At 51.3% G+C, this 60,948-nt stretch overlaps 2 protein-coding genes across 2 annotated transcripts; both read left to right on the top strand.

The window, feature by feature from the left end:
- The first annotated feature begins 425 nt into the window (after window positions 1–425).
- On the top strand, window positions 426–10,182 carry Ssrp1 (structure specific recognition protein 1). The gene is made up of 17 exons (XM_048361704.1): window positions 426–559; window positions 1,006–1,171; window positions 1,837–2,022; window positions 2,536–2,641; window positions 2,887–3,077; window positions 3,188–3,418; window positions 3,562–3,665; window positions 3,770–3,898; window positions 4,078–4,299; window positions 4,957–5,029; window positions 5,442–5,580; window positions 5,984–6,029; window positions 7,690–7,819; window positions 8,236–8,406; window positions 8,575–8,663; window positions 9,316–9,502; window positions 9,702–10,182. Exons 2-17 carry the CDS (start codon window positions 1,118–1,120, stop codon window positions 9,771–9,773), a joined length of 2,130 nt encoding a protein of 709 aa, XP_048217661.1. The 5' UTR covers window positions 426–559; window positions 1,006–1,117; the 3' UTR covers window positions 9,774–10,182.
- A 965-nt stretch (window positions 10,183–11,147) lies between these two features.
- Tnks1bp1 (tankyrase 1 binding protein 1) lies at window positions 11,148–35,671 on the top strand. Its single transcript, XM_048361703.1, is given in 14 exon segments — window positions 11,148–11,237; window positions 14,111–14,219; window positions 15,532–16,174; window positions 17,736–17,847; window positions 21,696–21,936; window positions 21,939–23,044; window positions 25,162–26,722; window positions 26,725–27,298; window positions 32,487–32,862; window positions 33,068–33,218; window positions 33,361–33,488; window positions 34,394–34,551; window positions 34,730–34,802; window positions 35,121–35,671. Coding segments are annotated over 12 exon segments (5,205 nt in total). The 5' UTR covers window positions 11,148–11,237; window positions 14,111–14,125; the 3' UTR covers window positions 34,791–34,802; window positions 35,121–35,671.
- Window positions 35,672–60,948: the final 25,277 nt, after the last annotated feature.

The following is a 60,948-nucleotide window of genomic DNA, read 5'->3' as shown; positions in this document are numbered from 1 at the left end:
TATCCCTTGAACGATAATGTCCGGCCTTTTCTCTGTTTGTGTGTGTGACTGACTATTTTTGCTTTCTTGATTTTTTATCCCAAAAGTATATAAGGTCACAAAACTAAGAGCAAGTTTTCATCTTACCAAAATGTGATCATACAATCTTATATCGGCACCACTGGATATGTAAGCCAGAGATTCTTAACACAAAACCTGAAAGTAACACTAGCAATACTTCGTGGTAATTAATTTAGAGATCAGCGGATCACGAACTTTCCAGCCTAAACTGGCTTTGAACCGCTATCCTCAGATCTCATCCTCCCCAGCTGCTCGGATTACAGGCACAGCGGAAGCCACGGTCTCTGGTCGAGTCCGCCGAGTCAGCGCCTCTCTAGCCAGCCGGTCGTCTCTATGGTCGGGGCGCGATTTCCGGTGGCGGGACGCGGGGCTGCGCACGCGGGAAAAGCTTCCCCAGCCTCCCCACCGTCCCCGGCGTCCCCGCCCCCTCCCCCCCGCGGCCCCCAGCGCGCCCACCGCCCGCGCCCAGGGATCGTCGCGAGACTGTGGCATTCAAGAGGTGGGTGGTCGCGGTCCCGGAGCTCCCGGAGGGCCCGGGCCCTGCTCCCCCCCCCCCCCCGCAGAGCCGCTCGACATGGACCGCTCCGCGTTCAAATCGGCGGGTCGCGGGCGCATCCATTTTAAAAATAGGGGAGAAGCGCGGGTCTGGAGCTCCGGAGTCGGGAGGGGAGCGCGGGGAGGGAAACTGGTCCTGGGAGCCGAGTGGAGGTGCGGGCTCCGAGCAGGCCCGGGGCGGGGGTGGGGGTGAGCTGCTGCTCGTTGCCATGGCTCCCGATGGAGGGGTGTCGGCTTGGGGGGTGTCAGCACTTGCTCCAGGCCAATGTGGGCCTGGCCCTAAGGAGCACTTGGCGGTGGAGCCCCCGGAGCCGTCCTGGGGACAGCCAAGGGCCGCCACCCGACGGGCTCCCCGCCTCTCGTGCTTGTCCATCTCCCTCCCGCACTCAGGTTCGCGCCCTGCTGAGTGATCATCCGCACACGCACCCACCCTAGACGTGGGCACCCAGGCTCCCTGATCACTCACTTCCCTAGGGCTCCGTGCCCAGCACAGCAGGTCAACATGGCAGAGACGCTGGAGTTCAACGACATATACCAGGAGGTGAAAGGCTCCATGGTGAGGAGGGGCCTGGGCTTTTACCCACATGGCCCAAGGGTACAGGGTTCTTGGGTTTTTGTTTTGTTTTGTTTTAAATCCATTAACAAAAGCTTAACTTCGATGATGTATAGGGTAACAGTTATCCTGTTATACTCGGGATAATGTGTATCTCATACCTTCTGCCACAAATTGCCCAGTCTCAAGAATTACAGGATTGTGGATTTAGAAGAGATTGTAGATACTATGTTACAAAGGGAAACTGAGGACCTGCGACGTTTTGGAGGCCAGAGCTAGGTTTAAAATCCATACTTTTCAGGTCGTTGGTTCTTCTTATTGGCCCTTAGTATTTATTATTGTTATTATTATTTTGCCAGTCCCCGGGTTTGAGTTCAGGGCCAGGCCACTGTTCCTGAGATTCTCTTGCTCAAGGCTAGCACTCTACCACTTGAGCCACAGTGTCATGTCTGGCTTTTTCTGTTTATGTGGCGCTTAGGAATCAAATCCAGGGCTTCATGCATGCTAGGCTAGCACTCTACCTCTAAGCCACATTCCCAGGCCTGGCCCTTAGTATTGCCTCAATAATCTAGCTAGTCATCTCACAGCTAGAAGGGACATAGAGTAGAACTGGACCTCATATGTACTATTGTCCTTCCTTCCTGCATCTGGGTCTACTTTTCTGACAGAATGATGGTCGGCTGCGGTTGAGTCGCCAGGGTATCATGTTCAAGAACAGCAAGACAGGCAAAGTGGACAACATCCAGGCTGGCGAGTTGACAGAAGGCATCTGGCGCCGGGTAGCCCTGGGCCATGGACTTAAACTGCTCACAAAGAATGGCCATGTATACAAGTATGACGGCTTCCGAGAATCGGTGAGACTTGTGACCATACCCCATCTCATTCAAATCTACAGCGAGTTGGGAGTTCCTTTGGGCTCTTTAAAGCAGGGCTGTTGAGGCCTCTTGAAGAATCATGGCTAGTTTTGAGTGTTTGTGCCTTGCGTCCAGACAACTTTCTCCTGTCTTAACAGTGGTTTCCACTTTGTGTTTCCCAATCTTGGTTTGGGTCTTTAGTTAGCATTTTGCTTTCTCCATTTTGAATTCCTTGAGTTCAAAAGGACTTGGTTTTAATTTCTTTCATAAAAACTACACAAAGTTAAAAAAAAATCTACCTGGTTAGGCCTTCTGTATCCCTCCTAGCCTGATGTCATTCTCAGAAACAACCTCTTTTCAGTAACCATTTAAATGCTTCTAGAGCTGTGATACTGTCTGTGGTGGACTTTTGATTGGAGCAGTTTTTATGGAACTAGATGGTCCTTAAAGCTTTGAGTTGTGTGGATGCCATGTGGATTTGCTGGGATTGTACTTTCTTCCTTCCCCTGACAGGAATTCGAGAAACTTTCTGATTTCTTCAAAACACATTACCGCCTTGAGCTAATGGAGAAGGACCTATGTGTGAAGGGCTGGAACTGGGGCACAGTGAAGTTTGGTGGTGAGTCTTGGGGAAGCTCGAGGTTTGGGGGGAGAAGGTAGGATGAACGGTTTCAGCTCTTCCCCCGGGCACTGTCTCTCATTTTTAATTTGTGTGTTGCTTATGTGTCTACCTGTCGCGGCTTAGACACTGTGTCTTGCACAAAGTAGTTCCAGCACCCCATCCTTGTGGGACTGACCACCTACTAGGCATGTCTGTGGAGTTCAGAGGGGGAGCTTGTGGCTTGATCAGCCCTTTCCTCACAGGGCAGCTGCTTTCCTTTGATATTGGTGACCAGCCAGTCTTTGAGATACCCCTAAGCAATGTGTCCCAGTGCACAACAGGCAAGAATGAGGTAACGCTGGAATTTCACCAGAACGATGACGCTGAGGTGTCTCTCATGGAGGTGCGCTTCTATGTCCCTCCAACCCAGGAGGATGGCGTGGACCCTGTAGAGGTGAGGCCTTCCCTTGGTTGCCTTGGGAGCAGGTGATGCTAAGCAGGCCTTGGCCAGCTGGCCTGGAAACAAGGGGTTTGTCGCCCAGTGACCACTGTGTGCTCATGCAGGCCTTTGCCCAGAATGTGCTGTCCAAGGCGGATGTAATCCAGGCCACTGGAGATGCCATCTGCATCTTCCGGGAGTTGCAGTGTCTCACTCCCCGCGGTCGTTACGACATTCGGATTTACCCCACCTTCCTTCACCTGCATGGCAAGACCTTCGACTACAAGATTCCCTACACCACCGTACTGCGTCTCTTTTTGCTGCCCCATAAGGACCAACGCCAGATGTTCTTTGTGGTAAGCAGAAACCGTGTGTGTGTGTGTGTGTGTGTGTGTGTGTGTGTGTGTGTGTGTGTTTCTAATTTTTGTCCGAGTCTTCAGTAGATAGATCTCACTAGTGTTTAGCGTTTGACTTAACCATGTCCATCTGCCCTCACCAGATTAGCCTGGATCCCCCCATCAAGCAGGGCCAAACACGTTACCACTTCCTGATCCTCCTCTTCTCCAAGGATGAGGATATCTCTTTGACCCTCAACATGAACGAGTGAGTGTCTCTCCGGACTCATTCTCCCACGGCTGCCCGGGCAGGAGACAGGTGTGCCATTGGATGGCATCAGGGCTCGCAAGCTCATCTGGGTCTGTTTGCAGGGAAGAGGTGGAGAAGCGCTTTGAGGGGCGGCTCACCAAGAACATGTCAGGATCCCTCTACGAGATGGTCAGCCGGGTCATGAAAGCGCTTGTGAACCGCAAGATCACAGTCCCAGGCAACTTCCAGGGGTGAGGAGTGGAGCGCAGGCCGGGATGGGGTGGGTGAGGAATGCCATGTGTCTTTGGTAAGTCTCTCCTGAGATGGAAATGTGAACCACCGAGGAGAGGCTGGGCTTGGGCTTGAGCACGTGTTGCAGGTGTGCTGTTGGTTCTTCAGCCCTGACTGGGCTCCCTGCCTCCTCCACTAGCCATTCGGGGGCCCAGTGTATCACCTGCTCCTACAAGGCGAGTTCGGGATTACTCTACCCTCTGGAACGTGGCTTCATCTACGTCCACAAGCCACCAGTGCACATCCGCTTTGACGAGATTTCCTTTGTCAACTTCGCCCGGGGTACCACTACCACTCGCTCCTTTGACTTTGAAATCGAGACCAAGCAGGGCACGCAGTACACCTTCAGCAGCATCGAGAGGTGAGCACATCCCTCCCTCACCACCCTAACACTCGTCTCCACCTGCCTTCCGTGAGGAAGCTTGCCATGCCCAGTGGCCTCTCTTGAGTCTGGGATTTGACATTTCATGGTTTGAATTGAATTTTTCTTCGGCCCCATTGGGATCTGGTCTCTCCATTTCTGTCTTTACAAAACGTATTCTCCAGTGTTAGGATTGCTGTATGTGTTGACACTCATCCTTTTGTTTCTTCCACTCCCCCCATGGTGGAAATGCTATCTCTCTCTTTCCTGGAATGAGCATTTGTGCCCAGAAGTATAGCAGTTAATGTTTATTGAGTGCTCACTATAGGCTAAATCATTTACCAATGTCTTAGTATTTAATCCGCATAAGAACCCAGTGAGGGATGAAATCAGACCAGGAAAAAAGGTGAAAACACCTCTCCTGCTACTCTGCCATCGTTCCTTCCCAGAACTCAAGGCCACGCAGGTTCCTCTTTGAAGACTCATATTTGGCCCTTCAGACTGCCGCCTTCTAGGGTCTTGGAGATTTTAGGTTGGGTGGTGTGGCCAAGAGCTCCAGCCTTACCATCTGCCCAGCCCAAGTCTGTGAGAACATTGCTTCGTCCACCCCTGAGTTGTTCCTAACCATCTGCTAACACTCTGTGTCTCTCTTCCCAGGGAGGAGTATGGAAAGCTGTTTGATTTTGTCAATGCAAAAAAGCTTAACATCAAAAACCGAGGATTGAAAGAGGTACCTCTGTGGGGAGGATGAGCCCCTCTCCTGTTCTGTCTGTAGGGGAGAAAGGTGCAGAGGTTCTCTGGCTTCCTTTTCACTCTCTCTTCTCTTCTCACCCTTATAGAAAAAAGAGGTGCGTGTGACCCTTTCCCCTTCCTGGTGCAGGTTTTTCTCTGCATGGCCTTAGATCAGTGCAGCTCCATTGCAGCCCACTGTGGGGCCAAGAGAGGGAGGGGCTTGGACTAACCCAGCCTGGCAGGAAGTACTCAGGCGTAGGCCCTGCATGTTAGCCATGTGTGAACAGTCTGGCTTCCAGGTCTTCTAGTAGCCACTGGTCTGATCTTGCAGGCATGCAGGAGTGGTTTTGAGTGTGCTGGGATGTAGGTTTGAGGATCAGAGCCCTCACTCCCATGTCCTCCCTGGCTAGGGCATGAACCCAAGCTATGATGAATATGCAGACTCTGATGAAGACCAGCATGACGCCTACCTGGAGAGGATGAAGGAGGAGGGCAAGATCAGAGAAGAGAATGCTAATGACAGCAGTGATGAATCAGGAGAAGAAACTGGTGGGCTATGCTTGGTTCTGGGGGGAGGGGCAGGCAGACTCTCTCCGTAGCCTGGGCTAGATACATCCTGGGTCTGGGTAACAAGTGGGACTTCATGCAGGGCCCTGGTGGCTCATGCCAGTCCATCCTAGCTATTCAGGAGTCTGATATCTGAAGGTGGTAGTTCAAAGCCATTCCAGAAAAGCAATGAAACTTACCTCCAATTAACCACCAGTAATCTGGAAGTGGAGCTGTGGTTCAGAGTGGTAAAACACTAGTCTTGAGCATGAAAGCTCAGGGACAGAGGTGCCCAGGCCCTGAATTCAAGCCCTATAACTGAACAAAACCAAACCAAAACAAAAAAGCAGGACTTCCATTGGTAGTAAAGCTGATGCAGCCTGTGTATTTTTTTTTCTTTTTTCAGATGAGTCATTCAACCCAGGTGAAGAGGAGGAAGATGTGGCAGAGGAGTAAGTTTTGGTTTCATCTCAGGGCTGAGTGTCGCCTGTATGCTTGACAGACCATTAGACAGAAGGGTATTTCTTAGGTCTTAGCATTAGCCACTGACCCAGAATGGCCATGTTTCCTCCAATGAGATGATATGTGGAGTGTGTTAGCCCATCAGAGGTTGTCTTAGTGCATGGCATGACTTGAAGCCAGAGGGAGAATAGAATGACATCCAGTGCCTGCCCACTGCTAAGAGTGTTGGAAAGTCATGCAACCTTGGTTTCCTCACCTGTTAGTGGCAGGCTACTTACTCCCTTGTGTTAAATCAGTTAAGATTTTTAATTGCCAGTATTTGAATAGGACTCACATTGAGGAGCATAAAAGGCACTTTAATAAGTTCCTATAACTTAGAAGGTTCAGGGCTATACTTGGCTTCAGATCTAGGTGCTTAAAAGTTGTGGCCTGGGCACTGTCCCTGAGCTCTTTTGCTCAAGGCTAGCACTCTACCACTTTGAGCCACAGTGCCACTTCTGGTTTTCTGGTGGTTAGTTGGAGATAAGAGTCTCACTGACTTCTGCCTGGGTTGGCTTTGAACCCTAATCCTCAGATCTCAGCCTCCTGAGTAAGTAGGATTATAGGCATAAGCTACCGGCACCTGGCTTTGTTTCTTTCTTCTGATTCCCTTGTTCGTAGGCAGGCTTGCTCTATTTGGTGCCAAATGGCCCCCAGAAGGTCCAGGTAGGCTTAATGCTTGCTACTAGCATCACAGCAGAAGCACATAGAGAACCATGTGGTCACCTGCCTTCCTGTGAGCCTCACTTACTAAGGTGTGCAGAGCTCCGATGGACAGGAGCTGGCCATGTATGCCTAACCTTGGAGCCTGCGGCTAGGCCGAGTCCTTCCTGTCTTTCTCAACAGGAAAACAGGACTCTTGATCCAGAAAGTTTGCAAATGAATGTTGGGCAGGAAGAGCCAAAGTCAGAAGGTCTGCTTGCCATGTTCTCAGGAAGGCTAGCGTATGTGCACTTGTGAATTGCCTTGGAAACTGCTCAGCAGTGGGCAGGAGTCAGGCGGGTGTAGCTCTGCATTGTACTGGATAGAACTCTCAATTATGCAGGTTGCTGGCTGCACCGGAAGCTGCTTTTCCTCTCCTTTTGTGGTGTCTCGTTGATTGTATGGTAAATGAGGATTAACCCAGCCACACTGGTCGCATGTCTAGAATCCCAACTGCTTAGGAGGCTGAGATCTAGAAGATCATGGTTTGAAGCTAGTCCATCAGAAAAGTTCCTAGAGTCCATCTCCAAAAATAACCAGTAAAAAAAACACCCCACAAGCTTCTGGTGTGGTTCAAGTGTTAAAGCACCAGCCTAGCACATGTAAAACCCTGACTTCAAACTCCCATTGCCTCCAAATAAACAAAGGAAGAGGTGAAGTGGACTTGGCCTAGTTCAGACAAGAATGAGAAGATTTTCTGTGTCCAGGGGTAGAAGTGGAAAAGAAGTACAGGTAGGCCAGGACCAGGGAGAGCAGCTAGAGCTCGCTGATAATGCATTGCCGTGGCTGGATCTGAAGAAGAATGGTTGAGTCCAGTGGTTGAAGGCATCTTTAGATGTTCTTTCCTCCTGTCCCGAGACTTCTGGGTCTTGCCCTCCACCTCTGAGTCTCAGTTCCACTGTTGGGCAGGTTTGACAGCAATGCCTCTGCCAGCTCCTCCAGCAATGAGGGTGACAGTGACCGAGAGGAGAAGAAGAGGAAACAGCTCAAAAGGGCCAAGATGGCCAAGGATCGCAAGAGCCGCAAGAAGCCTGTAGAGGTACAGACTTCTGTAGTGGGGGAGTGTATGTCCACCCTTTCCACTTTCTCTTGCTCATTACCAGTAGGTCCTGATGACTGATCCTTCTGGGAGTGCTTCTTCGTAGCTAGTGATTATGGGGTGTGTGTGTGTGTGTGTGTGTGTGTGTGTGTGTGTGTGTGTGTGTTGTGTGGGAGGTGGGGTTTGGAAATGTTTCCAGTCCTGAGATAATCATGGAAAATCTGACTTAGGCTGTTTGTGTTCCCTGGACCCCTTGTGAGCTTGAGGAAAAAGATGTAACCCCTGCTCACACTTGATACTATTTAGATCTTCCTCCATTTTCCCTATTTGGTGATACATAATTTCTTTGGAAAGATGGAGGCTATGTACCTGTGGGACATAGGTGGCCACTAGCATTTGGATTCTCTGTCCTACAGGCCAAGAAGGGCAAAGATCCCAACGCCCCTAAGAGGCCGATGTCTGCATACATGCTGTGGCTTAATGCTAGTCGAGAGAAGATCAAGTCAGACCATCCTGGTATAAGTATCACAGATCTTTCCAAGAAGGCAGGCGAGATCTGGAAGGGAATGTCCAAAGAGAAGAAAGAGGTGAGTGGCAGTGAAGATGGTAGGGCGGAAATCTCGTAGGTTGGGGTGTTGTAGTGGACAGGGAGAGAGCCACTCCTCTGTAGAGCTTGTTGTCTGTGTCAGGGAAGAGGTCTCACTCTTTGCTCTGATTTGTGTGTGTGTGTGTGTGTGTGTGTATGTGTGTAACAGGAGTGGGACCACAAAGCTGAAGATGCCAGGAGAGAATATGAAAAAGCCATGAAAGAATATGAAGGAGGGCGAGGCGAGTCCTCTAAGAGGTGAGTGTCAACAAAGTGGCAATTACAATAGCTTCTTTAGCAGAATGTTTTTTGCCCAATCAAAATTGAGAATGGGGTGTTAAAGTCAGTAGATACATTTTTGTTTGCAGTAGCAAGGTTCTTCTCAGGCCTAGTAGGTCATTGCCCTAGTATGGGTGATATATTGGAAGAATTAAGTATTAGATAAAAACAAAGCCATTAAATACATAAAGTATAACCCACTTGCTAAGTCGTATTCAAGTTATATGAAAATGTAGGAAAAGAAAGTTACTGTGGCACCTAATATAAAACTCACATGAGTTTTTATTTATTTTGGTTTTCTTTTTGCGCCAGTCCTGGGGCTTGGACTCGGGGCCTGAGCACTGTCCCTGGCTTCTTTTTGCTCAAGGCTAGCACTCTGCCACTTGAGCCACAGCGCCACTTCTGGCCTTTTTTTTTTTTTTTTTTTTTTTTTTCTATATATGTGGTGCTGAGGAATTGAACCCATGACTTCATGTATACGAGTCAAGCACTCTTGCCACTAGGCCATATTCCCAGCCCCTCACATGAGTTTTTAAAGATGACTCAAGTTGACAGTGTGGTGGGAACTGGGAAAGGCGTCACTAAAATTGGGAGAAGTTTGGCCCACTTCATTTCCCTTGTGCTACCATAGGGACAAGTCAAAGAAGAAGAAGAAAGTAAAAGTAAAGATGGAAAAGAAATCCACACCCTCTAGGAGCTCATCATCGAAGTCATCATCAAGGCAGCTGAGTGAGAGCTTCAAAAGCAAAGAATTTGTGTCCAGTGATGAGAGCTCTTCTGGAGAGAACAAGAGCAAAAAGAAGAGGAGGCGGAGTGAGGTGCGGCGGAATGTGGGGGCTAGGGGCCTGGGGTGTGGTTCGTCTGTAAGAGAAATGTGTTAGGCTTGAAACTGGGGAATTCTGAAGGTGAGGTACTGGAGGGAGGCTGGTCAGAATTAGGGGTCCTTCACCCCTGAAAAGTGGCTGTGAAGGCAGTGTACACCGTATACCATTCCTTGAAGAGAACTTTGGTTTTCAGGACTCTGAAGATGAGGAACTAGCCAGTTCTCCTCCCAGCTCAGAAGACTCGGCATCAGGATCGGATGAGTAGAGAGGAAGACAATCTCTCTTCGTGCTTGTCCCTGCCTCACCCGGGCTCCCAGCTCATGTCCGGTACCAGTTTCTACTACATGCTATGCAGTCCTTGGATTCTGTGCCATCTGAACAAGCTTTCCTGGTGGCATGCCCTTGGTCGGGGCATTGTCTTCAAGGACAGCTCCTTATCATTTGAGGAGGGACTGGGTAGGAGTCTGTCCACTGTCCTTGCAGGGCAGCCCAGGATCCAAGTCTTTGTCCTACTTAGCGACCTTAGAGACAGCTGCTTCTTGTCCTGTTCAAGTTGCCGCAGCAGAGGTCATGTGAGGTCAGGCTCGTAGCTCCTAACTGGGGCCTGTTTCTACTTTTATTTTGTATTTCTGGCCTGTGAAATCAACGTTTAATAAAGGGAAATGACTTTGGAAGCCACGTCCTTATGCCTCCTTTCTACACCTCTCCTCTCCTTTTCACTTTGCATGGTGGTGTTTACCATTCCTGGTGGGGGGCTGGGCCCCCACCAGCTGGGAAGCAAATCTCCAGGTACCTGCTCATTCTGTTCCCGCTGGACAAGCATTGGTTTTCACCCTCTTCTGCCAGGACGTGCCACCTGAGAGTCTAGAAATGAACACTGATCTGATTAGGAAGTCTCTCGGAGCTCCACTCCATTAGTCAAGGCCGAGCCAGACAGTTCTTGGCTCCAGCCTCACTTACCTTCCAGTTAAGGGTCTTCCAAGGCTTTAGTTAATAGAATCAGAATTGACTTATCTTCCCCTGCAGCTGAGAGTGTGGAAACCTGAAGCGGGGGGGGGGGGGGGGGGGGGGAGGGGGAGGGGGGGAATGAGTGGTTTTGTGTGTGGGGGAAATTGGTGTTCAGGAATGTATGTGTGGAGCTTGCGTTCTGTGGAGAAAGGAAAGAATGTATTTTGGGTGGGAAGAAACTGAGCTACCAGACGGGCTCCTCTAGATGGGGATTTATCCACGTGGGAGGGCCACGTTCGCGCGTGCTCCGGCCGGCCGGGCAGGTACAGGAAGCTTCTCCGGTCCGCCAATGGCTACCTTCTTGCCCGCGCTCGATGGTACTGCAATCAGTGCCTGCGGTTGGGCACGGGAAGGGCGGGCCAGCGCCGTCTCCTCTCTAGGCTGCCATCTCGGTGGCACTCGGTAAATTGCATCAGTTTCGCCGGAGTCTGAGCCCGGGGCGGGCCCCTCATTTGCAAAATTCATGAATAATTGAGCACGGGGCAGCGCCTGCCGACGGGTGGAGAGACGAGGCGAATGCTGCCCGGGCTTCCTACTCCGAGTCTCCGTCCTTATGAATATTCATGAGGCGGCGTGTGGGCGTGGCTAGGGGCGTGGCCCCCGCGGGGCTGGCTCCGGCTCGGTCCCGCGGTGACGGCGGCAGCGGCGGCGGCGACGGCGGCAGCGGCGGGCCCTAACGTCGTGGCGCCAAGCCGAGCGGAGCTGGATCCCGGGGGAGCGCGTGAGTGCGGGTGCGGTGCTGTGCGGTGCCGTGTGGTGGGCGGGGGAGGGGCAGGGGGGCTGGAGAGGCGGGGTCCGGGCTGGGGGGGCGGGGTAGGAACGGTGGCCAGAGCGGGCTCTGGAGCTAGGATCTCTGGTTGAGAGGGTGGTGGTAGGTGGGGTAGGGTGGGCGGGGGCCACCAGGAAACTTTGCCGGGGTCGTGGGGGGCGTGGGGGGTGGCGCTGGGGACATGGGGACGCTAGGGATCTCGTGCGTGCGCGTGGGGAGGTGTAGGGCGCACGGCCGGAGGAGCCTCAAGGGGGGGAGGAGGGGGCGAGGGCTGGGGCGGGGCTGGGGGCGGGCTGAGCTGCCGGAGGGACCCTGGCCTCCCGCACCCCATCCCGACGCCGGATCCCTCCCCGTCCCCTAGGCCCGCCCGCCCCTGGGCCGCCCCCACCCCGGGTCCGCGTTGCCACTCCAACGTCTGTTCTGCTGCCTGGCGTCCCGCGCACAGCCCTTCTGCTGCCGTCGCCCCCTCCTCCGCCGCCCTCTGGGCCCCTCTCTGTGTCCAGAGCTCCCCACGGGGGGCCCCTCCAGACCGCCCCTGCCTCGGGGCTGTTCCGTCGCCCCGCTGGCCCTCCTTCTTCCAGCAGTTCACGGGCTATTCCTCTGGCCACCAGATCCTAGGGGTGACCCTGCCTGCACCCAGGCTCCCCCGGGCACCTGTCTGCCCCAGGCTGAGGCTGCTCTGCTCTGCCCTAGCTCTTTGGGTGGTCTTTGCTCCTGGGGTCACTTTGCTTATTTGGATCCCTGTGGTGGCGGTTGAAGAGCGTTTGGATTCTGCAGCTTTTAGGCCATGGCTTTGATCACTTGGGGCTTCTTGGCTCTGAGGCCTGTCAGTCACAGTCGCCACCTTCCCCACTTCCTACTTCCCCCTCCAATCCGGGGAACCCTTTTTCATAGCCTGCACCTCTCAGTCTGCACAGGTGCCCATTAGACACCCCCCCCCCCTAACCCCACTCCCCACATGAGAGGGATTTTCAATTCTGGGCAAGTTTATGTTTATTTCAAACCACCCACTCCGTGTCCCTTGTAATATGTTCAAGGACAAGGAAACAGCCTTGTGTGTTTTTTAATTTTGTTTTTCTGTCATGTGCTCCTCCCCCACATACACACTTGGCCTAGCTCTGCACGTTAGTCACCCACGCACAGTGGGCAATGCTGTTAGTTGATCAACGGGCTGACAGTGTTGTATTTCTCTATGGCCTTCATACCCTCTTCTAGCTTTGAAACAAGTGGAGACAGGGTCACTGATGGGGCACAGGAGGATGGGGAAAGATTGGATGTGGTGGTTTTCATCCAGCTGTTATAGGTGGCTTGAGGTTGGCCTGGTGCAGGTTTGGAGAAGTTTGAGTTATCCTGGGTTACGAATCTTCTCCCTTGCTCTTTCTTTCTTTCTTTTTCTTTTTCTTTTTGATCAGAGCAGGGTTCTGTTCCCCACAAAGAAGATCCATGGGGGAGTCTTGTGGGTGGAGGGGTGTTTTGGTAGCCAGGCTGGGAACTGAAGAGGTGGTGTGGTGCCTGAGGAACAGGTGACGTGATGGTGGTGAAGGTATGGCCAAGGCATGCTGGAGCCTAGGGTGGGGGAGGGGCTGGGGGTGGCGACACCAAATGCCATCGCAGAAATAATGTCCTCCTTGTGCTGGTCACTTGGGTGCTTGACATTGTGCTAAGCACTCTGCATGTATGATCAGATCCTCAGTCTCCACATTGAGTCCCACCGAGTCCATTTTTCTTTTCTGCTACGGAAACTGAGGCTTAGAGAAGTCACAGGGCTAGGACAGTGAGAGTCACACAGCTTAGTCTTTGTACCCTAATAACCTGTGGGATCCAGAGGCTCTTGTCACAGGCTGAGACACCTCTCCACCACGCGGCTACCACCTGGTTTATTTTCTTCTGTTCCCCCCTCAAAACTCCTTGAGGCTTTCCCAGGCTGGTGAGTGATGCCCACATATCCGTGTCCTGGGCTACATTTTCCTCTCTCTTTCTCTCCCTCTCTCTCTGGAAGGGGAACCCCAGGGACTTTTCCTCCAAGTTACCCCACCCCCCGGATGTTCTCAGGCCCTGTCCCGTCCTCCCAGCCCAGCCTGGGCGGGCTCCTCCTTCCCCTTGGCGAGGCTCTGGAAATCCAGTGGGAGGCCATTGCTATGGCAACAGGACTAGGCCCTGGCTTTACCTCATCAAATTCCAAGCTGAAGCCAAAACGATTGGGAAATTAAAGAAAAAAAATGCATTCCAGATGTTTACTTTTTATTCCTTATTTTTCCGTGTTTGGATGAGACAGCTCGGAGGGAAAGGGAGGTGGGGCAGGGATGTGGAAGGAGAATGGGGCGGGGAGGAGGGGGGTAGCCACTCCCAGCTGTGGAGGGCGGGAGGGAGACCGGGAAGGAGGGTGATCAGGAAGGGGAGGCGGAGCCCCAGGTTGGGGAGGAGCGGGTTTTTCCCGTCTCCCGTGAGGTGATTCACAGACAGACTTCAGAGTTTTCGGCCTTCTTGCTCTGCCTGCAGTAGGTACTCCAGCCGGGTGAAATGCCTTGGGAACCGTAAGTGAGGTGTCTTGGGGAGCCTGTTATAGGAAGGCAGCTCCCTGAAGCTCTAGGACTCAGAGATTGGCCGGAATGGGAGGGGATCCGGGCAGGGTTGAGAGCTTGGCTGTGGGGGCCTCCTTCGACCTCCTCCTGGCCCCCTCTTCCTGTCCCACGCTGCCTATGCTAGAAATAGGAGACCTCCCTGGCTGAGCCTGCTGTCAACGCCCAACTCCTTTCCCCACTCCCCTTTTCCTGGGTCCTTGCACAGGCCAGCTTACCCCTGTCTGTCCCCCCATTCTCAAGCAGGGTCTGCTGCATGTGATGAAAGTGTCTACTCTCAGGGAAAGCACGGCCATGGCTTCCCCCCCAGCCCGGGAGATGGAGGAGGAGCTGGCGCCTGCTGGCTCTGAGCCAGGTAATCCTGGGTGATGGGTGTGTATAGGGGGAGGGTTGGAAGAGCAGAAGCTGTACCCCCCTTCTGTCTGGCTGGGGGGTGGTCGTCAAGCGATGACTGTGTTCAGGTGAGAGTAAGGCAGTATGGGATGCGGTTGAGAGGTTCTCAGTGCCTGATGACCCTCAGCTCTCCAGCAGGAGTGGAAACACAACCTTGTTGAGGTGGTGGGGATCAAATCACATGCTTTGCAGAGGAGGCAATTGAGGCAAGGGAGGAAGAAATGGAGTAGATGCTCAGGGATTTGAACTCAGGTCCAGACTCTTTCTTAGGCTTAGCTGATTTTCTTGTAGAAAGGTCATGGTTGTGAGTGAGTCCAGGTCTTTTTTTGGTCATTGGAATGCCTTATATAGAAGGTAGATTTCTGCTCTCTCTCTCTCTCTCTCTCTCTCTCTCTCTCTCTCTCTCTCTCTCTCTCTCTCTGTAGATTTACTTTGGTTTGGCTTAGGTCAATAGTAAGTGTGTCTTCTTGGTCGTACACTGGGATGATAGCATGGGAAAGGTCTGGGAGTGTGGAAGGAGAACAGGTAGCAGGGAAGGAGGGTGGAGAATCTCAGCTGGGATAAGGCTGAACTGTGGCTGATGCTGGTGGCTCATGTCTGTTATCGTAGCTACTCAGGACATTGAGATCTCGAGGATAGAGGTTTGAAGCCAGAAAAAAGCCACAAATGGGGGTGTGGCTCAAATGGTAGAGTGCCAGCTTTGAGCAGAATAAGCCAAGTGACTATCTGAGGTCCTGAGCTTAAGCCCCAGTACTGTAAGCAAAAGAAAAAATGTGTGTGTGCGTGTGTGTGTGTGAGAGAGAGAGAGAACGAGAAAGAGAATATTCACTGAGATGTTGTAGAATGCCATATGAAGGGAAAGGACTAAGTTGGGGATCTGACCTATTGTTGGAGGACCTGAGCTATTGTTGGGGGTCCCAAGCAGGCAGACTTTTTATTTCTATTTTTGGCGCATTTGCTCATTCATTCACTTGGTAGGACTTGGTGCTAGGTGTGAAACTGGATGGAGGACAGTAAGGTGCCACCAGGGCTTATAAATAGCTGTAGCTTACAAGGGGATGGCCTAAACATTTCTGGAGTTGGGAGGTGGGAGATGTTTTCCCAGATGAGTGGAGAAAGCTGGGAAGGCTTCACAGAAGAGGTGGCATGTGACTCGTGCCTACAAATGCCTGAACTCTGCTGGGGTGGGAGCTTTGGAGGACCAGCAGCCACCAGAAGTTCCACTTCCTCCTCCTTCTGGCAGTCCTCTCTCTACCAACCCTTTCTCTTGACAGGTGACCCTCGGGCCAAACCCCCAGTCAAGCCCAAGCCTCGAGCCCTGCCCACTAAGCCAGCCCTGCCTGCCAAGCCCAGCCTGCTGGTGCCTGTTGGGCCTCGGCCCCCCCGGGGCCCCCTGGCTGAGCTGCCATCTGCTCGGAAAATGAACATGCTGGCGGGACCCCAGCCCTATGGTGGCAGCAAGCGTCCCCTTCCCTTTGCACCGAGGCCTACAGCTGAGGCCTCTGCCGGAGGAGAAACCACCCAAGAGGCTGGCAAAGAGGAGGGTGGGAAAGAGGAGCTGCTGCCCCCTTTAACACCTCCAGCTCGATGTGCTGCCCCTGGGGGCGTGCGGAAGGCCCCTGCCCCCTTCCGTCCAGCCTCAGAGCGGTTTGCAGCTGCCACTGTGGAAGAGATCCTGGCCAAGATGGAGCAGCAGCCTCGCAAGGAGGTCCCTGCCAGCCCTGACCGCCTTTGGGGTTCCCGCCTCACCTTTAACCATGACGGCAGCTCACGCTACGGCCCCAGGACCTACAGTGGTGTGGCCACTGGCCCCAGAGAGGAGGATGACAAGACCCTCACCAGCGGATGGTTGCCGGAGGGGCCAGCAAAGCCTGCAGCCGAGGGCCAGGAAGAACACAGCAAGACGGGCGAGGAGAGGTGAGGGTTGGAAGGTTGTATGTTTCCTTGGAGCCTAAAGGCTGGGTGGCTGGTGTGGTGGGCTCTCTCTCGGGCTGTGACCTTCCTCTTTAGGATCCGTGTAGGCTGTCAAGATAGGCAGACCCCAGTTGCAAGGCATTTCCCTGGCAGATGGTATTATTACTGCATGTGTTTCTGTTTGCTCATTCTTGTGTTTCTGTGTTGGTGATGGAACCCAGGGGCTTTTGTGTGTGCTAGGCAAGCACTTTACCCCTGTGCTCAATCACTACAGAGTGTTGTTTTGTTTTTTTAAATCATACTTGTCTTCAGAGTTGATAGGCGTTTGTAATAGAGTCCCAAGAGATGCCCGGAGATCAGGGGGCTTCAGACTCTATGGCCTGGAATCTGGAACCGGTCTTTGTTGGGGAAGCAACTGTTGGGCCCATTTTTACAGACAAGAAAACCGAGGCTCACAAAGGACTCCTCAAATAAGAGGCTGAGGCCTAGTCTGAATTCAAGCCCATCTGATACCCACGCCTGAGCTCTTAACTGCAAACTTTTCCTGTGGGCAGAGCAGCGTGCCAGATGTGTGGGTGCGGGAGTCAGGGTGTGCAGGGCACAGACTCTGCCCACAAGGAGAGAGGTCTGAGGGGAGAGAGAACACAGGAGTAGCTTGGATAGTTTCTGCACAGATTTCGGCTAGTCGGGAATCCAGTCCGTTTGCCCACAATGAACTTCCCCAGAATTGGCACCTCATGCAAAAGAAGACCGGCGAAGGAGGTGCCCCATTGGGGTCGTGGACACAGGGCATGCAGGGAAGCTTGATGGATTTGGGGGAGCTTTGGTTTACACAGGCCATCCTCCAAGCAAGGAGAGCCAGCTGGAAGCACTGGCTGGGCCCAGAGGCTGCCTTCCCCCACCACAGTAGAGACAAGGGTGTTGAGGTATGGGCTGTGTGGAAAGCTGAGGCTTGGCCCAGCCTTGTCTGCCCCGCCCTGCCCTGCCCTGCCTTCCAGCCTTGCCCTTCTCACCTGAACATACCTAGAGGTTTGATTCTGGAATTCACCTCTGCCTTTCCCAGACAGGGGCAACAGTGGTCACCCTGCTAACCCAGGCCAAGTTCTTCCCCCCATCCAAGCAGTGCTTCAGAGGAACAACTTGAGCCTTGGAAAAAAATCACTCTTTCCCCTTCCCTTCCCCCTGCAATCCTTCATGCAGTATTGGCAGGGCAGCCTAGACCAGCTGTGCTCTCTAGCTGGAGGAGAACTTTAACCCTTTACGGGTCAGAGAAAAGAGGGGCTTTCTTCTTGGGAACCACACGAGATGCTTCTCCTGAAAGAGCTTGAGGAATTTAACGCTATGTGTGCAGGCAGGGAGGAGGCAACGCTCTCCTGGGCCCTGGCTCTGTGGAAATGACACAACTTCCTGTCCCCCAGTGGCTCCCAGCAGGCCTTGAGAGTACATTCCTGGGGTGTTTATTCTTTGGGCGCTGTTGTACTTGCTTAGGGAAACACTGTCCCCTTTTTGATTGTGCAGCAGGCTTCAACATCCTGTGCCTCTCTGTCTCCTTTCTCCCTCACAGGAACCCCCCTTCCAGCCCTGCTATCAACGGAGACTTGGCTAAGCCAGCCAGCTCTGAGCCTGCTACCAACGGGGACTTGGCTAAGCTGGCCAGCTCTGAGCTACCTAGCACTGTGAGTCCAGTCATCTTCCTCTTATGAGTTGCATCTCCATATTTAAGAGCTTGAGGTCATGTAGGTCACTGCTTTCACTCTCCTGGTGGTTCACAGGGAGAGGGTGAAGGCCGCAGACTTGCTCCAGGGCTTGGTTCTGAGACCTCAGATTTCTTCATTCCAAGCCAGTGCGGTGGATCATCAAGGTGGTGTTCACAGCACTGGGGCTTCTCCTTACTAGCAGTAACTACTGTTATCTCCCACACTGCCTCTCACTGAGGCCCCACTGTGTGTGCTGGGCACTCTCTAGGAATATTAACCAACTTCATCCCTGAGGAAACTGTCCATCACAGTGTGAGAACCGAGACCGCCAGACTCACTAGGTTAAGGATCTCGCTTGGCCTGAATCAGAAGCCAAAGCCTCTGGCTTTGGAACCCTCCCTGGCTGGGCTGCTATTTCAGGGCTCAGAAAGGAAAGAGCCTTTTTTTCCTTCTGGATTTCCTGTTGATCTCTTCTCTTCACCCTTCATGCTGCTTTCCTGAGTAAACTGCAAAAGCGGCTCCTTGACTCCTAGAGCCCTTGCTTGCCGGAAGCCTTCTGAGCCGTTCTGTAATGAGACTATCCTCTAAACTGACAGATAGGCAGTGAGGGCTGGGAGAGCTGGACCAAGGCGGTGGAAGCCCTTGCTGCTAAGGATGGACAGAGAGCTGTGTGGTAGCCAGGGAAGTGCATTCGTGACAGAGTACGGCCTGTGCATGTGAGGAGGCAAGGAAGCTGGAGGGGCCCTGGGTTGCAGTGAGATAGGAGCTGGGCGATAGTGAGGAACAGGAGGTGACAGCACTCCATGGTCTGAAACCTCTCAGGCTGCTCGAAGGCCTTTGACCTTGAAGGAGGGCGAGATGCCTGGGAAGGGTTTGGAGAAGAGGAATGAATGGCTGTTGCTTAGTTGTGAAGAGATCACTTGGCTTGCTTGGCCAAAAATGGGTAGGGAGGTTGGAGCGGCAGCCGTAAGGACCGGGTGGGTAAGTGGCTGATGGAATAGTCCAGGTGAACCATAATGGAGGTCTAGGCCAGTGGTGGAGCTGGTGAGGAGTGGTTGGATCTGTGAGCATGTAGAGGTGAGGTAGACAGGACGATCAGATAGACCGCTGGGAGGAGAGAGAAAGCAAGAAGCCTCTAGGGATTCCGGCCCATATAACCAGCTCGAGGGCCAGGTTACCGTTTACTATGATGAGGACAGCTAAGGGCAGAGCCAGGACTGGTTGAGATATGAAGAGCTTGCTTTGGGATTTGTTGAGTTTGAGATTTTTTTTAAAGATACCCTGGCAGAAACGAGGCAGGCAGAGGGCTGGATATTGGAGCTAGTTAAAGAAGTCTGGGACTTGTAAGGGTCAAGATTGATAGGTGAGACGGAGGGGTGGCAGTGCAGGAGGGTGTGAGGCCTGAGGTGCCGCTGAGGAAGCTGGGAAAGAGCAGCCATGAGATGGAAGCAGAGTCCCAGCCAAGCCACATCAGCCCCTCGTGCTGCTGGACGGGCCACAGCAGCCCCCAGGACTGCAGGAGGGGCCAGCAGCCTCCAAATGCTGGGGCAGTTCTTGGCGACCTTGACAAGAACAATGAGTTGGCGAGGTAAAGGAGAAGGCATGTGTGGAGAGGGTTCAGGAAGACTGTGGACCGTGAATGTAGGCAACACTTTGAAGAAAACAGATGGTAGCCTGAGAGAGATGGAGGGTCAAGAGTAATTTTTTTTTTCTTTTGTGAAGGCAGAAGAAATTAGAGCAGTTGGTGTGCCAGTGGAAATGATCCAGTAAGAAGGGAAAAATCAATGATGCAGGAGAGGAAGTGTTGGCTTTTGCCAGGAGCAAGGACAGTGGCTGGTTATAGAAGGGGGTGCTGAGGGCTCGCCCCCCCCACCCCACTGGTGGTGCAGGGAGGACTTGGGCTGTCTGTGTTGGTGGCCTCTGTTGTAAGGGAACCGGAAACAAGGCCATCAGCTGAGAGAAGATGGGGAGGTGTTGCAGGTTTGGGGAGAGACGTGTGAATGAGACCACTGAGTGTTGCCTGGAAGTGAATGGAAGAGGGGGTGTCATGGGGTTACTTTGGAGACCAGCTTGAAGTCAGTGGTGACTATGAAGCGAGCCCAGCCACCCTGATTGCATGTTTTTCTCCAGCTTCCCAGGTGCTGGGCTCGAGCTGGATTTAGGTTGCCGGATGTGATGGACAGAATGAGAGATCTGAGCATTGAGAGTACAAAGCAAGTGTAATGGTTGAGAGGCGAGGGAGGGAGGGAGCGAGGGCCCTGGGAACTGGGAGAAGGAAGTCACTGTGCTTCCCAGAGGGGTTGAAGAATGCAGGACAGATAGGAAGTAGGGATGGACCAGTGGGACACTTGAAATGGAGATGGTGGTGGTAGGGGCCAGGCTGTGACCTGGTCAGGCACAGCAAGTTGAAATTACTGTCAGTGATAGCAATGGTGCTAGAAGGGTTGCCATGGTCTCGGAGCTACAATTTTCAAGGACTGAAGGGTTTGTAGGAGGCTGGTGAGGAGGGGCTATGTCCATGTAGTTTAGCAGCATGACTTTGTGTGTGTGTGCACGTGTGTGTGTGTGTGTGTGTGCACGCGCCAGTCCTGGGGCTTGAACTCAAGGCCTAGGAACTGTCCCTGAGTTTCTTTTGCTCAAGGTTAGTTCCCTACCACTTTGAGTCACGGCTGTACTTCCAGCTTTTTTGTGTGTGTGCAATTAAGTAGAGATAAAGAGTCTAACAGATGTTTCTGCCCAGGCTGGCTTTGAACTGCTGTCCTCAGATCTCAGCCTCCCGAGTAGCTAGGATGACAGATGTGAACTTGTAATCCTGACCAGGGCATGACTTTGATACAGGAACATTACAAAGAGCAGAGAGGATGAAGAGACATGGAAGGGGTCTTGGGAAGAATCAAGACCCCTTCCCCTTCCCAGACCCAGTGGCTGAGGAGGGAACAAAGTATGTGCCATGTTGGAGGAGGTGGCAGAGGTCAAGATGGAACCAAGTACTTCATTTGTCCAGGGACAGGGAATGTGGAGAGAGCCAGGGGCCTGGCATCCCCCTGCCCACTTCCGTTCCCTGATTTACCCCCACCATGGGCCCCATCATCCCATGGCAGCCATGGTTTTCTATACCCACAAGCCATGTGCATGAGTCTTATTTAGTCCTTACCCACTGCACGAGGTGGAGATAATTGCCGTCAGCCTCCCGGCACAGATGGGGGTACTTGAGGCTCAGAGAGACCCTAGGGGAGGGGAGGCAGTTCTGAGATGACTCCAAGCCAGGTATTTTTCTGGGCTTTCAGCCTGAATCCCACAGTCTTTCTGCTTCCGTGGGTAGGTAGTAACAGAACAAGATGGGGGTGCACACAGAGCAAGATGGGGGTGCCGCCCATCCCTCCTAGCTACCTTAGAGTTCTGCTCTGAGGCCGATCCCTTCCCTCCCACCCCCACATGCCTAGATGGTCAGTTGCCTGATTTTTCTGTTCTCTTTGTAAAGCAAGTGTTCTTTATCCGCAAACTGTGGCCTCTTAGGAAATGCCTAGGTGAGCTTGCGTTAGGTGGCTGGTTAGAGTTGAACCTCTGAAATGGTAAGAATCATCATAATTGAATAAGGCGCCTTTTCTTGGGAAAAGATCAGAGTGGGGCGTGGCTCTGTGACCCTAGAAAGTCTGTGAGGCTTTCCTGGAGATCACCCTGGGCCCTTTCCCAGCCTCTCCGCATGTTGGTTTGCTCTTCCCCATCTAGGGAGCCGTTAGAGCAAAAGCCTGAGGGAGAATTGTCTGGAAGTGTCCGTGGGGCTCCGCTGAGAGGTGTGTGTAATGGCTTTGACCTTTCTCTTGCAGGTTCCTGAGTCCCAGGTCTCCACCCCAAGCCCCACATCAGATCGTGGTGGTGCTGCCTACCCAGGCCTTCCCACTTCAGTGTCCAGCCCAGCCCCCGAGTCTCCCCAGCGTCATTCACCTGAGGAGCACACTCCCAGCCACGCACAGCTTCCAGATGCCCAGAGTCCTGCAGCTTCTGAAGCATCTTCCTGCCTCCCTGCAGCTCCAGCCTTCCCTAGCACAGCCCTGCCCATTGAGGGCTCCTGTCGTCCCCCCAGCCCAGGGTCTCAGTCGAGGTTGCTCCAGAAGCCCCCGGACCCAAGAACCCTCCCCAGGAGAAGGTCTCTGGACACCAGAGTCCAGAGAAGCCCCCGACGACTTCACCCCAGCTCCCGATGGAGGGAGGTGAGCTGCTGGATCTTGCTCGGACGTTTCCCCCTGGGGAGGAGGCAGCAGCCAAGGGCAGCGTGGACCCTCGCCCCAGCAGCCTGGGTCAGCGCCGCTTCTCCGAAGGTGTGCTCCGTCCACCCAGCCAGGACCAGGAGAAGCTAGGGGGCTCTCTGGCTGCCCTGCCCCAAGCCCAGGGAAGCCAGGCAGCCCTGGATCGTCCCTTTGGGAATGGGACAGAGTCGAACTGGAGTTTGTCACAGTCCTTTGAGTGGACCTTCCCCACGCGGCCCTCGGGTCTTGGTGTGTGGCGGCTAGACTCGCCCCCTCCCTCCCCCATTACTGAAGCCAGTGAGGCGGTCGAGGCTGCGGAGGCTGGTGGTTGGACTGTGTCCGGCAGAGAGGCGGCAGGGTCCCAGCAGGACCCAGGGGGCCCAGGAAGGCCTAGTTCCTGGGTGCAGGAGGAAGGTCCCAGTATCTCTCCAGCCCAGAAGGACAATGGAGAGAGTCAGCCCCAGGACCCACCTGTTCCCTTTGAGTCCCCATCTACAATCGAGTCCCCACCCAGAACATCCCTCCTGCAAGCCGAGGAGAGATGTGCAGACCAGGAGCCACTGGCTGGACAGGAGGCCCCCCTCCCCGTGACCACCAGTGAGGCAGCCCTACCCATCCTGGAGCCAGTCCTGGGGCAGCAGCCACCTGCACCCTCCGACCAGCCCTGCATCCTCTTTGCCGACATCTGTGACCCTGGGCAGGCATTGCCTGCGGAGGAGGAGGCGGTGACCCTAGCCCAGGCTGAAACCACCCAACCCAGGACAGAGGCCCGAAACTCCTGTCGGACTTCCCCGGAACCTGTGGGCCCCGACAGCAGCTCTCGCTGGCTGGATGATCTCCTGGCTTCACCACCGCCTAACGCAGGCAGCGCCAGACGGGCAGCTGGAGCCGAGCTGAAGGAGACACGCTCCCCGAGTACCTGTTCAGAGGTGAGGGCCGGGACAGACAGGAGGAGGCCTCTGGGCTCCGAGGACAAGGCTTGGGTTGAGCTGGACTCTTTCAACGCGGAGAAGGCAGTGATCAAGGCAGCTGTGGGTCTGCACCTAGTAACTCTACAGTCTGGCAGAGATAATACAGGATAGTGCCTAGGCCTTAAATGTGGCATGAGTTCAAATCCTGACCTCAGCATTCACTAGCTAAGTGGTCTTGGTAATTCTAAGCTTTAGTGTCTTTTTTATAATAATGACATTATAATAATGGCATTAGTTCTACTGCCGTTAACAGTAAAACGTAGAAAGTGCCTGACGCAATGCACTATGGCCAACTATGCTAAGTTGTCTGTTATTAGCAGGAGTGTTGTGCAAGGCAAACTAGCATAGCCTTCTAGGGCCTGGGCTTATCTCCCAGTCGCATCTCGAAACTCTGTTTCTTTGCTCAGGTGTAGCCTCGAACAAGTTAACTTTTCCACGCTCTACCTCAGTTTACGTATCTGTAAAATAGGATTATAATGAAGGGCTCACTCTTGGAGAGTAATGGTGGGGATTACACGAGTTAGGACATGTAAAGTAAGAAGGATAGACTCGTCATGTGTGTAATAAGTGTTGGTTTTTTAAAATTGTTATTGTAAAGGTGATGTACAGAGAGGTTACAGTTACATAAGTCAGGTAATGAGTACATTTCTTTTTGGACAATGTCACCCTTTCCCTGGCTTTCTTCCAGTTTTTCCCTCTCCCACCCCCCACAAATTGTAGAGTTCATGTTCAACATGTATTGTTTTTTGTTTTTTGTTCTTTTTTTTAAATCACCAGTACAGTAGTACTTCTGTTGAGGAAGCAGGGCCTTCTGCAAAGTTACCCAGCAAGTTGGTGACTGGGGCCCTGGGCCCTGGGCCCTGGGCCCTGGCATCATTTCCAGGCCCAGTGCCCTTTCTTCTACCAGACCTCCTCTGTCTTTAAGGGCTGGGATCCAGGTGACTTGTGAAATTTATTTTTGATCCTGGCCTGGGCTGCTAGGGGGCGGGGCTAGAGGAGCCCCGGGAGGAGGAAGGGGAGGAGCAGGAGCCAGAGCAGGAAGGGGTTAACACCAAAGTGACTCCTGTGGTGGGTGTGTCTGTCCCTGAGACAGGGGTGACTCAACTGGCTCCTGGGCGGGGCCGCCAGAGCAGCAGCTGCTCCAGTGGGAACTGAGGGAGCCCAGCCCGGGAGCAGGAGCCCCAGGAGTCGTCAGACAGGTCCAGGCTAGGGGTGCGCTCAGGGAGCGGCCCAGCCCTGTCCAGGTCCTGTCCCGTACCCACCCCACCACACCCAGCAGCCCCAGGGCGGTTGGGAAGTGTGTGGGGGGCGTCGGGGCCATGGCCCTGCCTGGGGATGGGGAGCCCAGCATGTCTGTCCTGGAGCGGCTACTGGCCAACGCGGCGCTACGGGACGAGGCTGGCAGGCTCCGGAGCCCTGAGCCCCAGGCCCGCCCACCCTCTGGGGTGAGTCAGGGAGGGTGGAGTGTGGGTATGGGGAGCCCCTCCTGGCTCCCCTGGGCTGGCTGAGGCCAGGGCGCCAGGGCGGGGATATCTTCCGGGGAGTGGGAGGCTGTGTGGTTTCCTCAGGGAGGAAGAGCCTAGGTACTCATGCCCACCCTGACTTCACCAGGGACGTTGTGGAGGGGACCCTGGGTCTTGACCTCTCCTAACTGCAAGCGCTCCCCTCCCCTCCCCAGTCTCACATACAGACTGTTCCTTCCTGCAGGATTTCTATTGGCACCTAGCCTGCTGTTGCCCAAGGGCTGTAAACATGACCACAGGACCATCGATTGAGTGCCCGTTGTGTGCCAGGCTATGCTGAATTAGGGCTTTTTGGAGTGATCTTAGTTGTCTCACATTTAGCCCCTAACAGTAGGAGGAATTATCTCTGTTGAGGGATGAGGCCCAGAGTGGTTAAGTGATTTGCTGAAGGTCACACAGCCAGACTCCAAACCCAGGCTCTCTGCCGCCAAAGCAGAGCTTTCAGGCACCGGGCAGTGCTGACGCTTGTTCTGGATTGATTCCCACTCTGATGGACACTAAATATTCTTTCTTCTTTTTTGCATGTGTTTTTGTTTTTCTCCTGAACCCCAGGGACTCCTTGGCTGGGCCCAGAAGGACCTGCAGAGTGAATTTGGGATTGCAGCAGACCCCCATTCCAGCAGCTTCACCTCTTCCGGCTGGTCTCAAGATGTTCCTCAGGACTATGGCCTTGGGGGCACGGGTCCTCGAGGGGACCCAGGCCTGGGGGACAGGGATTGGGCCAGCAAGTACCAGCCAGGAGCTGAGGAGGGGAGCAGTAGGGAGTGGGCCAGCAGGGGTGGCCTTGGTCAGGAGGGGATAGACGTCCGAACTAGCTCAGAGCCCAGTGATGCCCTCGGGGGGCTCTCAGCCTATGAGAGGGTCGTGGGAAAGCCAGCCCAGCTGGGCCCTCAGAGCCAGGAGGCCAGCATACAGGAATGGGAGCTTGGAAAGAGGGATTCCCAGGGCACTTACTCCAACCAGGATGCTGAGCTCCAAGACCAGGAATTCGAGAAGAGAGATTCACTGGGTGCCTTCAGCGGTGGAGATAGAAGACTCCAGGACTGGGAATTTGAGAAGAGAGATTCACTGGGCTCCTACCTCAATCAGGATGCAGAGGAGGAGCAAGCCCAGGACTCGGGGGCGAATGACCACCATGGTGGCTACAGCAGCCACGACGCTGAGAAACAGGACCGGGAGTTTGAGAAGAGAGACTCCTCGCTTGGTACCTATGGCGGCCTGGCTGCAGCACAGCAGGACGAGGAGTTTGGGAAGAGCGTGTGGCTGAGGGACTATAGCAGCAATGGGGGTGCTGCAGCCTTCGGCGCACAGGACAGAGGCTTTGGATCTAGAGGCCTGAGCTCTGGGTTCAGCCCCGAGGAAGCCCATCAGCAGGATGAGGAGTTTGAGAAGAAGACGCAGAGTGGGGAAGACAGTCTGGGTGATGCCAGCAGGGAGGCGGGCCTGCCAGAAGAGGCAGAATCAGGGGGCCTGTTCAGCCCCAGCCTCTCCCAAGTGCAAGATGGGGCCCTTGGGCAGAGAGACCAGGGCAGCTGGCAGGGCAGTGACTCAAGCCAGGATGTCGAAGGGCTACAAGAGAGACTGCACATAGGTGCTCAAAGCCCTGGTGATGCTGGCCTTGAAGAAGGGGCACTAGGGAAGCCAGGCTGGGACGGGGAGTTCAGCCTTGGAATTGCCCCACAGCCCGAGGCCGCGTTTAGTCCCAGGCGGCAAGACTGGAGCGGGGACTTGTGCCTTGAAGCCACTGAGAGGAGCTACCAGTTTGGCATCATTGGCACCGACAGAATGAGTGGTGCCGGCCTGAGTCCGTCGAGTAAGATGGGAGGCGGTCACTTTGTCCCTGCCAAGGAGTCCATGTCCAGGGCCTTGGACTGGACCGACCAGCTGGGTCTCAGGAACTTGGAAGTGTCGGGCTGTGTGGAGTCTGGGGGCTCGAGCGAGGCCCAAGAGAATGCCATGGGACAGATGGGCTGGTCGGAGAGCCTGAGCTTAAGAGACGGAGACACGGCCAGCCGATTGGAGACCGGAGGGCCTGAAGAGCCCAGGGGGATGGGAGTTGGGGAGAAAGACTGGACTTCCGATGTGGGGATGAGGAGCAGAGATTTGGCTGGGCAGGGGAGGTAGGGGACCGCACCCAGGCCAGAGAGAGTGGTGTGGGGCAGCCCGACTGGTCAGGTGTGGAGGCTGGCGAATTCCTGAAGTCAAGGGAGCGTGGGGTGGGGCAGGCTGACTGGACCCCCGATCTGGGGCTGAGAAACATGGCCCCAGGAGCCAGCTGCAGCCCCCGAGAGCCTAGAGAGCTTGGGGTGGGTCAGGTGGACTGGAGTGATGATCTGGGCCTGAGAAATCTGGAGGTGCCCTGTGACCCCGAGTCTGGAGGGCCTCGGGGCTGTGGAGTGGGGCAGATGGACTGGGCCCAGGATCTGGGGCTCCGAACCACGGAGCTCTCTGGGGTCCCGAGGGAAGCTAGGGAACATGGGGTAGGGGAGGTGGACTCCGGTGGCCTCAGGAACAGTGGCGGTTTGTCGTCTGGCCTGTCGGCTAGAGACCCTTTGGAGGCCCGGGAGCGAGGGGTGGGCGAGACAAGCGGACCAGAGATCCCCCGGGAAGACAGCACCTCGCCTTCCTCCGAGACCTGTCCCGAAGACCCTGGAGCACAGAAGGGAGAAACCCCGGGCTTTGCAGCCAGGTAAGGGAGCCCATCTGGGGGTGGGAGGGCAGGTGCACTGCTTCATACCTGTAACAATCCTAGCTACTCGGAGGCTGAGATTGGGAGAGTTGCCGTTCCAGGACAGCCTGGGCCAAGAGTTTATGAGACTCTCACCTCACCCAAGAAAAAGCTGGGCTTGGTGGCACAGGCCTGACCTCCCAGCTGTGCCAACCACACAAAAGATCATGGGCAGCCCAGGCAGAATGCAAGACCCTCTTCAGAAAATTAGAGCAAAAGGGCCGAGGGTGTCACTCAAGTGGTAGAGTACTAGTCTAGCAAAGTGCCAGACCTTGAGTCAACTCCAGTACTGCCTCAAAGAATGGGGAATTTCCTCTGAGGAGGAAAGAACCAGTTTTTCCCACGGATGGGGCGTGCTTGGAAAATGGAGACTACTTGAACAGTGTCAACAGCAGAATTGGAATATGAAACAGATACAGGCGAGCTGAGTTCCTTTGTTGAAGGAGGGGTGTAAAGTTGCTGGAGGTGTTTACCCTTGGCCACCTCCTTGGGCTTTCTTGGTGCTACTTGTGGCTGTGTGGGGAGGTGGAGTTAGCCACCTCTCCGATGGTTTCTAGAACTCAGCAACACAGCACGGCAGTTCTGTTTCCCCCAGGCCTTGAATTCGCAGGTGCTCCTGGCCCGGGGAAAGCAGGTGTTTTGCCGGTAGCAGAAGGCCCACCGCGTGCGTGCGTGCCTGCTTGCGTGTGTTGGTGTGTCAGCTTCATGGCCTGGGGCCACCACAGCCAGCAGCAAAATGGTGCTCATTGTTTGTTAGGATAGAGCCAGACCAGGGAGCACTTAGGGAACTTGAAGCTGTTAGGACCTGGCTCCTGGCCTCAGGACCTAGGAGCCCCTTTCCGCCCCCCAAGTTTCTGAAATAACTCTCCCAAGGAACAGCCTGTGTCATGGCCGGGTGTTCTAAAATCCACAGAGGTGATTTCACCCCTTTTAGGAAAGGCGTGAAAAAGTCTTGGGATGAATCTGTTTCGATAATATTTCTATCCATCAAGGTTTGGTTTTATTCTCTTTAGTGAGGAGAAATAATTTTCCAGCATCAAAGTGAGAGCTTCCCACTGGTGGTGCAGGAAGGAAAGGGAGGGCAAAGGAGGTGTTGGGTGGGGAGCTGTTCTAAGTGGGAGGGGCTGAGGGTAGTGAGAGGGAGGGAGCCAGAGAGGCTCTGGGTGGGCTCAGAGTGGCATTTGAGATGGAGGTGGAGGAGAATGTGGGGCCAGAAAGGGAGTTTTCTGGGGATCCAGATGGTTGAGAGGATGGGGGGGGGGGGGGATGGACACAGGGAGTGATGGAGTCTGGCAGGTGAGAGACAGGTACAGAGCAAGTCAGGAGACTCCTGTAGTCCAGGAGCACTTACTGGACTCAGCCTCAGTTTTCAACAGACTTGGGAAGCCCAGGCTTCCAGCTGTAAGATTCCTGGCGTGGGAGGGAGGGATCTGCCGTGGATTTCTCTTCCCAGGACTCAAAGGTCCATGTGTCCCAGGGCTCAGCCGCACATGCTGACTCACTGATCTAATGCCCTGTGAATCAGGACAGAGGATTTTGATCCTGTCCCGTGGGTGGGTTCAGAGACAAGTGACTCTTGCTTCTATCAACTGCCCTTAGGTGTGGCCACCGTGTTTTAGTATGACTGTCAAGGAGTGGGCTGGAATCCTCCACCTTCTCCTAGTGGTTGGGACCCATGGGTGGCCGGCGAGGAGGCAGAGCAGTGAGTCCTTCCCTTGGTTCAGGATGTAGGGAGGCGGCTGCAGGCTGGCAGGGTGGGGATGGCAGGAATGGTTGGGAGTGCTGCTGGCGTTGACCGTTCCTGAGCTCAGGGATTAGAGCTGATGCGGGGCAGGTGAGCCGCCTCCTGTGAGAAAGGAAACAGCTGCTTTGGAGGGGGCTCATGTGGATTGTGTGCTTCTGGCTTTCCCAGATGTGCCCTCGCAAACACCTAGTGGTGGTGCTTAGGGCTGGAAAATGCTGGGTGCTCTGTGACTGGGCCAGACTTCCGGTGTCTTCTGGCACACCTTAAGACCTGGAAGTTGAACTCAACTTCAGGGTTTCCCAAACTTAATCTGACTAATGTCGTGAGAGCTGGTGTCCTGAGCGTTTGACAGAGGGAAGTTCTTATGGAAAGTTCCTCTTCCAAGGAAAATTTGAAGGTTGTTTCCTATCTGGCTTTGGGCTCGGGTGGGTCCTGAGTCTCTCACTATGTCTGTAATTTGGGACAAGTGGCTTCTCCTTTCAGGCCCCTCCCACCCCTCCCTACCCCCCATTCCTCATCTGGAAATTGGGAGTAGTGTACTTGCTCTTTCCCATGGGGCTTTGATGCGGACAAGGGTTAGAACACGCGAAGCAAAAGATAGAAACCTGTCCACGGAGTGGACCCTGGGAGCAGTCTTTTGTCTCCTTGGGGCCATTTTTGTCATGATCCTCACGTGATAATCCTTGGCTGGACTGCTGTTTGGGGCAGCTGTGACACAACAGACTAGCGTGGGGATAGGTGGGGTGGCGAGAGCCCATGGGTCTCCTCCCACTCGGTCTCGGTGGAAGCATCACGGCAGGTCCTCTTCTCCTCCGGCCTTCTGCTCATGCTTGGATTCAGCAGTGCAGAAGTCGCCCGGCTACTTGGGAGTCTTCGTGGATTCCCAGAAGTCCCTTGGAGATTCCAAGGAGGCCCTCGTGGCCAGAGCAGCTGACAGTGCGTGATTGTGTGTTTCTGCCCATTCCTGCCGGCCTCAGTCCTCCCGGGCTCCCTAGAGTCAAGGCCAGCTGCTGTCCCTTCAGACACACGGTTCCAGCTCCAACCCTTCCCTTCCCTCATGCTACACCTTCGGGGGGTTCTGATACCCGGAAGCCGCGAAGGACCAGGCTAGTCCAGCTCCTTCTTTGGGTTATTATCAAGTCCTAGGCTGGGTGATGGATGAGTAAAGATGGTAGAAGATGCTGAGCATAATGAGAATTATCCTAGTAATTTGTATACCTACCAAGGGCTAAGTGTATGGTAGGCACATATTTCTGCTACTAGGCCCAGCAAAGTTCAAGTATGTTCTTTGTCCCCATCTTACTGAGGAGGAAACTGAGGCTGAGCACACATATAACTTGTCGCCTGAGTCATTGGTGCAGAAGAGAATAGAGCCTGGGTATGGGGCAGTGGCAGGGTTTTGCACCCAGGTTCCTAATTTGTCTTTGCTTCCTGCCAGGAAGGTCTCAGGTTACAGGTATTCTGGGCTCTCTCGGGTAGGAAAGCAGCTCCTGAGAGGGGGTGATGGCTGAGGCCCTGGGGTGGGCTCTTTAGGGCGCTCCTCCTCTGGCCCCCTCCGTGGCTACCCCTGGAGTTCCCGCCAGTGACCACTGCTCTTGTAGCTTGGGCCAACTCTTGTTCAGGGTGATCTGTCCATTCACCTCATGCTGGTCGTGCATCTAACAACCAAGCTCTAGGGCCTGCCCTTGGCCTCTCTGTCCCACCCAGAGACAGGCTTAAGGCCTAACTCTCCACCTCTTTCTTGACATCCTCCCTGACTCTAAGCTGGCTTCAGGGTGAGCTTGCTCTGGCCACAGTTCAGGGCTGCTCCCAGTTCCACTGCCTTTCTGTGCTGAAGCCACTGCCCCCCTCTCCCACCCATCCCCCCCTCCTTCCTCCCCACACTGCTTTAATTTCCATCTGTCAGCAGCTTGTGGAAGGACAGACTGACACATGTTCTCCCCCCTTCCCTGCCCTTTCTTTATTTCCGGCTCAGTATTGGCTCACCTGCCTTATCTCCTCCCCTCTCTAATACCGGTAGTCTGGCTTCCAGGCACTGCCCTGCCAGCCTTTCCTGGCCCTCTGTGATGGCGCCAGTGGGGTGCATGCAACGTGTGTCAGGGAGTCGCTTGTGCTATGTGAGGGTGTGGTGGGCACCGCCAGCACACACCTGCCCTGCCCAAGGTGTGTGTGTGTGCTGCGCATGCACACTTGTGCTTCAGGGTGTGGCAGCCTGCTGAGGTATGAGGTAGAGAGCATGCGCGGTGCTGCCTGCCTGGGTGTGTTTGTGCTGGGTTGTGAGGAGCCCCAGGCTGGAGATGGAGAAGCCATGTTGAGGTCCAAGGTGACCCTGCTTCTCATTGACTCAGCACACATTGGATTTGTCCGGCCCCTGGGCCACATGCTAGGGGCAAAGACAACAAGGGCCCAGCTTTTCCCAGAGTGGTGGGGTGACAGAGGATCACGGGACTGAAGCCTGGGCGGATGCAGGATGGATGGAGCCCCCATCAGGAGCTGGGATGTGGAGCTGGGGGTGCCGTGCTGGCTGGGCGTGCGGGGAAGCTTCCCGGGTATGGGAACAACTAGGGGCTGGGTGTGTTCTAGGGGGAATACAGAGATGAGATGTGGGGCGGGGCTGCAGGTGATAGAAGGTCAGTCAGGCAGCTGGGCTGTACTTGGCTCATCCCGGGAAGTGTGAGGGTTCAGGCAGCAAGGACAGTGGTCAGCACAGCTGAGATTTACGGGAGCTGGCAGGGACCTTGCCAGGTGCCATAGATTGCCCTTCCTTTACCCCCACCCCCTCGCCGGCTGCCGAGCAACCCTGGGAACTTACAAAGGAGCTCTTCCGAGGCCTCACGTACAGGCCAAGCAGCCCCCAAATGCTGCTCCACAAGAGGAAACCCTTTTTTCTAAAGCATAGATCTGTCACAAAGTGGAAAATCCACACCTGGCCTCCCGTGACAAGGTCACAGAAGTTCCAAATGCAGGAGCACTGAAAAATACCATACAAAGTTACTTGCAGGCTCCCTGTGTAAGGTGTAGAGGAGACGTAGATGTGTGTTAGCTTTAGAAACATTCCTATCTCATTAGCGGGGTGGAATGGCTCAAGTGGCAGAACATTTCCTTTGAAAGTATGAGGCCTTGAGTTAAAACCCCAATACCATCTATATCTATTATATCTAATATATATACTATGTATTATATGTAATGTACATGCATCTATTCCCAAATTTTGAAAAAAAAAACCTAAACTCCCAAGCTCCTCTGGTTCCAAGCATTTCAGATAAAAGATACTCAAGCTGTAGTAAGTATTCCATTTGGGATTAGAACCCACCACGCTCTCTGTCCTCAACCTCCCCCTGCATGCTGTGTACTTCAGTCTGCAGAGAGGGTCTTACCAGATCAGTGACCTTGTTTTCTTCCCAGCCCCAGGTACCTGGCCCGCTCCCCGCCCTCCGGCTCCCAGGGCCTGCTGGAGGAGATGCTGGCCACCAGCAGCTCCAAGGCTGCTGCCCGGAGGGAGTCAGCAGCCTCAGACCTCAGGGTCCCCTTAGAGGAGGAAGGAGCCTTAGCAGGTGCCGATCAAGGGGAGTCCCCGGAGTCTTTGCCTGCCCGGGACCCACTGCCATCCTGGAGGCCGCAGCCTGATGGGGAAGCCAGCCGGACGGAAGAGGTCGATGGCACCTGGGGCTTGGTCAGGGCCAGGCAGGAAGAACATGGGCCCACTCCAACCCCAACTCCTCGGCGGCCCCCCCAAGGTCCTCCACCCACCTGCCCCAGTCAGGACTTCTCCTTCATCGAGGTGAGTGGGGGTGAGCCCGGGGCAGTGGGAGGGGAGGCTGTTGTCCCGCTGTATGAAGCTAGAGCCCCATTCCTGGAGCTGCCAGTTGGAGTCAGCATGCAGGCTGTGGGGGCTGTGAGAACAGGAAGCTCTCTTGTGGGTCCCCTGTGGGGTGGACAGGAGTATGGGGCAGTAAAGGCCTTGATGTTGCCTGTGTTTCAAGCAGGACACTGAGGTCCTTGACAGTGCCATGTATCGGAGCCGTGCCAACCTGGGTCGCAAGCGTGGGCACCGGGCCCCGGCCATCCGGCCAGGGGGGACCCTGGGCCTGTCAGAGGCAGCAGACTCGGATGCACGCCTGTTCCAGGATTCTACAGGTAGGACCGGTGGATTGTTTAATGGTGTGAGTGTGTTGCTGTCTGGCGGTGTGTGGTCTGAATGGGGTGCGGGGGGTGGGGGGGAAGGGATGATGGCGGGGGTGTCACCTGTGATGTGACACCCATTTCCTGGCCTCTGCAGAGCCACGGACTTCTCGGGCACCATCTTCAGATGAGGAGGTAGTGGAGGAGCCTCAGAGCCGCAGGACACGGATGTCCTTGGGCCTGAAAGTCAACCTGTTCCCTGGCCTCAGCCCATCTGCCTTGAAGGTACCATCTAATCAGTCATCTGGCCTCCTTGAGGCAGCCTCGCTGCTATCCTCCCTCCCTCCCTCCCTCCCTCCCTCCCTCCCTCCCTCCCTCCCTCCCTCCCATTCTTCCTTCCACCTATCCATTCTTCCATCCATCCATGCATCCAACTATCCATCCATCCTCTTTCCTTCTACCCATCCATCCTTCTGTTCTTCCATCCATCCATCCATCCATGCATCCATCTATCCATCTATCCTTCTTTCCTTCTACCCATCCATCCTTCTGTCCATCCATCCATCCATCCATTCCCCTATTTCTCTCTCATATTCCTCCTCCCTTTCTGTCCCCCAAGGAGGGCCTTGGAAGGCCCTTTAGCCTGATGGACCCTGAGTGGTAGGAACAACAAAGTTGTTCTTGTTCCGGAGTCTCAGTGGAACTAGGGGATGGGAGCCATGCCTGTAATTTGCTCTGGTGAAGGGAGAAGTGAAGGTGTCACTTGGGAGGCAGATGGGGGCCGGGCTTTGCAGAGGAAAGAGTCACTTTCTGACAGCAGGGTACTGTGACTAGAGGGTGGACTGGCCAGGACCTCGGAAAAACATTTGCTTTTAGCCTTGAGGTAGCCATGAGAGTTGGCTGTGAGGGTTGGGTTGGGGAGGAGGCATTGCAGGCCGAGGGAACAGATGGGCAAAAGCATAGGTGTAAGAAGTCACCCCCGGCCTTTTCCAGCCCAGTTTACTGAATTTAATTCAGTATCTTTTTGAGGACCTGCTGTATGCAGGACAAGACTCAGCTCTGAAAGGTCTGTCTTTAAGTCTTTAAGGAGAGGACCTTAGAGGGGTCTAGTTCTGGCTCAGGGGATTATACCCTCTGGGAGAAGGCTTGACTCTGAATCCTGCTGCTTGTCTTTTTCACATCCATATCAGGCCAAACTGCGCTCCAGGAACCGCTCAGCTGAGGAGGGGGAGCCAGCAGAGAATAAATCAAGCCAGAAGGAGTCCTCGGTCCAGCGCTCCAAGTCCTGCAAGGTCCCAGGGCTGGGCAAGCCCCTCGCATTACCTCCCAAGCCAGAGAAATCCTCAGGGTAGGTGACTAAGCCTTGGGCATCCCTGACCTCAGTTTACGAGGTCAAGTAGGGAAGCCCTGCTTTACAGAAGAAAAGCGAGGCTCCGAGTGGAGATGGAGTGCTTCGCCTGCAGTAATGTCAGATGTCTGTATATGATAAAAGTTTGCCTTCTGGACCTTTGCCTTCTGCCTTCTAGGTCAGAAAGTTCATCGCCCAACTGGCTGCAAGCCCTGAAGCTGAAGAAGAAGAAAGTCTGAGAGGTCATTGAGGTGAGGGGCGTGGCCTGAGTTTGGATCTAGCCCCGGGGTCCAGGTGTGAGTAGGAGAGCTCCTGGCCCTCTTCTAGACTTTAGCTCCCCTTTGCGCTTTCTGTACAAGGCTAGAAAGAGGTGGGTGAGGACAAGTCGAGAGCCTTGGTAGGTCCTTTGGCTCCTCTGAGCTGGCATGAGACGCTGGTCATTCCTCATGATGAGGCTCCGCTGTCAGAGCTGGGATGGTCAGGGCTGGGATGGACCGAGCCAGGATGGGCGGAGGAAGCTGAAGTCTGGCGTCCTTCCTCTGACCTCTCATCCTCTCTCCCTGTTGCAGGTCCTTTCTACCTGGCAGTCTCAGGCAGTGCCTGTTCCGGTCGGGGTCCCATACAAGGCGATGGCTGGAGCCCCGGCCAGGCCCCAGGCTGCAGCCTCCATCCTGCCCCACCTCTGAGGAGTTTCTGGGAGGCACATTTATGCACTTTGTATCACCTTCCCAACCCCCACCCCCCCAGCCTGGATTACATCTCTAGTGCTTGAAGGTTTTGGTCCTTCCTTTGCTGTTTTGTCCTTCTCTGCTTCCTCTTCCAGCCTCCTTTGGGTTTTCTTTTGATACCAATTTATAGCATTTTTTATAAAAGCCTTTGATTTTTGTAATGGGCAGAGCCCTACCCAAGTCCCACCCCGTTTTTTCTCCCGTTGCCCCTCCCCCCTCTCTCCCTCCCCCACCCCCCCCCACCCTGCTAGGTGCCCCATGGAGACCAATGACATTTGAAACAATGAATAAAGTCTTTTTTTGGGAATTAGTGCTGCCCAGGTTTGTGGGATGTGGTTGTAGCCCTCACCCCTCTTTTCAGGCTGCAGTTGGAAAATGCTAGTTTTAGCCCTGTGAGTCAAGTTTTCATGGCTGAGACGAAATACCTGAACAAGACTTAGTTTGGCTCACAGTTTCAGAGGCTGCACTCCGTGTCGCAGGGAGGGTGGAGGAGTCAAGGGTGCCATACCTCTCTTGAAGGCCAGGAAGCAGAGAGAAGTGAGCCTGTGGCTCCAGTCCTTTCATTCCCTATAGATCCCCAGGCTAACTGGGGGATATGGTGGTGCTCTCTGAAAGGGTCTGTCCCAGCTATTCCAGGGGACCATGTGGAGATAGTCACGGACAGGGGAAGAGTAAGGAGGTTTATTAGTGGGGCCATATCTCCCACGGGAGAGGGAACAACATGGCGGCTGCACCTTATCCAGGTGGTAGCTTCTCTGGGGCTAAAGGGGAAGTAGGTAGGTCTGAATGGTGAGTGGGAATGGCCTGTTATAGCTCTAGAGCATTTAGTTTAGGTGTGGGTGGATCTGGGGGCTAATGGGAGGAGCTGAGGCCATAAGGTAGGGGAAATGCTAACACTCTTTCCCCCTTAATATTTCTGGAAATATTCATATCCAGACACGTGCTTTATTACCCTCTTAGGTGCTCTCAGACCCCTCCATTGACAAGATTAACCAAGATTTGCTAGGGTATTGGCACAGTCACCTCCCTTTAACTCACGGACCTCTGTGACCCTGTGAGAGTACATTGGTTACAGTGGGCTGATCGTTCATTTAGACATCCCCGAAACTTCAGTTGCTTGGCACAGAAAGGTTTGTTTCTCACCCGTGCCATAAATCCAGTGTGGGTTGGTGGCAGAGTGCTCTGTGTCTTACAGTCATGTGGAGTCCTCGTAACCCTGTTATGGCTCCACCACTTGTAAGGATGTTGGAGTCTTTCCCAGCATTCAGTGGGAAGATGGGAATCCTGGGGAATCCCTGTCAGCTTGAACTACGATACCAAAAGACTTACAACAAACATCTGAAATTTTATTTCTCACAGTTCTGTAGTCTGGGAAGTCCAGGATCAAGGGGCTGGTAGGTTCTGTGTGAGGAAAACACCCTTAGTTGTCTCAAGGAAGACCTTTTCTCTCATAGCCTTAACTTGGAGGTTAGGAGTTTGTTGTATATTGGACATAAACATTCATAGACCATCATATTGCACCTGCCCAAGGTCTCCTAATACCTGAGGTAAAACTGACATGGTCTGGCTCATTCATCCTGAGGCAAATTGTTCTCTAGCTGTCAGCCTGTGAAATCCAACATGGCAAAATGTTTGCAGAATCGTGGCGGGACAGGCATAGGACACACGATTCCATTCCAAAGGAAGAAATAGGCTAGAAGGGCAAGGGTCACAGGTTCCCAACAAGCCCCAAACTTGAAATCCGAGCATGATCTTCGACTTGAAGCCCTTCCTTCCAGAGGCTGAGGTAATGCCCTTTGGACCCATTGCCTCCATTCCAGTTCTCTGTAGTGACTGTACCTGGGTCATAAAGTATGACCTGGGGCTAGAATTGCACAGTGGTTGGCTTCACTGGCCTGGTCGTGGATAGCCTCACCCTGGGCCCCCATGGACTGGGCCCCAGTTGAAGTTCTCTGCAGTGGCCCACTCCTGTGTGGCATCCTTTGCAGTCCCAGTAAAGGCAACCAGGCTCACAGAGTACACATGTACTCTGTACACGCCACCACAGGATTTACCACCTGTGCCCTATGGGGTTGAGGACAGCCACTGGGGCCCTCCCTGTACTGGGCTCTCCTGGTGTTGAACTTGGAGAGGCTGTGTTAAAAAATGGAGGTGGGGGCTGGGGATATGGCCTAGTGGCAAGAGCGCTTGCCTTGTATACATGAAGCCCTCGGTTTGATTCCCCAGCACCACATATACAGAAAATGGCCAGAAGTGGCGCTGCGGCTCAAGTGGCAGAGTGCTAGCCTTGAGCAAAAAGAAGCCAGGGACAGTGCTCAGGCCCTGAGTCCAAGGCCCAGGACTGGCAAAAAAAAAAAAAAAAAAATGGAGGTGGAAAGCCTTGGGGTGGTACAGGTCACTGAGTGTTGAAACCCTGTGGGTGACCCAGTCCCTTCCTTTGTTCCCTAGATCTTGGCACTCTAGACCAGAAGTGGGAAGGGCAGGTCTAATAATCTGAAGCACCTGCAGGCCATTCACTCTCGCTTGGCCCAGATGAGTAGCACTTGGCCATTTCATACTAATCACTATATCCAGTGGTCACTTGACCACACCCTTCGTATTCCCAGTTCCAAACATTTGTTTGTACAATAAGGACAAAGAGGTTAAGTGCTCTTTTTAGTGTGTGGTTTAAGCTTTGAAGGGAAGCAAAGCTACCCCTTCACTTGATTTAGAATTTCTTCAGCCAAATATTCTGCTGTTGTTTTAACCTGTACTTCTGAGCAGTTATTTATCACTGGGGGTTTTCCATAAGCCCCTCTACCGGTTTAATTTGCTTGAGTGACTCAGAACTCAAGGAAGACACATATTTACTGGTTTATCATAAAGGAAATACAGAGGATACTGATGAAGAGCTACATGGTGTGAAGGGTAGGGGGACTTCAAAGCTTTCAAGACCTCTGAGTGGTAACAGCTTCCCCTTGCTGTGACTGGAAATAATTTGAAGGAGGAGCTTTATTTTGACTCACACTGTGTGTGTGTGTGTGTGTGTGTGTGTGTGTGTGTGTGCGTGCTTGTCCTGAGTGGCTATTATTTCAGGCATGGTGCATACTTTTGGAGGTTTCAACTCACACTCGTTTGCTAGGGCCCTAGGCCAGGCAGCATATATCATGGAATAAGTGGAAGAAAGCAATTTGTCTCATGACCGGGGAGGAGGGAGGGTAGGAAAGGAAAGGAAAGGGAAGGGAAAGGAAGGGAAGAGAAAGGAAGGGCAGAAGAGAAAGAGAGAGAGAGAGAGAGAGAGAGAGAGAGAGAGAGAGAGAGAGAGAGAGAGAGAGAAGGGGCAAGGACAAAACACTCCCTTCAAGCATGTCCTGACTTTCTCCAATGAAGCCCTTCCTCTTAAAGTTTCCATCACTTCCAATATCATATTAAGCTTGGAATTCATCAGTGGGTTTGAAGTTACAGCCCTCATGATGCAATGACTTGTGAAGACTCTACCTCTGAGCACTGCTCTGTGAGCTTTTGTGTGTATGTGGGGACACATTTCAGATCCACATCATAACAGCCACCTTCCAGGGAACCGCCATGAATTCGGCTACCCAGAAACTCCCTGAATCCTGTCCTTTGAGTATTTTTTATGGGGAATTCATTGCATATGCATGATTGCTAAGAGACTGGGGGTGGGAGACACTTGGCAAAGCCTTTCTAGATTCTTCAGCATCTCTTCTTCAGGGGCTATTATTATTATTATTATTATTTTACGAGTGTAGAATATCTACTTAATCTGAGGATTTGACCAGAGCTATAGATCCTTGAAAAATATGTGTCTACACCATTTCACAAGCTTCCTAACCTTTCACAAGCTTCTTCACTGGACATGACTATTTCCTCCTGGGTGCTATGGAAGATGCATGTTCTGGGCCCATCCCCAGGATTTCAACCCCAGAGCCCGACCTAGGAATGTCCCTGAAGCAAAGGGCCTCAAGGGGGCGCCTCTGGGTGGGTGTGTTTTTGTGAGATAGCACCTGTCCCTACCCTTCCAGGGCCCAGCAGAGCTAGGCACAAGCTAGGCGCAAACTCAGTCCCATTCTCTCCCACCCGCCCCTTCCTGTAGGAGCAGGACTGGCAGGAGCCCAAGGCAAACACTTAAGACTCACTAATGGGACAAAAGGAGCCTGGGTTGATCTCAGGGCCTGGGCTCTGTGCTGGGAGGGAGATGAGGCAGGGGCCCCGCTTCTGGGGGAGGCAGTGCAGGGCCTCCATTGTGGACAGGGATTTCCCACACTCTCCTGCTTTGTGGGAGTGATTTAAGGTCTTTGTTAGGAATAGGGAGAATGGAGGCCAGCTCGAATGAGTGCTTTGATGGTAAAGGCAGGTGTAGGACGGATATCTGTGCAGGGAAAGGAAGTGTTACTCTTTTTTTTTTTGGCCAGTCCTGGGCCTTGGACTCAGGGCCTGAGCACTGTCCCTGGCTTCCTTTTGCTCAAGGCTAGCACTCTGCCACCTGAGCCACAGCACCCCTTCTGGCCGTTTTCCATATATGTGGTGCTGGGGAATCGAACCGAGAGCTTCATGTGTAGGAGGCAAGCACTCTTGCCACTAGGCCATATTCCCAGCCGGAAGTGTTACTCTTGTCCTGCAGCCTTTTCTAACTGGGCCTGGGGTTCCCAGGATGGCCTCAGAAGGACCCAAAAGTCACTTGGGTGAATACTTTGGACAAAGAAGCAGAATGATCAATCTGAGTGAAAGGTGGGTCTGAAGGTGATTTCTTGGGAGTTCAGTGAGGTCTGGGAGTCTCTAGAATAAGTGGACAGTCTTCCATGGGATCCATGTGGAAGGCAATAGCTCGGTGTGTTTGTGAAGTCATCCAACTCTTTCCTACCTGTCATCTGAGCAGGTCCTCCCCAGGGTCTTGCTGAGAGCTCTCAAAGGGAAATCTTGTCCCTTAAGGTTGTGCCTCAGCTAGCTCACTCCTAGGCTCGGCTTCTGGTCCCTTACCAGAGAAGGCCAAGGTATGAATGAACTAGGACTATCAATGGAAGATACTCCATAGAAACTGATAGGGGTGAACCAATCCCAGCTGCTTTCCCAACTAGAATTGATCTGGGGGCCCTAGAATGGATTTTTGTATTTGGGTGGTCATATCAGAATGCTCTGGGAGGTCTTGTTGCTGCCCACTATTTGGTCCTTCCTTCCTCTAACATCCTTTCTCCTAAATGTGGTCCAGCCCTTTGCTGTGGTCACAGTCTGCCCTTGAGAGAGTTAGTGAAGACACAGGTGTCAAGCTGGATGCGGGCGGCTCACACCTGTGATCTAGCTACCCAGGAGGCTGACATCTGAGGATTGTGATCCAAAGCCAGCTTCCATGAGACTCTTATCTCCAGTTAAGCACCAAGAAAGTCAGAAGTGGAACAGTGGCTCAAGTGGCAGAGAAGCTCAGGGACAGTGGCCTGGTACTGAGTTCAAGCCTCACAACTGGCACAAGGAAAGAACAAAAAGAGATGGTACTCTTTGTGGGCAGCTCTTAGGAGGAGAGAAAAGATCAGAGGTCATAGCCCACCCATTACTCCCTCGTGAACTGTGGACTCTCAGAGTCATGGCTCTAAAAGAAGTATGAAAACAGCATCTGTTTCCCTGGGCTGAGGTCTGACAGTGAACCAAGTATTTGAGAGAAAGCACTGGGCTTGTCTTTTGTTTTAGGGTGGCAATGGAAGACCATTAGTAAGCCTCCTGCCTCCTAAGCTGATGGTGACCCTGAGTCTGCTTGTGGTTGGCCTGCAATCTGGATGTGACTTTCTTGGGCCTTATCAGGCTCACCTGGACTCGCCCTTCGGCCCTCATGACAGTCACCTTGGCTTTAGCCGCTCCCCTGCCAGCGAGTGCTCATCACAGACAGGAAACATGCTGCCTGGTTCCAGTAGTGTACCACATGACTCTGGGGAGAGTGCCAGGCCTCTGTGGCCAGAGCTGCCTGGATGCAGAGTGATAACGTGCGTTTTAATCGCTGCCCGAGGAGTGACTCTAATTATACTTTTATTTGGATAGCTACTCTGTCTCCAAAGGGCCTAACATCCATTCATTCAATTTTTTAAGAGCTAAATTCATTGAATATTTTTCAATAAATAATGAAAGCAAATTACTTTCTGTGTAGCCTACTCAGAAAATTCCTCCTTGTTTCCCAAAGTGTTAACATTCCATATTGGTATAGTATATTTCTGACAACAAATGAAGCAATATAGATGAACCATTAAACAAAAGTACTTTATTTACATTGCTTTCCCTTCCTTCCCCTCCCCTTCTTCTCCTTTCCCTCATTTTCCTTCGCTTATCCCTTCTCTTCCACCTTCTCTTTTCCTTCCCATCTCTTCCCTCCCCTTCTTCCCTTTCTTTCCCTCCCCTTCCCATCCCCCCTCCTCCCCTTTTCCTCCCTTTTCAGATATTGGGCCCCACATTTGCTAGGTAAATCCTGCATTTCCTTACTCTCCTGCTTTGTGGGAGTGATTTAAGGTCTTTGTTAGGAATAGGGAGAATGGAGGCCAGCTCGAATGAGTGCTTTGATGGTAAAGGCGGGTGTAGGACGGATATCTGTGCAGGGAAAGGAAGTGTTACTCTTTTTTTTTTTTTTTGGCCAGTCCTGGGGCTTGGACTCAGGGCCTGAGCACTGTCCCTGGCTTCCTTTTGCTCAAGGCTAGCACTCTGCCACTTGAGCCACAGCGCCACTTCTGGCCATTTTCTGTATATGTGGTGCTGGGGAATCGAACCCAGGGCCTCATGTATATCCCCAGCCCTGCTTACTGTCCTTTTAAAACAAATTGTTCCAGGATCTCATGCAGGAGACCATATTACAGTGATCATGTCTCTGTAGGTTCTTCTCAGTTGTGACCTCTTGGTTGTTTGTGACTGTCTCTTAGACTTTCCTTGTTTCTGGTGACCTGACATTTTAAGGAAGCTTTGGGCTAGTGTTTTGTGGAATATCAGATATTTTCCTCATGATAAGACAGACTGGGGTTATGGGTGTTTGGACAGAGAAATGAAGTACCATTCTCATTCACCTGACCTCTAGATTGACCTCTAGTATCAAAGGTACTGGGCTGTTTACTGTGACTTATCAATGTTACCTCTAACCTTGATCAGCTGACTTAGTGAGTGATTGTTGATTTTTTCTCCACTCTGAAGTCACTCTCTCCCTTCTTTTCACACTGTATTCTTGTACTCTTTGGATGGAAATCACCAACTGCTGGCATTTCCACGTATTTACTGCAGTTTAAACCTCTCCCCACACACCACCCACTAAAGGAACTGAATTCCATTGGCCACCCATCAGTTTTGCCAGTCATGGAAACTGGGTAACAGTGTCACCAGCTTTACTTTCTTATTTATTTTTTTTTTTTGGCAATTTCAGCTGGTTGGTACATATCACTATTCTAAATGAACCTGTGCTTTGGTTTGATCATTAGAACTAAATTCATCCAGATGGACTCAGGTACTGTGCTAAATGACTTCCGTGCATGGCAGAGGGGATATTGCTATCTTCACGCTATGAATGAAAGCTGCATGTGTAGTAGTTGTAAGGTTTGCCAGAAAAAGGAAACTCGCCACATGGTTTGGGCAGATAGGAGTTTATTGGGGGGAAAGCAAACTGCCAGCTCACACAAGATGGAGGTGTAGGGAGACAGAGGGCAAGGAGGAAGGAAAAAAGAGAGAAAAGAGCAAGAGTTAGAGAGAAAAGGAAAGAGAGAGGGGGCTGTGTTGAGCCGGATTCTATAGGAAAGTATGGGAGATATGGCTAGGTGGATTGGATGTGACCTTAGAGGGGGAGGTAACTGCCTCCAGTTGTGCCAGTTAACTAGGTAACTCAGGTACTGGGCACAGACTTAAACAGGTGGGGGGTATCTGCATGGGGCCATCCGGAGGTGGGCCTTACAGTAGTGAAGTGTTAGTTTACTACATGTGCTACTACCTGTATTACAGTCACACAGCCTGAATATGATGGAGCTAGAATTCAGATCTTGGTCTATAATCCCACCAGAGTTTAGCACTCAAGCAAGTCTGACCAAATTCCTTCAGAGCATTATAGAGAAACAAGCTTTCTGAGTACAGATACAGTCTTGAGTGTGTGGGTGTGTGTGTCGCGCGCGGGGGTTATTTCTATGTCCATGCCTCAATTTTCTGACCTGGCAGTGGGGACAACAATATGGTTGTTGGGGATAACCACAGTGTTACCATAGTGATAAGTTTTCATTTGCACATCTAGTTATTGTTCTGTCCACTACCTGTGTGTACATCATCTATTCAATTCCTCCATCCTTCCACTCATTCAGGAGCCGCTTGCTCTTTGCTTTGGTTTCTCCATTTATAGTAGAGGTTGAAATAGCAGGATTTTTTTCCCGCTGGGGGTGGGGGGGGGGTATGTACGGGTCCTGGAGCTTGAACTTAGGGCTGGGTGCGGTCTGTGAGTTTGTTTGTGAGAGTCCTGGGAGGGCCCACATGCTGCCCATAAGCTTTTTGGGCAAGGCTAGTGTTCTACCACTTGAGCCACAGCTTCACTTCAGACTTTTGGGGGAGTTTATTGGAGATGGCTAATGACTTCCCTGTCTGGGCTGGCTTTGGACCGTGGTCCTTAGGTCTCAGCCTCTTGAGTAGCTTATTACAGGCATGAGCCGCCAGTGCCCAGATCCTGCCATTATTATTTTTTATTTTATTTATTTATTTTTTGGCCAGTCCTGGGGCTTGGACTCAGGGCCTGAGCACTGTCCCTGGCTTCTTTTTGCTCAAGGCTAGCACTCTGCCACTTGAGCCACAGCGCCACTTCTGGCCGTTTTCTGTATATGTGGTGCTGGGGAATTGAACCCAGGGCCTCATGTATACGAGGCAAGCACTCTTGCCACTAGGCCATATCCCCAGCCCCCCTGCCATTATTTTTTAATGAGAAAGTATTAGGTGCTCCTAATTCTATATTATGGTGTGTGGCCTTTGGAGTCACGATGCAAAGAAATACTAAATTTCAGTTATAGATTGGTAAATCTTTTCCTGCCATTCAGTTCCCAGAGAAGAAACTCGAATGGAAGATCATGTCTGGGTCTTTTCTAGCTTTGATTCTGCATGATTTTTAGTCTTCTCTGGAGGAGACATGGGGGTCAGTAGAAAGACCCTGCACTCATAAAATATTGATCCCAGAACAGGCCTACAAAGGGCCTTTCAAACCTCTTCCTGGATTTCCTGAATGGCTCTGTTCTAGAAGTTTCAGTTCCCAGGGGGACCTTTGCCCTCCCTGATCAATGGCTGCAACAGGAGATCTATTGACCCAGCCCTTTGTTTGCGGGAAGCAGCTGCCTTTCTTTTGTTAACCCTAGCCAGCCTGGCCCAGAGCAGAATGCCTTCTGTGCTCTCCGGCTGAGCACTCTGGCAAGATGGACAAGAGAGGTGGCCTGGATAAAGCACGCCTGCCAAAGGCCAGGAGCTCTGCTGGGCCCTTTTATTTGAACCATCTCATTTCACTAAGTCTATCTGAACTTCAAAAGCTGTGTTTGCCCTAGAGTTCTAGAGACTTCTAAGCCCTGCTCACCCCACAGGTGTCATGGAGAATTTTCTGTGCCCAAGATGCACATATATTTTCTCTCCCCCCCTCCCCCCCCATGCCTGCATGCATATTCCCTTCCTTCCTCCTTTCCTCCTCTCATCTCCAATTTTTTTGTATCTTTTTTCCTTCTTGCCAATCAGGGGTTTGAACCCAGGGCCTGAGTGCTGACCCTTTTTTTTTTTTTTTTGTGGTTCATAGGAGATAAGAGTCTTATGATGGAGTCACCCCCCTCCCCACCCCACCCCCGCAAGGGAGGGGATTCCTGGTTCCTCCTAGAGTCCACTACTCTGTCTCCAGCAAAAAGATGATAAACGGATGGATTTATTGGGGAAGTAAAAAGCGAACCGACCGGCCAGCATCGCAGCCCAGACTCAGGAGCTGAAACTGCGACCACGTGTGGCCTTCCAGGCCTGGTTATAAAGGCAAACATCACATAGTCAAACCTGCCACACGCAGGTGGCCAATGGGGTTACAACACTTACAGAGCAAAATGGAGTTACAGTCTGTTTCACAGTATCTATTTGAACCAACCTATCATTCTCGTTAGAATTGGCACATGGATTTGGTGGGGCTCACATGATGCAGGTGGACATGCCTACTCATGGGAGGGCACAGGTTTAACCTTGAACGTTCCTTGAACCTTCCACACCTCAGGTGGTCAAGCAGTTTACACAATCTTATCATAGTGAAGGGGAACTTCCCTGGGTTCTGAGCAGACAGGGCACACTCCCAACTCTGGGGCTCAGGGGCAGGGGAGGCAGCTTCTACTCTCTTTAACTGAGATGGAGTCAGACTGACACCCCTCAACAGCCAATGATGGCGCTGGCCAGATCTGACCTCCTTATTACAGTCTCATGGAATTTCCTGCCCTGGCTGGCTTTGAACTCTGATCCTCAGATCTCTGCCTCCTGAGTAGCTAGAATTACAGATGTGATCCAGGGTCTCCCGGCCTTGTTTTTGCCTTTTTTTTTTTTTGTCTTTTGAGATGGTGTCTCATAATTATCCTACCGATGCTTATTGTTTTTGTAAGGTCCGTCCCTGGAAGGCTCCATGTAAATGCTCCCACCTCATTAAGTCTCCACCCAGTTACCTGGGTAACCAGCAGACCTGGAGGCAGTTACCTCCCCCTTCCCTGAGGTCACCTCCTAATCCACCTGGCCACACCCCCTGTCCCTGCCCTAGTTAAGGCAGGGCTGGGTGGGGGTCGCCCCTTCTCTCCAGCCGTGGGTCATCTCTGCCACAGGCCATCAGTTCCGTAGTAAACTTCTCTCCTGCCTGAATACTGCATGGCATTCTCCTTTACCAGCTACCTACTTTAAAAACCTAACAGTCTTCTATTTCTTTCTGGGCTTAAAGTATCCTAAGTATGGGTGTATAGGAATAAGTGCTATTAGCAGCTTCAGGGGTCTTAGGAAATGTTCTTATGATAGGTGGGGACCAGCTAGTGTTCTGTGTGAGACTGTGCAAAGCCATCGCTAACTCAGGGAGCTTGAAGGGCCGTGTCCTGGAGAGTCAGGTAGTGAGGAAGGCCTAGGTCACTGGGTCGGAGGCAGAGGGAGAGAACAGCACTTTAGGCAGGGAGCTCAGCTTGGGCAAAGTCTGAGGAGAAAAACCCATGACACTCAGGATGGAAGTTATCTTAGGTTGCTGGGGCTGCTATAACAGAATGCCACAGACTTCCATAGAAATGAATGTCCTCGCGGCTGGGGATATGGCCTAGTGGTAAGGTGCTTGCCTCATATACCTGAAGCCCTGGGTTCGATTCCTCAGCACCACATATATAGGAAAAAGCCTGAAGTGGCGCTGTGCCTCAAGTGGCAGTGTGCTAGCCATGAGCAAAAAGAAGCCTGGGGCAGTGCTCAGGCCCTGAGCCCATGCCCCAGGACTGGCAACAAAAACAAAACAAATAAAGAAATGAATGTCCTCATGTTTCTTGGAGGCTGGACGTCCAACGCCAAGGTTTTATCAGGTAGAATTTCTTTCTTTTTTTTTTTATTAACTGTGTTATTATTATTATTTTTTTGGTCTTTTCTTTTTTGGTACCGGGGATCAAACTCAGGACGTTGCATTTACTAGGCAAGCACTTTGCCACTCAGCAATATCACAGCCCAGCAAGTAGAAGTTCTTCTCATTCCTTTCTTCTTGGCTCCCAGGAGGCCACCTTTTCAGTGTGTCTTCCACGTAGTCTTGGTTTTCCTGCGCATTTGATGCAGCCACATTTCCTTTCCCATTTCCTTTTCCTTTAGGTTAGAGCCCACTCTAACTGCCTTATTTTAACTTAGTCACTGCTTTAAAGGCCTTATTTCCAAATCTAGCCATATTATTATCATTAATTTTTACTTGATGGTACTGTTACAGGGTTCAAGGGAGGAGCTTCCAGGTCCCTCCAAGAGTCAGTCCACCACTCAGAGACAGTCTCAAGCAAAAAGATGGATTTATTGGGGAAGTAAAAAGTGAACTGACCGGCCAGGGACGCAGCACAGATTGGGGAGCTAAACTGTGACAGTGAAAAGCGGGCTGACAGGCCAGGGACACAGTGCAGACTTGGGAGCTGCCATTGTGACCCCTGAGCAGTCCTCAAATTGGGAGTTTATAAAGGTAAAAGCGTAGCACAGATGTAGGGGCTTGATGCAGGGCGTGAAACAAACACCCAACAAGTTAAGCAAGCATGGCATAGATTTAGGAGATTGACGCAGGGGATAGGGCAAACAACAAAGTTAAGAAAGCCATTTACAGAAGCAGAATTTTGGAGCCAGGTTGACCTAATAATCAAGATGGAGTCAGATCTACTCCCCCCTACATTTCCTACCATGTTTCCCTAGTCAAGATGGAGTCAGCTCTGCTCCCTACAACAGTGTTAGGGTTTGAACTTAGAGCCTCACACTTGCTAGGCAGGAGCTCTATGTCAGAATAATACCTCCATCCCCCCCCCTTTTTTTTTTTTTTGCACTGGTTAGTTTGAGATGGGGTCTTCCTTATTTTTTTTTGACCTGGATTTTCATGTGGCCCACGATTCACCCATTTTACATTTCTAGGTGTAACTGGGATGACAGGCATGGACCACCGTACTCAGCTTCTTCTGTTGAGAGGGGCAATACTGCTGCCCAGGCCGGCCTGAAACCTCAAGATCGTGGGCCTCAGTTTCCCAAGTAGCTAGGGTTATAGGTATGAACCACTAGTGCCTGGCCAAATGCAGCCACATCCTGCATGTCCCCGGGGTCAGGGTTTCCATGATTGAATCCATGATAGGAAGTGGCTGGGGCAGAAAGGGCAGAAGGCGAAATGAGTCCGGGTGGTAGTGGTGGTGTGTAGGTAGAGGTAGATGTGCAAATGACTGACTGGACTGATTTTTGACACATTAGGACTCAAAGGTGCTGTTTGAACTGAGAAGGCTCACTGGAAAGCGAAGGGTCTCAGCTCTCCATCTCCAAGGCTCCAGCAATTCTGGGAGGGGTGCAATCTCTCAGGCACACAGGCCCACCCCCCCCACCACCACCCCCCCCCCCCCCCAGGCTTGGTCATGAAGGCCACACCCTAGGGAGAGGTCAGCATTGGCCCTCTGCCCCATCACTGTGGGATCCCAGCCCAGCTGGGTGGGTCCTGGGAACTTATCAACTTAGGAAACTTGTCTTCTTTCCAGCAACTCCCGTTAAACTGACATGGCTGCCTGAAGCCTGCAGTTGGCAGAGGCCTGGGGCCGTGGAGAGCTCAGCCACACTGAGAGGAAAAGAAAAATCCAAGGAGCAAAGTTCTGCCTCTGGTGTGGCTGTCCTCACGTCTGAGGATCCTGGTCCCCGCTGTGGTGCGAGGGGTCTTGAGCAGGAAGTTGGGAAGTTGCCTCCTGGGCTCACATTTAAGTCCTGTACCTTTGAGCTTCCTGCTTTCCTCCTCTATAAAATCAGGACCTGACTGAAGTCTCTAAGTGCCCGGCCCTTCTTCAGGTACTTTCAGATTCTGAAAGTAAGAAGGAAGAGGAGAAGGGGAGGGGAGACGGCCTGGGAATGCACTCCTCCATCCCTGGGGAAAGCTGCCCCAGACTCCCTCTCTCCCCGAGTCAAAGTGGGGATGCTCGGGAATCTGCTTTCTTGGAGGGCAGGTAAAGCTGGCTGAGGGTGAGGATGGAGAAGGACGTGCTCTGACTGGACAACTTTTTTTTTGGCCAGTCCTGGGCCTTGGACTCAGGGCCTGAGCACCTTCCCTGGCTTCTTCCCGCTCAAGGCTAGCACTCTGCCACCTGAGCCACAGCACCCCTTCTGGCCGTTTTCCATGTATGTGGTGCTGGGGAATCAAACCGAGAGCTTCATGTGTAGGAGGCAAGCACTCTTGCCACTAGGCCATATTCCCAGCCCTACTGGACAACTCTTAAACACAATTTTCTTTTCTTCGTGTGTGTGTGTGTGTGTGTGTGTGTGTGTGTGTGTGTGTGTGTGTGTGTGTGTGAATCCTGGGGCTTGAACTCAAACTGAGGGCCTGATCTCTGTTCTTGAGTTTGTTTTGCTCAAGACTAGCACTCTGCCACTTGATTTTTTTTTTTTTGGCCAGTCCTGGGGCTTGGACTCAGGGCCTGAGCACTGTCCCTGGCTTCTTTTTGCTCAAGGCTAGCACTGCCACTTGAGCCACAGCGCCACTTCTGGCCATTTTCTGTATATGTGGTGCTGGGGAATCGAACCCAGGGCCTCATGTATATGAGGCAGGCACTCTTGCCACTAAGCCATATCCCCAGCCCGCACTCTGCCACTTGAGCCACACCTCCACTCTGGCTTTTGGGTAGTTCGTTGGGGATAAGAGTCTCATGGACTTTCTTTTTATTTGTTTTGTTTTGTTGCCAGTCCTGGGGCTTGGACTCAGGGCCTGAGCACTGTCCCTGGCTCCTTTTTGCTCAAGGCTAGCACTCTACCACTTGAGCCACAGCGCCACTTCTGGCTTTTTCTATACATGTGGTGCTGAGGAATCGAACCCAGAGCTTCATGTATATGAGGCGAGCACTTTACCACTAGGACATATTCCCAGCCCTCATGGACTTTCTTTCTGGGCCTGGTTATGAATGGCAATCCTCAGATCTCAGCCTCTTGAGTAGCTAGGATTACAGGAGTGAGCCACAAGCATCCTGCTAAACATAAAATTTAAGTTTAAGCTTGATTAGTTAATGGGGTAGTGTATATCACTAAGATCAAGATACAGAACAGGCCAGAAGCTCAACAAGCTACCTCCTTTTTGTATCTTTGATCCACCCCAGGGAGCTCTTTCTTCTTCCCCTGGATCCTGGCCTTGAGCATGCTAGGCAAAATGCTCCATCACCCAGATACTTCCCAGCCCTGTATTTGGCCTCTTTTGCCTGGAACTTTCTCCCATTGGATTCTGTAGGATGCTAGTGGCCAGATCAAGGATGAGTCTTCTCAGGTCCTTACTTCCACTTGGCTCCTCTCTAGGGGTTAGAGTTAAGAGCTGATAAACATGGCCACCTCATTTCTTGACATTTCTCCCACCAAGGTGTCCCTCCTTGCCTTTGAATCCGGGTGAGCTTGTGACAGTTTCTTTTTCTTTCTTTCTTTCTTTTTTTTTTTTTTTTTTTTTTTGCCAGTCCTGGAGCTTGAACTCAGGGCCTGAGCACTGTCCCTGGCTTCTTTTTGTTCAAGGCTAGCACTCTGCCACTTGAGCCACAGCGCCACTTCTGGCTTTTTCTACATATGTGGTGCTGGGGAATTGAACCCAGGGCTTCATGTATATGAGGCGAACACTCTACCACTAGGCCATATTCTCAGCCCCTTTTTAATTTTTTTTTTTTTTTTGCCAGTCCTGGGGCTTGGACTCAGGGCCCGAGCAGTGTTCCTGGCTTCTTTTTGTTCAAGCATCTTCCCAGTTTTGGGCTAATGGTTGGTTCTCTGAGTTCATGGCCCCTACCAACCACAGGCATCACATCACATGATGTGATTCCACCCTCAGGGCTTTGGCTTTTTATCAGGGTTCTGGAAAAAAGGAGCATGTGAATTTTTGAAGCACTGAGAATCTTGGGCAAGCAAGTACATGAGCATTGCTTACCATTGCCTTAGGGGCATAGTGTTCAGGAGATGTTTATGTCAAAACAAACCCCCACCCCTCCCCCTCCTGTGGCACCTTGACCCTCAGAACTCTATTCTGAGGTCTCAAATCCATGTCATACTCTTTTTACATTATGACACATCATTTTTTTTTTTTTTTTTGCCAGTCCTGGGGCTTGAACTTAGGGCCTGGGCACTGTCCCTGGCTTCTTTTTGCTCAAGGCTAGTACTCTGCCACAGTGTCACTTCTGTTTTTTTCTGTTTATGTGGTTCTGAGGAATCGAACCCAGGGCTTCGTGCACACTAGGCAATCACTCTATTACTATGCCACATTCTCAGGCCCAACACCATCTTTTATTATGAAATAACATTCGAAATGCTATACAGATGAATTATAACATGGCAATTAAAATTATAGGCTAGGCTGGGCATTGGTGGCTCATGCCGTGATCTTGGCTACTCAGGAAGCTGAGATCTGAGGATTTGAAGCCAGACCAAGCAGGAAAAACAGTGAGTTTCTTCTCACCAAATAATAATCAACAAATAAAAGCAGAAGTGAAGCTGTGGTTAAAATGATAAAGCACTAGCCTTGAGCAAAAGAGCTCTGGGACAGCACCCTGCCCCTGAGTTTAAGCTCTAAGACCAGCACCAAAATAAAAAGATAGGAAAAGGTAGGTTGGGCCAAGCTCATGCCTATAATCCTAGCTACTCAGGAGGCTGAGATCTGAGGATCATGGTTTCAAACAGCCCAATCAGGAGAAGTTTGGGGATCTCTTATCACCAATGAACTTGCAAAGGCCAGAGGTGGGGAGTTGCTAGCATTAAGTGAAGAAGTCAGGTAAGAGTACAAGGCCAAGTTCAAGCCCCAGTACTGGCACCAAAAAAAAAAAAAAAAAGGTAAATAAAATGACAGGCTGGCACAGTGTCTTTTCATTTAGTTATCATCCTTATAAAATACATAATCTTGGTTTTGTCCAGGGCTACAGTGAAGACTACTGTTGTGCCAAGTCGCGAGACCACCACCAAGAAGACCACCGAGACTCAGACATTCCGAAATGCAATAGCAAGGCAAGACTTTATTCAAGCGGGGCCGCGGCCCGGGCCTTGTCCTACCCACCGACACAGCGGAGGTTAGGAGGCAGCCCCCAGCTGCGATTACACAGAGTTTATAAAGGCAAAAGACAAAGTTACAGCAATTAGGTGTTTAAGCAAGCAAGATTACGAGTACAAATCTGATTGGCTCAGGGCTCGAGGCCTTCTAGGGGTGGTTAGAGTTAAGCATTCCCAGTCGTTAGAGTTCTCGACTGGCTGGGCCCTAATAAACTTGTCCTGGGTTTGCTCACAGGGCCTGCTTATCTCAGGTTTAAGTGGTAAAGTGGGGCCTGACTTCAGTCTGGCTCTTCATTTCCCCCCTTCACTACTAGAAATGATAATGCATTTGCAGCATTCATGTGGATTTATTAAATGTTAGGCAAACAAAACCGTATTAGTATGGTGCTGAAGTATCAACTTGTATGCTTGGCATAATTACTGACTTTTTTTTTTTTTTTTTTGTCCATGTGTCAGTGTTGGAGTTTGATCTCAGGGTCTTTTTTTTTTTTTTTTGGCCAGTCCTGGGCCTTGGACTCAGGGCCTGAGCACTGTCCCTGGCTTCTTCCCGCTCAAGGCTAGCACTCTGCCACTTGAGCCACAGCGCCGCTTCTGGCCGTTTTCTGTATATGTGGTGCTGGGGAATCGAACCTAGGGCCTCATGTATCCGAGGCAGGCACTCTTGCCACTAGGCTATATCCCCAGCCCTGATCTCAGGGTCTTGATAAGCCAGTTCTACCATCAGCCATGCATCTAGCCTGGCTTTTTGCTGTTTATTTTGGAGATGGACTCCTACAAAGTTTCCTGCCTGTGCTGACTTGAAATTGTAATCCTCCAGATTTCAGCTAGGATTACAGGTGTGAGCCATAGTATCCAGCTATTTTATTTTTTTTAAACAATTTTTACTGAGATTTAAGTCATTTCTCATAAAGGACCTAATTAAAGTATGCAGTTCAATTGCATTTAGTATACTCTCAGAGTGGGGCAACCACCACCACCACAAGCAGTTTTAGGACAGTCTCATGATCTCATAAAGATATGTTGCATTGGGGTTGGGAATGTGGCTTAGTGGTAGAGTGCTTGCCTAGCATGCATAAAGCCCTGGGTTCAATTCCTCAGTACCATATAAGCAGAAAAGGCCAGAAGTGGGGCTGCAGCTCAAGTGGTAGGGCTCTAGCCTTGAGCAAAAAGAAGCTCAGGGACAGTGCTCAAGCTCTGAGTTCAAGCCCCAGGACTGGCAAAAAAAACTCCAAAACTTATAGGCACAGGAAGGAACTTCCTGAATAGAGTCCCAGGGGCACAACAAATAGGGGAAAGACTCAACAAATGGGACTACTACAAATTAAAAAGTTTCTGCACAGCTAAGGTCATAGCCACCAAAATAGAAAGACAGCCAACGATATGGGAAAGGATATTTACCAGCACAGCAACAGTCAAAGGCCTGATATCAGTCATCTACAGAGAACTCAAAAACTAAGCCCCTCCAAGCCCAATAAACCTATTAGGAAATGGGTAAAAGAGCTAAAGAGAGACTTCACAAGAGAAGATATAAAAATGGCAAAGAAACACATGAGGAAATGCTCAACATCCCTGCTAGTAAAGGAAATGCAAATAAAAACAACCCTGAGATACCACCTCACCCCAGTTAGAATGGCCTATACTCTGAACTCAGGAAACAACAAATGCTGGAGGGGCTGTGGGGAAAGAGGAACCCTTCTCCATTGTTGGTGGGAGTGCAAATTAGTACAACCACTTTGGAGAACAGTATGGAGGTTTCTCAAAAAGCTCAATATAGACCTACCCTATGACCCAGCCATACCACTCCTAGGCATCTATCCTAAACAGCAAAACCCAAGATATCAAAAAGACATTTGTACTTCCATGTTTATCGCGGCACAATTCACAATAGCCAAAATATGGAAACAACCCAGATGCCCCTCCACAGACGAATGGATCCAAAAAATATGGTACTTATACACAATGGAATACTACATAGCGATTAGGAATGGTGAAATATTGTTATTCGCAGGGAAATGGTCAGAACTGGAACAAATAATGTTGAGTGAGACAAGCCTAGAACACAGAAAACAAAGGGGCATGATCTCCCTGATATATGACTGTTAACAAAGGGAGAGGGAGAGACAGTAGAGACCAAGTCTGTGAACACTGTATATGTTCTTGATACATTGTATATTGCATATGTGTCTACCTGACCTAGACAAGGGATGGAAAAACAGGTTGTAAGATATCACAAGAAATGTACTCACTGCCCTACTATGTAACTGCACCCTCTTTGCACAACACCTTGTAAAAAAATTTATGTTCAATTAATAAAAAAAAAATCATAAAAAAAACTCCAAAAAACAAAACCCCAAAACAAAACAAAAAACCCAGCAGATATCTCTGAGCCATAATCCTCTCCCTTTTCGGGCAACTGCCAGGCTATTTTCCAAGCAGTCGCATCCATGTCACCTTTGCTGCTTAAATCATGCTGCTGTCCCTTTTCACTCTGTGCTCACTTTTTGTCATTTCCAGTGTGACAAATCCTCTTATTTACGCTTCCCAGAACAGCTGGAATGACAGACACACACTGCCCTGCCCACCTTTTTCTATTGAGATGGGAAGTCCTATGAATCTTTGGGCCCCAGCTGGCCTCACACTCTGATCCTTCCACTCTCTGCCTCCCAGGGAGCTAGAATGATGGGAGCCAGCCACCAGGGCCTGGGTAATGCCTCTTTTTCATCCCTACCTGGCCTAATGATTGTGAAGTGGGATGTCTGTGGCTTTGCTTTGTATTTCCTTGATGGCTAAGGATGTTGTTCACATTTCCATTTCTTGCTGGCCTTTGGTGATCTATTTTCATTGGAGGAATGATCTCCTCCTCCTCCTCCTCCTCCTCCTCCTCCTCCTCCTCCTCCTCCTCCTCCTCCTCCTCCTCCTCCTCCTCCTCCTCCTCCTCCTCGTCCTCCTCCTCCTCCTCCTCGTCTTCCTTGTCTTCCTTCTCCACCTCCACCTCCTTGTCTTCCTTCTCCACCTCCACCTCCTTCTTTTTTGCCAGTCCTGAGGCTTGAAATCAGGGCCTGGACACTGTCCCTGAGCTTCTTTTGCTCAAGGCTAGCACTCTACCACTTGAGCCACAGCACCACATCTGGCCTTTTCTGTGTATGTGGTGCTGAGGAATGGAATACAGGGTTTCATGCATGCTAGGCAAGTACTCTGTCACTAAGCCACATTCCCAGCCCTGCAGAAAAGACTACTTTTAGTCTTAGCTGATTTGTCTTTTTGGAGACAGAAGTTCATTAAATATTCCTGAGGCAAGTCCTTTGGACTGTTTTATCTTCAAGGATATTTAGGAAAGGCATTTCATAGCTTCCTTGTTCCTGTGTTTATGAGCTAGAGAATTACATCAGAAACTAAACATTGTGTCGTCCAATGAGGTATTGCTGACACCTCTTTTCAGGCCACAGCTCAACACACATTCTTGGTGCTGTGGGAATAGACAAGGTCTTTCTGGTTCCTTTGGTCTTGCGCTCTCTTTTCTCCAGCTTCACCTAAATTGGATCCACCTATCTCAAGGGGGTGGGGGCAGTGCCCACACCCACCTGGTTCTTCTGAATCTTACACATATTACTGACTCTCAAGAGCTACATGCAGTTTCCTGTCCCTCCTTTCATTTCTGTTTTCTTTTTAATTTTCATGTCGTTAATGTACAGAATAAGGGTTTCATCATGACATTTCCATGCTTGCTTCTAATGTACTTTGAAGTCAGGTGCAGTGACTCCCACCTGTAATCCTAGCTGCTGTAGGAAACTCTTCTTTTTTTGCCTGTATGGGGCTTGAACTTGGGGCCTGGGCTCTGTCTGTGAGCTCTTTATGCCAAGGCTAATGCTCAACCACTTTGAGGCACAGCACCATTTCTGGTTCTTTGGTGGTTAATTGGAGATAAGTGTCTCACCGACTTTAGTGCTGGGCTGGCTTTGAACTGCAATCCTCAGATCTCAGAGTCCTGAGTAGCTAGGTTTATAAGTGTGAGCCATTATAGCCTGTCTTGTGAAACTCTTATCTCCAATTAACTACCAAAAAGCCAAAAGTAGTAGACTGCCAGCCTTGAGCAGAAAAAGCTCTAAGGGACAGGCCCCAGGCCCTGAGTTCAAGCCCAAGTATCAGCACACACACACATACACACACACACACACACACACACACACACACACACTTTGGAGTCAAGCACTGGTGGCTCATGCTTGTAATCCTAGCTACTCAGGAGACTGAGATCTGAGGATCGTGGTTCGAAGCCAGCTCAGGCTGCAAAGTCCATGAGACTCTTATCTCCAATAAAAAGTACCCAGAAAAAGCCAGAAGTGGTGCTGTAGCTCAAGCGACAGAGCACTAGTCTTAGGAAAAAGAATCTCAGGGACAGAACCCAGGTCCTGAGTTGAAGCTCCAGGACTTGCAAAAAACAAAAACAAAACAAAACAGCAACAACAAAACAATCCAAAAATGAAACTTGAGTCATGTTTTCTCCTCTTAGTCCCCTCTTTATGCTCCTGACCTTGCATCTGTTGTTGTTTGTGCTATTTAAAAACCATTTGTGTGTATGCACATATGTATGTGCATATATCTATATCTATCTATCTAGCTGGTTTAAAATTTTTTCTTTTTCTTTTTGATACTTGGGACCAAACCCAGGATGTTGCATTTGCTAGGTAAGCACTCTGCCACTGAGCTTCATTCCAGCCTGCTGATGTTTTTGTTTTGAAAACCATTATTCTAAAAGTAATTCTTTGGAGTGTAACCTTGATGTGGCATGGCATGAGTTCTGGGTGGCAGCAAAACTGAGAAGAAGTCTCGGGCCAGGGGCAGTGGCCATTGTTGCTCTTGAGACACAGAAGGGAACGTTCACTTCTTAGGAAGAGAGGCTGGATTAGGCGGTCAGATTGTTCCCAGCTGGGGCCAGGTGTGAGATCCGATAACACCTTGGGGAGGAAGAAAGGGACAGTGACCTCTTTTTGTCTCCAAAAGGTTCTTGGCTGCCTTATTCCATCTTTATTAAGGTTCAATATTGAGCCAGATATGGTGCTAAGCATTTTTTAAGACTCTTTGTCTCTCTAAATCTTCACCATAATGTTATGGATTGTGTCCTTATTTTCCACAGGAGGAAAGTGAACCCTAATAGATTAACCTGTCTACTATCCCTTAGCAAGCAAGTGGCAGAGCTGGGATTACAAAACAGGCTGTCTGCTTGCAACACCTGCACTTTTAAACTCCTCCTCCTCCTCCTCCTCCTCCTCCTCCTCCTCCTCCTCCTCCTCCTCCTCCTCCTCCTCCTCCTCCTCTTCTTTTGTTGTTGAACTCAGGGTCTGGATCTCTGATCTTCCTTCAAGGCTGGTACTCAACCACTTGAACCACAACTCCATTTCTGGTTTTTTGGTGGTTTATTGGAATTAAGAGTCTCACAGACTTTCCTGTCAGGGCTGGCTTCAAACTGGCTTCAAAAAAAGATTTTGTCCTTGGATCTCAGACTCCTGCATAGTTAGGATTACAGGCCTGAACCATCAGTGTCCAGCAAACACCTCCTTCTAATGTGCAGAACACTCCACCTGTGGGATTTGAATCCTACTGATGCTCATTTTCACATCCATTTCCCTAACAATTTGCATGGGAGGCAGCTGACCTGCATGGAGGCCCCTGCATGGGTTGGAAAATTGGTTGGAGGAATGCACACCAACACACAGGCTTTGTGTGATCTCGGTGAATTACGTCATCCTTCCCTAAGTTTCCTCACCATATAATGGTGATCACATACTTCCTTCATGGGGTTATCGTGAAGGTCAAATGAGATTATGGCTGCAAGTCCTGATTTATAAGCTCTGCAGTTTGGAAAGTCAAAGATTGTTATTCTTATTGTATTGTTCACTTAATTCAGGTCAAATCCTGTCATTAACAGCTCCCAACCTAGATAAAAAAGAGTTTAGTGTCTTAGCCAAGTTCAGCATTGGCTCATGCCCCCTGAGGAATATTCAGAAACAATAGAAATGGGGTACCACCCAAATGTTGGGTTTTAAAGCTTTGTACTCAATGAATCAGTCACAGGATCCTTATCCATTCCTTCTTACTTGTCTACCACCAGTCCTGATCTTAGCTATTTCCCTGATTCCATTGGTACCAAATGGTGGAGCTTTTTGAGCCTTTCCCTTGCTCTTGACCTTGACAGTATCCATGTAGGTTTTTGGGGCAGAGATGGATATGTTCTCCAAATGTGTCACACATGTATCAGAAATGACGGGGTTCCATCCAGGCAGATGCGCTTATTCACCAGGGTTCCTCTTCTGTCTCTCTCTTCCCTGTTGGAATCCACTTATGGGATGGAGGAAAGCTATCTTACTCACATCAGTCTGGTGAAGAATAAATACATCTTTTGCTGTACAAGGTACTGAGACTCAGGAATTTATTTGCTCAGACTGTAGCCTGGCTCCAAGTGTACCCTGACAAATGCATTTCCTGCTACCAGGTAATATACAAGGGAGGAGGGACAACTCTATCACTGGTGGAGCAGCATTAGCAAGGGATTGACATGTGCAAGGGAGTATGCGAAAGTTGACATAGATGTAAACAAGTTGTGGTGTGTGTGTGTGTGTGTGTGTGTGTGTGTGTGTGTGTGTGTGTATGTACAGAGCCCTGTGAGATAACGTAGCTCTGCTGCTCTGTGTCTTGGAAAAATGACTGTGCCTAAGCCTTGGTTTCTTTCACTATAAATTTCAGATAATCACAGCAACCAGCCCATGGAGTTGTGAAGACTGAATGAGTGCTTAGCTCAGTGTTTAAAACAAGGTGAGTGTCTGATAAAAATCAGTCATGACTAAGAAGGATTAAGAAGTGAATTCAAGAACAAAGGAAGGTGTCTTCTATGGATACAAAATGTGAAACTTAGGATGCTCTGTATAAGAATGATGGGTGCTTTTTATTTCCTATTTGTGTGTGTGTGTGTGTGTGTGTGTGTGTGCTGGTCCTGGGTCATGATCTCATGACCTAGGCACTGTTCCCTGGCTTTTTCATTCAAGCCTGGTGCTCTACCACTTGAGCCATAGCCCAACTTCTGGCAGAAGTGGATTCTCACAGATCTCAAAGATGACTCTGAACTACGATCCCCGGATCTCAGCCTCCTGAGTAGCTAGGATTACAGGCACAATCCACCAGTGCCTAGCAAAAATAGGTGTTCTGTATGAGGAGGTAAGGTGTCCCAAAGCACCCAGAGACAATTCACCTTATCCATCCATCCACGCATCCATTTATCCATCCAACGAGAATCACTTCCTGAATCTGGAAGGGAATTTCTAACCAACAGAGAGTAAGAGCCTGAGACACTATGGTTACTGGCCTTTTAAGGTCCTACTTGCCTCTCTAGGAAGTACGGGGAAAAAGTAGAAAAGTCAGGCGGGGAGCCAAGGAAGGGCAGTGACAGGAATCCAGCATCAGGCTAAGTGCTTCTCTTTGGGGCCAATGCTGCCTGTATGAAGAGCTGGTGGGAGAGGCTGGGGGCATCTCCAGCCCAGTTCTCTATAGTCAAGGGCTCTCCTGCTTTCCACCCACTAGGCCCCTGGGCTGGTATGGGGAGAGCAGGATGTTGGGAAAAGCCAGACTCTGCTTTGTTCAAGTTCAATCTCAGAGTCACAAAGAGCATGAAGTGGGACCTGGTGTGTAGCACCATTTCTGGCAATTTCACAAGAGCTTATTAGGAGCACCAGTGAACAGACATGTAGAGATTGGCCAGCATGAGTATGGTGGGCTTTGTTTGTCCAGCATCCATTGCCCTGTTTGCTCATCACTGAACCCACCCTACTGCAACTGTTGATTCCATCCCTGTTTCTGGGGTGGAGCAGCTGGCCTAGTCTTGGCCAATCACAAATCAGTTCTTCCGGACCACTAAGATGGGCTCAGGGAAGACTGTATTGGTTCAAGAGGATTGTATTTGTAAACGTTATTATTATTATTATTATTATTATTATTATTATTATTATTATGCAAGACTGTGGCTTGGACTCAGGGACTGAGCACTGTCCCTGGCTTCTTCTTTTTTTTTTTGGCCAGTCTTGGGCCTTGAACTCAGGGCCTGAGCACTGTCCCTGGCTTCTTTTTGCTCAAGGCTAGCACTCTGCCACTTGAGCCACAGTGCCACTTCTGGCCGTTTTCTATATATGTGGTGCTAGGGAATCGAACCCAGGGCTTCATGTATATGAGGTAAGCGCTCTTGCCACTAGGCCACATTCCCAGCCCCCCTGACTTCTTTTTGCTCAAGGTTAGCACTCTACCACTTGAGCCACAGTGTCACTTCTAGCTTTTTCTGTTTATGTGGTGGTGCTTCAATGCATGCAAGGCAACCACTCTACCACTAAGCCATGTTCCCAGCCCCTTGTAAACATTTTCATATTTTGTATGTGTCAGTCCTGGGGTTTGAATTCAGGACCTGGGTGCTGTTCCTGAGCTTTTTTGCTCAGGCTGGTGCTCTACCACTTGAGCCACAGCTCCACTTGTAGTTTTTTGGAAGTTAATTAGAGGTAAGAGTTTCATGGACTTTCCTGCCCAGTCTGGCTTTGAATTTTGATTCATAGATCTCAGCCTTCTGAGGAGCTAGGATTACCTATGTGAGCCACCAGTGGACATTTATTTTAACTATTGGTAAACAATGGGTTTGAAAGTTGGAGGATATGGACCTGGAGTTTTTGGAAGCTAGAAGTACAGGAAGAAAGTCTGCCTAAGTATGAGGCTCACAAAGCAACGTGGAGTGAGGAGTGAAAGACAGAGCCCATATTCTGATGTCATTGCGTGTGAACACCCAGATGCAGCCATTACCTTCTCAGGGAATTCCGAGTCTCCATTGGCGTACTGGCCTGGTTCTCTAAAAAGCATCTTTCACTTTCTAAATAGGATCAGATGAGGAATCTTGTCACCAAGATGCATTTCCATTCTCTACCTTTCGATCTTT

The sequence above is a fragment of the Perognathus longimembris genome, chromosome 13, assembly GCF_023159225.1.
Source record: "Perognathus longimembris pacificus isolate PPM17 chromosome 13, ASM2315922v1, whole genome shotgun sequence".
Taxonomy (NCBI): domain Eukaryota; kingdom Metazoa; phylum Chordata; class Mammalia; order Rodentia; family Heteromyidae; genus Perognathus; species Perognathus longimembris.
This window is presented reverse-complemented; position numbering and strand designations above follow the sequence as displayed.

Coding starts and splice junctions, on each gene's coding strand:
- Ssrp1 (XM_048361704.1), top strand. CDS start 1,118: ATGGCAGAGACGCTGGAGTTCAACGACATATACCAGGAGGTGAAAGGC. Junction 3,666..3,769: donor TTGACCCTCAACATGAACGA/GTGAGTGTCTCT, acceptor GTCTGTTTGCAG/GGAAGAGGTGGAGAAGCGCT. Junction 5,581..5,983: donor TGAATCAGGAGAAGAAACTG/GTGGGCTATGCT, acceptor TTCTTTTTTCAG/ATGAGTCATTCAACCCAGGT.